At 36.8% G+C, this 72089-nt stretch overlaps 2 protein-coding genes and 3 long non-coding RNA genes across 6 annotated transcripts; 1 reads left to right on the top strand and 4 right to left on the bottom strand.

Annotated features, from left to right (window-relative positions):
• Positions 1 to 15199: 15199 nt before the first annotated feature.
• On the top strand, positions 15200 to 29531 carry LOC114300461 (uncharacterized). 2 transcript variants are annotated; one of them, XR_014336570.1, is made up of 4 exons: positions 15200 to 15489; positions 15737 to 15884; positions 27883 to 28083; positions 29107 to 29531. It is a non-coding gene; the product is annotated as an uncharacterized LOC114300461 (long non-coding RNA). The 2 variants fall into 2 exon arrangements; XR_014336571.1 differs by having other exon boundaries at positions 15204 to 15489; positions 27964 to 28083.
• On the bottom strand, positions 19169 to 22773 carry LOC114300462 (disease resistance protein RPM1-like). The gene is made up of 2 exons (XM_082880110.1): positions 20569 to 22773; positions 19169 to 19578 (listed from the first exon to the last, which is right to left on the bottom strand). Exon 1 carries the CDS (start codon positions 21886 to 21888, stop codon positions 20848 to 20850), a length of 1041 nt encoding a protein of 346 aa, XP_082736236.1. The 5' UTR covers positions 21889 to 22773; the 3' UTR covers positions 19169 to 19578; positions 20569 to 20847.
• Positions 29532 to 31578: 2047 nt separating the features above from the next.
• Positions 31579 to 34111, bottom strand: LOC114300453 (disease resistance protein RPM1). Its single transcript, XM_082880109.1, has one exon. The coding sequence runs from the start codon at positions 34099 to 34101 to the stop codon at positions 31684 to 31686; it is 2418 nt and encodes an 805-aa protein (XP_082736235.1). The 5' UTR covers positions 34102 to 34111; the 3' UTR covers positions 31579 to 31683.
• Positions 34112 to 35091: 980 nt separating this feature from the next.
• LOC145795511 (uncharacterized) lies at positions 35092 to 36528 on the bottom strand. Its single transcript, XR_014336569.1, has 2 exons — positions 36016 to 36528; positions 35092 to 35149 (listed from the first exon to the last, which is right to left on the bottom strand). It is a non-coding gene; the product is annotated as an uncharacterized LOC145795511 (long non-coding RNA).
• A 27349-nt stretch (positions 36529 to 63877) lies between these two features.
• On the bottom strand, positions 63878 to 64882 carry LOC145794871 (uncharacterized). Its single transcript, XR_014334831.1, has 3 exons — positions 64250 to 64882; positions 64078 to 64140; positions 63878 to 63951 (listed from the first exon to the last, which is right to left on the bottom strand). It is a non-coding gene; the product is annotated as an uncharacterized LOC145794871 (long non-coding RNA).
• Positions 64883 to 72089: the final 7207 nt, after the last annotated feature.

The following is a 72089-nucleotide window of genomic DNA, read 5'->3' as shown; positions in this document are numbered from 1 at the left end:
TGAGATACTCAAAACATACCGGCTCCGACTCAATGCATCGAAATGCGCGTTTGGAGTTGGATCAGGTAAATTTTTGGGGTACCTGGTAACAAGAAAGGGCATTGAGGCCAGCCTAGATCAAATCAAGGCCATCCTTGAGCTAAAAAGCCCGACGTCGGCAAAACAGGTTCAGATGCTTACTGGAAGGACCGCAGCCCTAAACAGGTTCATAAGCCGAAGCTCAGACAAATGTAAACCTTTCTTCAACCTGGTAAAGAAGGCCACAGACTTCCTATGGACTGAGGAATGTGAGGCGGTCTTGGCCGACCTAAAGAAATATCTGACGACGGCTCCAGTCCTCTCAACACCTGAACCCAAAGAAGAACTATTTTTGTACTTAGCCGTTTCAGAGCATGCAATAAGTGTAGTATTAATTCGTGAAGAAAAAGGGAAGCAAAAGGCTGTTTACTATGTAAGTAGAACCTTAGCCGATGCAGAAACAAGGTATCTACCCTTGGAAAAATTAGCGCTAGCTTTAGTAATGGCTTCAAAGAAGCTGAACCATTACTTTCAAGCGCACAAGATTATAGTGCTAACAGAACACCCACTGAAGTCCTTGTTACAACAAGGAGACTTAACTAGAAGAATAGCAAGATGGGCAGTGGCCTTGGGCCAGTACGACCTGGAGTTCAGGCTGAGAACAGTAATTAAGGGCCAAGTTTTGGCCGACTTCATGGCCGAATTTACGCTGGAATCCATCGAACATCAGGCTCCGTTGAGCCAAGATGAATGATGTCCAAACAAACAAGGAGAAGCCCAGCCAAAGACAAAAGAACAAGGAAAAGAAAAACTAAGACCCTGTAGCATTTACATCGGCGACTCCTTTCGCCTGTTTGTCGATAGGAGTTCAAACCGGCAAGGAGTGGGGGCAGGAGTAGTGTTAATATCTCCTGATGAGGAAATATTGGAACAGTTTATTCGATTGGGGTTCAAGGCCTCAAACAATGAGGCAGAATACGAAGCACTGATTGCAGGACTGAAGCTAGCAGTGGTAGCAGAAGCAGATGAGGTAATAATTTTTTGTGATTCACAACTTATAGTAAATCAAACAATAGGAGAGTTTGCAACCCGAGATGAGAGGATGTCGGCATACGCAAAAGATGTCATCAGACTGGCAGCCTTGTTTCGCAACTGCCAACTTCTTCAAGTCAGCCGAGATGATAACAACCACACCGACGCGTTGGCCAACTTGGCAAGCTCAATGCAAACTGGAAAAACAAGAACAATAATGATTGACTATCTGTCAAGCCCGAGCATAGAACAGCCGATCACAGAGCAAGAAGCAATGTGTGTAGACTTGGGACCAAGCTGGATGGATGTAATTGTTGCATTCCTGAAAGAGGAAAAGCTGCCAGAAGACCATAAGGAGGCACACAAGACCAGATTGAAGTCGGCAAGATTCAGTCTGACAGCGGACGGACATCTCTACAGAAGGTCCTTCACAGGACCCCTTTTAAGGTGCGTACACCCTTCGCAGGTTGAAGACTTTCTATACGAAATTCATGAAGGAATTTGTGAAAGCCACGCTGGGGGCAGATCACTAGCTCACAGGGCTATTACCCAGGGATATTGGTGGCCCTACATGCAAAAAGATGCAGAAGCCTATGTGAAGAAGTGTGAACAATGCCAAAGGTTCGCACTTTTGATACACCAGCCAGCTGCTGACCTAAACCCTGTATCCAGTCCATGGCCATTTGCCCAATGGGGCATGGATCTCATTGGACAGTTGCCCCATGCAACTGGGCAAATGAAGTATTTGTTGGTAGCAACAGATTACTTCACGAAGTGGATAGAAGCAGAACCCCTTGCCAAAATCCGAGATGTGGACGTCAAGAATTTCATATGGAGAAACATCATCACCAGATTTGGCATCCCAAGGGCAATAGTTGCCGACAACAGAACGCAGTTTGACAACAAACTCATCAAGAACTTCTATGCGAAATTCAAGATAAAAAATTACATTTCAACACCAAGTTTTTCCCAAAGCAATGGGCAAGCAGAAGCATCTAACAAATTAATTTTGGATGGGATAAAAAAGATGCTGCAAGCAGCAAAAAGAAAGTGGGTAGACGAATTGCCCAATGTACTCTGGGCATATCGGACTACGCCGAGAAGATCAACAGGGGAAACCCCCTTCGCCATGGCTTATGGCATAGAAGCAGTCATCCCACTGGAGATCGGCATCCCAGGGATCAGAACCGAAGGAGTAGAGAATGACACAAATTATATACTTCTAGCCCGAGATTTGGATCTCTTAGAAGAAAAAAGGGAGAAAGCTGCAATTCAGCTCGCAACATACCAGCAGCAACTTGCTAGAGCTTACAATAAGAAGGTTAATCCAAGGGATTTTCAGGTCGGCGACCTAGTCCTAAGAAAAGTTGTTGGCAACAAGAAGGATCCAAGAGAGGGCAAGCTTGGCCCAAATTGGGAAGGGCCCTACAGAATTACTTCGGTATTGGGCAATGGAGCATACCGGCTTGAAGATAATGAGGGCAAAGCATTGCCAAGACCTTGGAACACTTGTAATTTGAAATTTTTCTATCATTAGATGTTCCTTGTTATTTTTTGCCAAACATCATTAATAAAATCTTAGCAATTCAAGACTTGTGAATTGATAAAAGATACATAATAATTGTTTCTGAATAATGAGAACCCAAGTAGAACTCAGGTTCACATTGGGGGTAGAGAGAAGACAATAATGCTTAATGCTTGTTGAAATTTGTAGCAATTTACAAGTTGAAGTTAAGCCGAGATAATTGTTTATCTTCATTTGTTGAAATTTGTAGCAATTTACAAGTTGAAGTTAAACCGAAATAATGCTTAACGCTTGTTGAAATTTGTAGCAATTTATAAGTTGAAGTTAAGCCGAGATAATTGTTTATCTTCACTTGTTGAAATTTGTAGCAATTTACAAGTTGAAGTTAAACCGAAATAATGCTTAACGCTTGTTGAAATTTGTAGCAGTTTACAAGTTGAAGTTAGGCAAATATATTGCTTAGCACTTGTTATAACTTGAGAAAAGTTTATAAAAATTAAACCAATATATGTTTATCCTTATAAGCAATTTATAGGACAAGTACTTACCGAGGTAAATTATCAGGTGGCATAACCGAGGTATGTTACCCCGAGAAGATTGTACAAAGAAGAATGAGTACATATATGCAGAATATTCTAAGTATAGAATCATATGAAGACAAAGAAGAGAAGATAGAAGTACAAGCATTCAATAAAGGAAAAACCTTGTATTAACATTCAAAGAAAAAAGGGGGGCACATCGGTCATACAAAGAACATACATTGTTCCCTAAGATAAAGAAACAAGAAAATACAAATAAGAAGAAGACTTAAAGCTAAGGCTCCTCTCCGCCAGATTGTTGAATTTGAAGATCAAATACCACCTCGGTCTCCTTCTCTGCCGCTATCTCGGCGTCAATTTCCTGAAGAGTTTCTTCAACCATCTTGACCTCAGAAGGGATGTTGGCTGGTGCAATCTCAGGAACAGCTTCTATGGGAACCAAATCACCTTCATCGTCCTGAGTCAAGTCTAGGACTTGCTCATTCTGAGGAGGGGACTTGGCCCCATCAGCGTCTTTGGATTTTCTAATCAAAGCCTTGTCCTCTTCCTCCTCGGCCTCATCCTCAGTATCAGATTCGCCGACATCTTCACTTGGAGTTGGGGCTGGAGGAAATGGCAAGGGAATGGCATCGGCCTTGTGCAAAGGAGAGTCATCAGGAACATTAAGTTTTTTCAGAAGAGACATCCAACCAAGGGTAAAACCCTTGTTGCATGCCTGCTTCACTTAAAGTTCATAGGCCTCAGTAACGTCGGCCATGCCTTGATTATACGCCTTTTCATCAGCGTCTTTGATTTCAGCCTCCTTGGTGGCAGGACCTCCTGAAGCTCTTTCTCAGCTTGGGCCATTTTTTCCTCGGCCTCTCTCCTTTGAGATTCAGCCACCTTTCTGATAGCCTCAGCCGCCTCAGCCTTCTCTTCAGCATTATTCTGAGCTTTAATTGCAGCTTCAGCTTGATCCTCCAGCTTCTTCATTTTTGATTCAAGGCCCTTATTGATCTTTTGAATGGAAGAGAACTCCTTCTTCATGTCGGTCAGCTTTTGCATTGAAAAAGAATGGGCATGCTGGATGGCCTGAAAGAAAACAGAGGTATTAAAGAATATTCAAAGTGTGAAATAAAGAAAGAAAAAAATTCACCAATTAGAAGACATTTACCTAAACAGAGTGTTGAAGCATTAGGGCATAATTCTCATACTCGCTAAAGCCAGCATTTCGCTCTAAGTCCCTTGGCAGAAGCAGAGCGGTACTGAGCGCTACACCGACATTAATATCATCGACACTGTCAGTAGTCAGGACTGGCTTGTCCTCCAGATTAATTTGAGGGGTCCAAGGGATACCGCTCTATTTGGACCCCGAAGTCGTCGTGGAAGAGGACCTCGGCTTTTTGGATTTCGGGGATTCTGATGGTTGTGTTTCAGAGCGCCTCTTCCCAGCGGAGGGTTGAGGTTTGTCGCTCTCAGCCAACTTTGATATAGGTAAAGCATCCTCAGACTCAGTCTGAGTAACTTTAGCCTTTAGTTGGGCCTTCTTAACTCTTTTTGGCTTAGGTGGAGGAAGGGTTTGTGCTGGTTGATCATCAACCGATGATGGAATGCTGGCCAAAAGATCTTTCGCAACTGGTTTTGCACGACCCATCTCAGCAGTAGAAACCGTTCGACGTCAGCGGCGGCGCTGTGAAATTGGAACCAAGTATGGAACTGAAGTAGACGGTTGCTCGGCCGGATCAGAAGTTGACCCCTGATCTGTCCGAGATGTGGATGCAGTCTGTGGGGTGGTGGCAGAAGGTGGAGATAAGCTCTTCTTCTTCTTTTTCTTGGGGACGTTGGGAAGAACTGATTTGTATGTTGGAATGAAGTTGAGAAGCAGGGGTGCCTTTCGCTTATGAATTGGCAAATCCAGAAGTCTCTTCAAGTCTTTGCTAGGAACAAAGGATTGGCAAAAATCCTTTGGTGGCTGACGGACAGCTGCAAAAAGAACAGACGTCAGAACACAGATAAAGTATTTAAGACCTTGAAAGAAAACAGGCAAAGCTTAATACTGGGCTCTTACCCTTGCCCTCTAATACTGATCGGGGAAGAGGGTAGAAATGGATGTCCTCGTCTGGAGCAAACTCCCAATTTCCCGAGGCAATGAGATAGTCATCTCCAGCCCCCTTGTTGGAGTCTGGGAGGTCGGCTATGATTTTGAATTCTGTAGACCTCGGCTTAAGATAATAAATGAAGCCTTTTTCTTTCAAGTTAAGGGCACACATGGTGTAACAATACTGTATATCGGCTAGGGTGATCCTAACGTTTTCTTGTTTAGCTAAGGCGATAATATCAAAAATCACTCGATAAGAATTGATTGCCAGTTGCATAGGGTTCAACTTATAATAATAAAGAATCTCGCGAAAAAGGATGTTGAGTAGGAGCCGGAGTCCGCACTCAGTAAAAGCTACAATGGGAAGGGGCATGGCGTTTTCTGTTGGCATGATGGAGTCATCATCCCCAGCCAGTCTCAGATAGACATCGGCAGGGATGGAGAACTCTTGCCTAAAGTACTCAAGTTTGGTCGGGGTATCTACCCTATGTCTTCACATACCCATGATATCGGCCTAAATTAGAAGGGTTGAAATTCAGAAGGAAGATGTTTCTTATTAATGGGACCTCGGCAAAAACCTAGGTTTGGGCTGGTACAGAAATTTGTAAGGAATATTTCAGTTTTGCCCTAAATCGTGGGTTCTACAAACAAATCCCAAACCTAAAGCTATGAAGATGAAGATCAAAGGCACAGATCTAGAAAAGATGCAAAAAACAGAAAACAAAAACGAAGTTTCAGAAACAAGAATTGGGATGGGCTATCAAGAACATGAAAGATACAAGAGTATATGGCCAAGAACAGTGACAAAAGTACAAAGAAGTGATGAAATAGTGCGTGTGTTCAAAATGTGGGCAAAGGCAAAATCATGGATGAATACGTTCAGATGTACGATTTATAAATTAAAAAAGCTTGAAACAGTACAGTAATGGCGACGGAAAAATAAGAAGAAACATCAAGGAACTGAAAACGAAAGGAACAGTAGCTTGCTAGAAAATATGAAGCCGGTATGAAGATTGCCGAAGTCAGATGACAATTACGGATGTAACGAAGACAACGAAAACTTCACAGGAAAAACGAAAGGTAATTACAGAGCTTGGAGCTTGAGCAATGGCGGATTTGAAAGAAAGAGTTTAGAGAGAGAAAAAGCAAGAGAAATCAGATGCAAAAGTGAAGAGACGGGAAAAAGTTTTTGATTAAACAGTAACGGCGGCAAAAGCAATCAATACGCCTAGAAGAACGAGGGCGTCAGACGGCGCACATGAAGAAAGAGGTAGCTAACAGGCGCGTCACATGTACGGACCAGTAAGAGGGAAACGCGTGGCTAAAACGGTTGGGTTGAAGTGCATGATAGCTCATGCGCGTAAGAGTTCCTTAAAAATCTTGATTTTTTAGGGAAAGCATGTCAGCCTGAAATGAAAGATCTCGGCTGTCAAATTTTAAGCCGATTTACTGGAAAAAAATACAGATATAGGTTTCATCATCTCAGAATGCCGAGGTAATAGAACCTAGGGGGCAGTTGTGGGGATGTATTTTCTGAATACCAACACGTGGCAAGGTGACGCCGACGTGTCAGCCGAAGTGCCACATGTCTGGGTTATGACGCCGAGGTTATCTCGGCAAGGCCGAGGTTATCTCCGAGGATATCGGAATCCGAGATAAGCGGATAAGGGACAAGAGTCCTAGAGTAAAGTGGAGACTTAGCCAAGATAAGGATAAAACTCTTAGGGAGTTTATCTTTATCTCTTGAGGAGTCCAAAGTAAATACAGAACAGGAATTCATAGAGGTCAAGCTTCTAGTGGGATTAGGATTGAGTTGGCTATAAAAGAGAGGCACCCTCGTGGGTCTAAGGTACGCAGTTTTATGCTTTGAGTAGTAAATTTAGCCCTTGATTATCTTTGAGAGATATACTGACTTGATTGTCGGAGTGCCCCCGGGTGGAAGAGCCACCGCCGGAACTTTTTCTTTCTGTTACAGGTTAGCTGAAGCCATCTATTCTGCCAGTGCTTTTCCAGCTGATTACTAGGCGGGCAGTGTGGTCGGAAAATTACCCACACAAGAATAATACTTGGGACTTCCAAAATTTGTGATTTTTGCAATCCCTAATTGATTTGTGACCACTCATTATTTTATTTTATTTTTCCTCTCTCTCTCTCTCTCCTCCATCTCTCTCACAAAATGTGTGAGGGTCTTGGGGGTCTGTATCACCACTGTTTTTTTTATTTGTTGAGTAATATTATAGACATTAAGAGATTTATTAATATTTTTATTAAATGTCTTATATGGGTGTGAGTCTCATACCTATGTGAGACATTTAGTAAAAATATTAATAGATTTCTTGAGATGCCTAACATTTTTGTTATTTGTTTCTACCCAATGCATACTAAAGGTGTTCACAGTTGGTTTGTCACTAAATTCGAAACCAACCCAATGGTAATTAATTTTGAGTTTTTGGACTCACAACTAAACCAATCATGTACTAGAAACAATCCAACCCAACCCAAACCAACTTGGATTGATTCGAGTTGAAACTACGATTCCACTATATTAAAAATAAGCAAATCACTCAATAACAAATAATTAAAATAAATAAGTTTTTTAACATTTAAACATGCCACAAACTATGTAACAACCCAGATTTTTAATTATTCTGTAGAATTTATACTAATATTATTTAATCTCAGTTCGGAAAATATATAATTTATTATATATTATTATGTGTAATTTTATAAAATAATATAATTAGTATAAGTTTAGGGGTCAAAATATAAATAATAATAATATAGATAATATTAATAATAATAATAATGGGTGTGGTAGTAAAATAAATAATTTATTTTCTGTTGATATATGATAAAGTGTAATTTAATTAGAAATTAATTAATTTATATAATTATATTAAAATATTAGGTCAAAAGGTAATTATCTTAAATATCTATTAAGGGTAGGAACGAATCTATATAATTATAGTCGAATCTGCGGATTGAATTGGGGAGCGACGCGTGTTGACTGAAGAGTGGGTTCACCTCCCTATATATAGGGGGGTGATTCGGCTGAAAGAAGAAAAAAAAAAGAAAGAAGAAAAGAGAAAGGAAAGAAAGAAGGAAAGAAAGAAAAGAAAGAGGTAAGGAAGGAAAAAATAATGGAAGCTGAAAGGATTTTTGATAGTGGAAAGAAAGAGGAAGGTATTAAAGTTAAGGTGAGTTATATTATACATTGAGTCACCAAAATGTATGTTTTGACTTACCAAAATCTGTTTTATATAAGTTATGTTTTTAACAAAAGTTATGTTTTATAAATGTTTCAGTTACATGGTTTATCTTCTGAACCCTATTTGCTTAAAAGGAAACCCATGGATATGTCTGTTTTACTTTTAAAAAATATTTGACTATGACCTTATAAACAATTATGTTTTGTAAGTACAACCACGGGAGTCCCACGCCTTGGAGGACTTAAATAACCATTGGCCTCTGTTTGACCACTTTGTGGTCCTCTGTTTGTCATGGATCCATTGACCTCTGTTCTGTGCGGACCAAAGTGCTGTGTGGAACTAAGTGCTACACTATTGTGGGAGCCACCTCTAGAATCCGTACGAGCCACCTCTTGAATCCGTATCTCTGTTCTGTGCGGATCAAAGTGCTGTGCGGAGCTAAGTGCTACACTATTGTGGGAGCCACCTCTAGAATCCGTACGAGCCGCCTCTTGAATCCGTACCTCTGTTCTGACTGTCACTTCTGTGACCTCTGTTCTGTACCGTGGTTATGGTGATATATTTATATAATATCTGTATTTCAGTTTCTGCTACTTAAATGATTTCTGCTACTCAAATGATTTGTTTATGTAAATGTTTTGGCCTAACTAACGATCCATAGTTATTTCGTGTCCCTTATACTCTTGGTATAATATTTCTCACTCTGCCATGTGCTTATAGTTGTTAACCAATTTTCAGGAAACAATGCAATTCAGAAATAGGCTATGGAAAGTCTTAGATACGGAACTGCGGAATAGACACACTTACAGCACCTTTATGATATTTTTATATGTAAATATTGGCTTTTCTGGTCAATACTTTTTGTAATAAAAATAGAAGCTCCAATGATTATTTTGGTGCCCTTACTGAAATATTTCTTCCGCTTGCGTTTATTTATTTGTTTAAGAATTGGCCCTAGGTAACTTCAGTTACTGGCCATCACGATATTTAACCCTTGGGTACGGAGAGCGGGTCGTGACAAATGGTATCAGAGCAATGGTTTATAAAAAAAAATAAAAATCATCATGGGAGTATAGGATACATGCACATTTACGAAGTGGGATAGCGGGTAATTAGTACTGCATTATTATATTTTGTTCGTCGATTTAATTATATTATAATTTTATATGATTATATATATAATAATTTTTTTTAGTGTGTCTAATTTGTAAAGGATATTAGATATAATTTATATTTGTTATAGTAAAAGAAGGAAAAGAAATAAAGGATGCCGAGCTCAATCACCCACCAAAATTATAATATAATTAAATATATATATAATTTTCAGTTCAGTGTTAAAAAAAATAAAATTATTTTGATGTTTTTAAAAGTGAGTTCGAATTATAAATATACTAATTTTAAAACTATTTCTCATCAATGAAAAGTCCATCTCAAATTTTTCAGTTCTTGCATATAATTCTGTCATTGTGTTCTCATTTTATTTTTATTTATTTTTATCGTAAACAAAACGAGTGAAAAGTTTTTAAAGACGCTCCTTATTTCTTATTTTGGCCCAAAACAATTTTTGATAACTAGACAGTGAGTTATTTTTGGTAAAGTTCTTTTTTGGTAATATTTTCTATCAGATTAATCATCTAATATATATTTATCAGAGTGCGCAGCGGATAGCTCACATATGACAAATTTCGAGGACGAAATTTTAAAAGGAGGGAAGATTGTAACAACCTAGATTTTTAATTATTCTGTAGAATTTATACTAATATTATTTAATCTCAGTTCGGAAAATATATAATTTATTATATATTATTATGTGTAATTTTGTAAAATAATATAATTAGTATAAGTTTAGGGGTCAAAATATAAATAACAATAATATAGATAATAATAATAATAATAATAATGGGTGTGGTAGTAAAATAAATAATTTATTTTCTGTTGATATATGATAAAGTGTAATTTAATTAGAAATTAATTAATTTATATAATTATATTAAAATATTGAGTCAAAAGGTAATTATCTTAAATATCTATTAAGGATAGGAACGAATCTATATAATTATAGTCGAATCTGCGGATTGAATTGGGGAGGGACGCGTGTTGACTGAAGAGTGGGTTCACCTCCCTATATATGAATCCGGATCCTCGGTGGCCCTTGCCTGTAGCCTTTTCCTATAGCGCCCCAAAACGACGCCGTTTTGGGGCAACTTTTCAAGAAAAAAAAAAGAGAAAAAAAAAAAGAAAGAAGAACAGAACTCAAAGAGGGGGAAGAACCCATTAATGGCGTCGAAAAATGGGGTTGTGTTCGAAGAGGAGCAACAATCGAATTTTTTTGTGTGTGTGTGTGCGTCTCTGTTTTTTCTGATTTTTACAGAGTTAGGATTGATCTTCCCGCCATTGAAGTCCGATAGAGGCAAACCAGGAAGAAGAAAAGATGAAAACCAGGAAGAAGAAGAATAAGAAAGAAGAATCACAACAGAAAAAAATCCACACCCAGTAAACCACTTAATATTACAAATTGCAAATGATCTGTTTGCAGAATCATAACACCCATTACAAGTGTACACCTACCCCCCTCTCTCTCTCTCTCTCTCTCTCTCTCACACACACACACACACATATGTACATATATACATATATATATATATATATAGATGAAATTGGTTTTATATGAGTTTGAAATTGTATTTCGAAAATTTCATGCATCTGATCTTAAAGTTCTCAAACCCACTTTGTTTTCAAATATATGTATATATCCAAAAAAATATATATATATATTCATGAATGAAACCCACAAAATATACATATATATATATATATATGAAATTGTTTTCAAATATTGATATGAGTTTGAAATTGTATATGAGTCTGATCTTGGAGTTTGAAATTGTTTTCATTTCAAACCCACTTCGAAAACTTCATGAATCTGAAAACCCACTTTGTTTGAAAACCCACTTTGTTTTCAATTATATGTATATATCCAAAAAAAAAACAAACTTCATGAATGATTTGTATGTTCCAAAAAAAACCCACTTGATCTTTTTGTTCCGATCTCTTCAAGGCGATGCTATTTGTATGATTTGTATGATTTGGATCAAATGGTCTCAGATCTTATTTTTTGTATGTACAGATCAAACAAAAAACATCATTCGGAACAGAAAAAAATGTTGAGGAAATCATACAGATTGTTTTGGATCTCTTCAATTGATTATCTTGCCAATCTCTTCAAGGTGATACAGATCGGAACCGTTCCTCATGTCCTTCTTCATCTGCTTCATCCGTGCTCCTCTCCTTTCTGAGTTTACCCACCGTTGCATCTTTCTTCTTCTCCCTTTCCTTTCAGAGTTCTGCTTTGTTTGTTTGTTTGTTTGTTTGTTTTTTTTTTTTTTTGAAAAATTGCCCCAAAACGACGTCGTTTGGGGCGCTACAGGAAAAGGCTACAGGCAAGGGCCACCGAGGATTCGGATTCCCTATATATAGGGGGGTGATTCGGCTGAAAGAAGAAAAAAAAAAAAAAAGAAAGAAGAAAAGAGAAAGGAAAGAAAGAAGGAAAGAAAGAAAAGAAAGAGGAAAGGAAGGAAAAAATAATGGAAGCTGAAAGGATTTTTGATAGTGGAAAGAAAGAGTAAGGTATTAAAGTTAAGGTGAGTTATATTATACATTGAGTCACCAAAATATATTTTACGTATGTTTTGACTTACCAAAATCTGTTTTATATAAGTTATGTTTTTAACAAAAGTTATGTTTTATAAAGGTTTCAGTTACATGGTTTATCTTCTGAACCCTATTTGCTTAAAAGGAAACCTATGGATATGTCTGTTTTACTTTTAAAGAAAATTTGACTATGACCTTATAAACAATTATGTTTTGTAAGTACCACCACGGGAGTCCCATGCCTTGGGGGACTTAAATAACCATTGGCCTCTGTTTGACCACTTTGTGGTCCTCTGTCTATCATGGATCCATTGACCTCTGTTCTGTGCGGACCAAAGTGCTGTGCGGAACTAAGTGCTACACTATTGTGGGAGTCACCTCTAGAATCCGTACGAGCCACCTCTTGAATCCGTATCTCTGTTCTGTGCGGACCAAAGTGCTATGCGGAGCTAAGTGCTACACTATTGTGGGAGCCACCTCTAGAATTCGTACGAGCCACCTCTTGAATCCGTACCTCTGTTCTGACTGTCACTTCTGTGACCTCTGTTATGTACCGTGGTTATAGTGATATATTTATATAATATTTGTATTTCAGTTTCTGCTACTTAAATGATTTCTGCTACTCAAATGATTTGTTTATATAAATGTTTTGGCCTAACTAACGATCCATGGTTATTTCGTGTCCCTTATACTCTTGGTATAATATTTCTCACTCTGCCATGTACTTATAGTTGTTAACCAATTTTCAGGAAACAATGCAATTCAGAAATAGCTTATGGAAAGTCTTAGATGCGAGACTGCGGAATAGACACACAGACAGCACCTTTATGATATTTTTATATGTAAATATCGACCTTTTTGGTCAATACTTTTTGTAATAAAAATAGAAGCTCCAATGATTATTTTGGTGCCCTTACTGAAATATTTCTTTCGCTTGCGTTTATTTATTTGTTTAAGAATTGGTCGTAGGTAACTTCAGTTACTGACCATCACGATGTTTAACCCTTGGGTACGGAGAGCGGGTCGTGACAAACTAAGAGTAAAATATTATTTAATACAAGCCAATATAAATTAAATCCAATTTAAGCTTAAATATAACCAATACAAATTAAATCTATTATTACAACTAATACAAATTAAATCAACTACAAAATCTGATTCAAGTTTCTAATACTTCTTTCGTTTACCCTAATAATTTTGTATATAAAAATTATTAAGTATAATCAAATTCACTGTAACATAGCAATAAGATAAAAATATGTCTAACCCAAGGGGTTGTGGCATTGTGGTAAGGCCTTGGGGTTTAAACCCCAAGGTCACAAGTTCAATTCCCCCCTTGGGCCAATCTCCTGGGCGAAGCACTGTTGGTTAGGAGGTTGGACCTCAAGGATGCCTAATCAGCTACTTGGTGTGGGTTTGATGCTCCCTCGCTGTGCGAGTCCTGACTTAATCGAAGCTTCTCTTACTCGGAACGGACAACAGGACACCCTGGTGATCTCCTCATGGGGCGCTGCCTTGGACCTGCGGGAGGGTGGGAGGATTTCCCTGTAACAAAAAAAAAAAAAAAGGATAAAAATATGTCAATATAAATAAAAATTTAAAAAATATATACATATATTTAAATTGGTTCGATTTAGGCAGCCAAAAAAAAATTATTTCGTCCCAATCCATGAAGTCATCACAGTCATCACAGTCTTATCTTTGGTGGATTTAATCCCTAATACACTAGACGTCATCAATATACCATGGTGGATTTAATAGCATCCCTAACACACTAGACGTCTTCAGTATACCATTTATATAATATTTGTTACTTGTTAAAATGTCTAATTAACTCACTTTCATTTTCTTATTTGTTTCTACCCAATGCATGCTGTACAAAGTTTTTGTTTCAGTTTGAAGTGTTAACCAAACACTAGAAAATAAAAAGATTATTTTAGTGCAATGTAGGTATAAATAAATACATTAAAACAAATGAAACCTATATGTTTTTTTCATCTATTTTTTAAAAAAATGGACAAAATATGATAAAATTATATTTGGGGTATTTTTTTTTTTATTATAAATCATACTTCTACTATCTTATTAGACCATCCTCATCTCTTCCCTTATATCCTTAGCCAAAATAAGGAGTATTTTTTGTCAAAACACACCCCCAACAGTTCCCTTATCCAACTCCCCAAATATAAGTGTTGCTACAGTGACTCCCGATTTGTAGCCTATTTGTAAGGAGTCACTATAGCTTCCTCATATCTAATAAATTGTTATTTTATTCGTTGAAGACGCGTAGGAAAACTGGAGAGTTGTCCGGCTAGATCTCCTTTCGGATGTCCCTCGAATGTCTCGTGAGTGCCCTGTAGCTGAAGAAGAAAAATGTCCAAAATTGGCCTAACCGATCGACCGCCTGATCATTTGGCTGGTCGATCGCCCGATTGAACGCCCTGCTTTGTTTTCCTCTACTACTTTGTTGCTGCTAGCTGGTGTTTGATTTAGATGTGTTTTCATTATTTTATTATTAAAAAATATTCAAATTTAAAAGTAATTAAAAAGATTATTTTAATAGAATAGAAAAAAAAATGAAGAGTTTGTTGGGAGAAATAGATAAAAAAAGTGATTCCTAATGAATTTTTTAATAATATTTTAGAATAAAATTTGAATAAATTGATAAGGATGCTCTTACACTTACCAATTTATTTTTTTTAAAAAAAAATTAATAATCTACACGGATTAGTGTCCCAAACTCAAACATTGTACAAAGTTCAAAAAAAATATAATAATCTAAATTTATTTATTAATTTTTTAAAATAACTCTTTGTGTCATAGATATTATTATTTTAAAATTTTAATAAATGGGTCATGTCATTTACACATAATATGATTTTTTTAAAAAATTTAAAAAATTAACAAAAATATTAATTATAATAAGATAATACTTTGAAAAACTTAACTGTTAAATTTTGAAGTTCAAAAGGAGAATTTACAAATGAGTTAGAATTTGAGGGGTTTAGTAATTTAGCACCTTGTATTTAGTTGAAAAATTTAAAAAGTGATTTGAAAAGAAATATATATATATATATAAATATATTTTATTTATATTTTCTTTTTGTCTTTTTTTTAATTTTACTTCAAATCTTTAACCAAAAGCAGCGTTGAGAAGTGAGCGCAAAATGTCGTTACTCTAAACACTCATTCATCTCCTTTCACCGTGTATCCCACATTCCTCTCTCTTTCTCTGTATCTCTAGTTTTTTAAGCCAATCTCAATCCCCGAACGAAGATACCTACGACCCTCCATTTTCATTCACCTCTAAAACCCTAAACCCCAATGATGAAATCAAGGGAATAGTCAGAATGAAGCTTCATCGAAATCGAAGGAAGTCTTGGGTTTTCCACTGAAGAAGAAGAAGTGGCAACGATTGTTCTCGCCAGATTACTTTAGGTACTCTCTCTCTCTCTCTCTCTCTTCGATACAAATTGAAGATTATAGACCAAAATGAAATCAATGGTATACTTTAGGGACTATATATGAAATTTATCTTTCATTTTACTATCACCAAAATGATCTTGAGCTGTATGGGTAAATAAATATGGATGTTCAACTGAAATTGATTGTTGTGTGGATGTAAAACCCAGGTCAGGAATTTTACATATTATTGCTTTGTTAATTTATCTTGTCCAAACTGCAGATAAAAGATATGCTTACACTCTCAAGCTCTTTGAAAACAATTCAAGCTGCCTGCCAAAGTGGTGCAATGATGCGGACACCGTGAAGCTCCCTTTCTGCCAAATTCGAGGGAAGTATCAAATGGATCCATACCCGCATATGAATGAAAGGTGCCCATCTCTTCCCCCAAAATACTCTAGGCCTAAGGGTTGCTAAAACGTCTTCTGATTTGGTTGTCCCGTTTTGGAGTTTTTATACCACTGCTTTGTATAATATTAGGTTTTTGTATTATTGATTTTTCTGTATATCTTTCTGATGCAAAGGTTTGAAAGATTCCAAAATGATCAGTCAATGTAGGTTAATGTTGTCTGTAAATTTGCTACCACGATACACATGGAGAGTAATGTTAATTTCATTGCTGTTTATAGCACAATTAAAAAGTTAGAATTTGGAAATTTCATTGTTCTTTAGGCTTTTAGAGTCCACGTCATATGTTGAAATTGCATTCAGAGCTGAAATCAAGGTTTCTATTGCCTTAACACTACACTATTGTTCTTTTTGTTGTGCAGAATAAAATAGATAAATAAGAGGAGAGAAAAGAAAGCTATTGAAATTCTGATTTTTTGTTATTTACATCTTGATAATCAGCTACAAGATGATGCTTAGACATTTTTTTTTGGAGCACTCAGTATGATGTTAGTGGGTTATTATGTTAGGGTTAGTACAACGGGGCATTCAACGTTTCTCCATAAGCTTGAATGCCAAACGTCCCTCTAGAAACCTGAAAGTACATCCACTTGAGCTATGCTCAAATTCAGATGATGCTTGAGAATTTATAGAAGATGACATTTCAAAAGGAAAACTTAGACCTGAGAGTTTATATCAGATAGATAGCAACCTAGTCGGTGCAGAGTCCTTGATACTGTAGCTGGTTTTGATTAATTCAATTCTTGTGGTTAATTTAGGAGCTTTGATTTTATTGCTATCACTATATTAACTATTTTAGTATGAGAATGGAACTGGTCGGTATTAGCCTTACTGGTGAATGGGACTGGTTGAAATTCTGTTTCAATAGCATTAAATCATTTTTTGTTTTTCGCCTCATGATTCATTTGATTAAATTTAGTTTGAGATCAACTCGAAATATAAACAAGCCAAGTTCATTAAGTTTTCAAGTCAAACTTGCACAACTTATTTAGTAAGTTCAACTTGACTCGTTTACAAGGTTCTATGTAAAAGTGTTAGACATAAGAGCAATGCTACGTGCATGAGAAAAAAATTCACATACAAATATGCACACTTAAAAATGAACAAAACACAACACAAATTCATTTTTTTCATACGCTTTTGTTTATACTTTTCTGTGCACTACCATTATTGTTAGAAGAAGAATAAAGAGATCAAATAGAAGAGACATTTAAAAGATGGTCTGATAATGAAATTTGATACCAACACAAAAAAGCAGTGGTCCATAAAGAATGAGGTCCATCAATGAGTCATGAAAATAGACCTCATTCATTCTATACAATCTCCATCAAGGTTGGAGATAAATTGGTTTAAAAAATAGCCAAGAAGTTAACCCCAAGGGGTTGGCCTGGTAGTAAGGCCTTAGGTCTTGGAGTTGTTCCCCTCCAAGATTCAGGGATCGAAATCTCTTAAGTGCTAACAATTCATTGAGGCCATCAGATTGGAAGAAAACCCTTGCATTAACCCTGATGCACTTGCAAGAAACTTCTTGCCGAGTGCCTATGCACCCTTCGGATTAGTCAAGCTTTGATCCAGATATTCTGGTGCCAATCAAAAAAAAAAAAAGCCAAGAAGTTGTCCAATACAAAATTGTCCATAACCACCTCACCAAACGTAATGTAATAAAATAAGAATGTTACGATTACTATATTGATTAAATTTTTTTCACGGATAATATACATTGATGGTCTTACAAAATGAATGGTTCGAATCATTGAAATGGACTTGTGATGGGTCCCTTGGGCATGAACTTGAGAGAAATTCAAACTTGAGAGAAATTCAACTAAAAAAAAAAATCACAATTATTGGCTTGATTGAATAACGTTTGAAGAAAAATGTGGTAGTTGTGATCTCATATTCCCTCTAATCATTAACCAATCATCTCTTTTATATGGTACTGAATCTAGAAAATGAGTTTAGAAAACTTGTATATCATTTTCCAAAATCTAAACAAGTATAGTAAGTTACCAAATGGGGGGAGTGGTCGGAGGTGATTGTAGGAGCGGAGAGGTTGGCCAGAGGACGGAAGGGTGAGGGATTTAAGAAGGAATGAAACTTGTTTTGAAAATAAGTAAAACCACATTTTTCTTATTTCCTCAATTTTTGAGAACCGTAGCCAGTTTTTTTGAAAGTGAACAATTAGCAAACGGTTTTTTTTTATTTCAATTTTCAAAAAATTTAAAGCTAAAGCAAAATAAAATAAAAACCTCACCAAACGAACCCTAAGATTTATAATCCCAATTTAAAAACTTGTGAAGTTACCAACTCTCTAGGATCAAAATTTGGAGGTCAAATAGCAAGCTCCCGATCTACTAAAAAACATGAAAAGGAGAAGAAAAGAAAGACAAAAATTTGATATCAATATGAATACAAGAAGTCAAGTACCAAGAGCATGTCAAAATAAATAAATACATAATACGCATTCTAAATATAGTAGTAATCCAATATGGTTAGAGCTATCTCCTCTCTCGCTATAGATAATTTCCTTGCATAGAGCCAAATATTGTGTCCCCAATCCAAGCTTCTGGAATGTGTGCAATTTTCCAATAATTCCCATCTTCTAAGTTTCTGTCCAAGCTTGAACTCAATCCGTAAGACATATCAACAAAATAAAGAGATTTAAGGTTGGTTAGATGTTTAATGCCAGAGGGTAACTCCTCTACCAATTTACATTCACAGATAAATAACTCTTCAAGATGAGTCATTGAGCCAGCCTCCACTTTCACCCATCTCAATCTTTGTAATCCAGCAAGTCCTAATCTCACACGTCTTTGAAATCCACTAGCCTTGAAACACAATTCTTTCCCTTCATATGTTTGACGAAGTTGAAGTTCAACCAAATTGGACAAACTTTGAAGGGATTCTAGTGGATCAACATCCTTCAACTTACTCCATGCTACTCTTACCAAGCTGTGCAATGAAGGTATCCAATGCGGTACCTTCTGTAAACTTCCTACTAGGTAGAACGTTCGAAGAAGTTGAGGAGGTGAAGAATGAGAATCTGATCAATGATTTCGTCTTCTCCTATTGCACGAACAACTAATGAGCAAAGGTTACTAAGCTTCTCAGGGGACGAGCATAAGACCCTCCCATCTTCATTTCTCAATTTTTCAATGTGTAATTTCCTTAATGGAGTCAACTTCCTTACCTCTTCTAGTAAAATGGTCCCATTATCAAGGTTTGTTTCAATAGAACAAAGTTTCTATAAGGATGACAAACTTCTTATTTCCGCCGGGGCTTTGAATCCACAATGGTGTTGAAAACAAATGGAAGGAACAAGATCTTGTTTGTAGCGATACAACAAGATATGGCGAAGTTGTTGTAGCTTGAGGATATCATCAGGCCACTCAGTGACATACGTATTTTTAAGGTCCAATGTTTCCAGGTTTTGGAGCTTTCCAATCGACTTCGGAATTACTTTTACATTGGTTCCCCTCAAACTTAAATACCTGAGTTGAATTAGTTTCAAGACTTCATTTGGGAATGTCTCCAACAAGGCACCTTTCAAGTCTAGCACGGTTAGCAACTGTAGACCATCATTTGACGATGCAAGCATGGAGAACTTGGACAGTGAATCTGTTGCATTGAACATAAGCAAAGAATGAAGTCGAGTGAAACCTATGAAGCACGGATACTTCAAAAAGGGTGACGTATCCGTATCGGATACTTATCGGATACCGATACTCCTTGGATACTCGCGGATACGTATCGGATACTTTTTAAAAGTATCGGATACTTCTTAATTAATTTTTTATTAATTTTGAAGTATCGGATACTTAATTTTGAAGTATCGGATACTCGAAGTTACATATTACTTATAATATTTTGTTTAGTTCTTTGATAAGAGGAATATAGTGAGAGTTAAAGTAATAGAATTTGTCAAATTGATGTATCCTTGTTGTCTCTCTCACTTCTCTCTCGCTTTCTCACTCTCTCACGTTTCTTCTCTCTGCTCTCATTCTTTTTTTGGTGTTGGCATGTAAGGATGATGTTTAATTTGCATTTGCATTTGCTTTTGCTTTTGCTTTTAGTTTTGGATGTTTTATGAATGTTTGAGCACTTTTAGGTTAATAGGAATCCCTCTCTTTATTTATTAATTTACTTTAAGTTTTATTTTTATGCATATTACATTATTAAAATTATAATTTTTTTTTTTTTACGAATGTATCCCCGCTGTACCCGTATCATACTTTTTCAAATTTTGACATATCGCTATATCCACATCCCCATATCCCATATCCGTATCCGTGCTTCCTAGGCTATCATTGATGACTTAAAAAAGTATATTTGCTGAAATTTTTATTTAAGAATGGTTTTTTGGCTTTAGCTAAGGTCTTGTGATATTCACTGATGAAGGGGAACAAGTTGAAGCTATTGACCTTGAAGACTCTTAGTTTTATAGGAATCTTTCTTCTTTATCAAGTTGTCTTTTGCTTTAGGTTTTATTTTTATGCATACTGCATTACTAAAAATAGTTAAAATAATATTTTTTACGAACGTATCCCCGCCGTACCCGTATCCTAGTTTTTTAAATTTTGTTGTATCGCCGTATCCGTATTGTATCGTATCCGTATCCCGTATCTGTATCCGTGCTTCCTAGAGTGAAACACTTGCTTTGTTGAGTATTTTCCAAATGATTGTGGATTGATAAGCGCCGCACCTTTTGGGGCCACACTCTTGCTCGCCTGACCAGGAAACAATAATTTCATGCCAAAGGTCATGGATGTGATACGTTTTGATCCTTTCATCTGATCTCATCTCTACAACTTGAACTAAGCTTCTATTGATTAGCTCATTGAGGTAGGCCTCAACAGCTTCTTCTACCGTCATTCCTGCTTTCATTTCTACAATCCTTCTACCGCCCATAATCGAATCAATCTCCAATGGTCAATGAAACAATTGCAAGGCTACGGTAGATCTTAGTCCACTCATCCACACTGCTCTTATCCTTTGTTGATAAAAGACCACTAATTGCCACAATTGCAAGCAGCAATCCTCGCATCTATGCAAGATGACTTTTGAAAGTCTTTCCAAGTGTGAAGGGCAAGAATTCTCCATAAATGTTTTCCTGCAAAACAATGTCCAGGATTCTTCAGGAGGCAAGGGCTGAAGATTATAGACATCACGATAATATTCCACACTAGCGATAGAAGCTAAATCTACATTTCTGGTTGTCAGCACTACGCGACTCCCACAATTGCCATTGGGAAACACATATCTTAAAGATTGCCAGGCATAAATATCCCATACATCATCGAAAACAAGCACATACCTCTTTTGTTGCAGGAAAGCATTAATTATCCCTTTCAAGCTGTTGGTATCCATGTTGTCCATTTCTTCAAAAAGTTGTTTGATGATGCCTTTTAGGAGCACCTCAATCTTGAAGGATTCAGAAACAGTGATCCAAACATGGCTCTGGAAATGATTCTTCACAACTGCATCATCAAAGACCTTTTTAATGAGTGTTGTTTTGCCCAATCCGCCCATTCCTGATACAGAAAACACCTTGAGTCTGGGGTCTTCATGCATCAACCACCTAATTAGTTGCGATTTGGGCTTGTCAATGCTCACAAGCTCAAATTCATGGAGTAGAAGGGCATCGCCACGATAATCATGGCATGCTGTGTTAAGACCAGTGGACCTTGAGCTTGAGCCTTGCTCTAACATACCATATCTTTCATGGTATCTCTGATGTCCCTTCGAAATATCAATGACTTTGGCCTTCATTCTTTGAACTTCCGAAGCAATTTGGTGACGAGCTTTTAAAGTCTTAATAAAGCACGAAACCTTACCATGAAAACCGCAAAATCCAGTGCCATGACGATGTCCAAGGCGAAGCATGTACAACTCGAGAACATCTCCAATGTCGTACGCAGCTTTTGGACTTGCTTGACCCATACTTTTGAGTTCGGTGTTGTTCTCTTCCATAGCATCGGCAACTCTGAAGAAAGCTGTCGTGCACTCAAATTCATCTCTGATGTATTGGATCTCTTCTTCAACTCCAGTCAACAAATTGACCTCTTGTCGGAGGAAGGGTGCGAAGTTGGCTAGTAGATGGAACACTGCACTCAGCCATTTTAAAAAAAAATATGTGTTTTGGTGCAGAGTAGCCTTGGTTGGGTTTGAAGGGAGGAGTCTAAACTCTGAATTGAGTTTGTGATTAAAGGTGAGTAGTGAGTTTGAAAATTGGGGATTTGTAATGTTGAAATTCAATTGGGGGTTTCAGTGATCCAGGTGGGGGGCATTTACTCGTTTTGATGTGTGAAATCTCATTTTTCTTCCTGTTGAATTTGTTTTTGTGGTTCACATGGAGGCGTCTTGCTTGACCAAATAAAAAATAGAAAAAGACGAGTGGGGGGTGTTGTTACTGGCCCCACTTGGTACCAATCAATATTCAAGTAATATCACAACTTAATGGAAATTCAATTGTGTGCAATTTTTTGTTACGATTTTTATGTCTTCAATTATGATTTATTATATTGTTAGTTATGATATATTATGATATTAATTATGTCATTATTTTAATTATGATTGAAGGATTATTTGATTATATATAATGTGATGTTTGATTATAATTATTATTTTTTAATTATGCTATCATTTGAACAGAATATTTAGTAATTTATTTAATGAGTTTTCGGTGCATTAGGCAGATGTAATAGTTATTGAATTTTTAATTATATTTGAATAGTGAGTTTACTCCTAATTGTTTTATTATTAGTTAATGGTGACATGGTATTGTACTGAATTTAAACTCCCACGTGTGTGGTACTAGCTAAATATCTCTTGGTTGCCAAAAAGAAAGAAAACAAATTGTATAAAGAAAATATTTTATATATTCTTTTTTTTTTTCTGACGAAAAATGTCTTTTGTTTTAAATATTTTACATATTTCTTATTGTTCAGTTGAATAACTAAGGAGTAAGTAAAATATGTTTTTAAGAAAACTATTTTTGGTCATAGTCTCCAAAATAATTTGCCACTAAAGATTTGGTAAGTCAATTTTTGGAAAATTCACTTTCAACCTGGCTATTCCAACACATTAAACTTTTCAAAAGTGAAAGGGTGGAACTTTATTGGTTTCTACCCAATGCATAGAGTAAATTTTTTTTGTTTCAAGTGTCAATTAAATACCGAAAAATAAAGTTTTTTGTTGTGTTCAAAATCAATTTACATAAAGAATATTTTTAGGTGTAAAATATTTTAGGATTAAGTGTAAAATATTTTACATTGAAACAAACGAAACTTAAATGCTTTTCGCATTTATTTTTGGAAAATGGACAACAGGTATATTGTCCACATTTCAAAAACAAATATGTTAAAATCATCTTATTATAATTATTAAATTAATTATATATACACAGGGACTCAATGCATCCTTAGGTCATGTGATAATATTGAGACACATAAATCTTGAGGTATAATTTAATAAAGAAAAATGCATTAAGACTGGTGGAAAAAAGACACGTGCTTAATAAGTGTTGCATATTGAGATTCTGCTTTAGGCTTTATGAGGGGTTGGGCCGATCTTTGTATGAACCGATAAGATGAACAATTTAAATCACTACAACACAGTCTATTTGATTGGAAATTATTTTCTATTTATGAAAGGCAAAAATTATTTTTCAGACTAAGGTTTTACTAAGGGAAAATTAACATTAAGTGGTAAGTTAAAAAACATATTACAAATTTATGAAAAAAATTTGTAATTTTAATTATTAATATTTTTATAAAGTTTATCACTTAATTGTAATTATATTTTACAACTTTCACTTATATGAAATTTTCTATTTTACTAACACCACTACACTACCATCGCCACCGTTACCTCCACCACTACATTGCCACCTCCATCGCCACCACCGTTGCCACTACCATTTTTGCCACCCCATGACCACACCACACTTGCTACCTTCGCTTCCACCTTCACCCTTATCATTAATACAATCATTCGTACATATATAAAAACATTTTTTTTAATAAATATTTTTCACGAAAACAAAGAGAACGTTAATATTTTACAATTCTTGTATGAAGTAATCTCACATTTTTGTTTGGTGTAATTTTTTTTTTTAAAGTTAAAAGTTGATAATCAAAAATTAAAAACTAAAAGTATTATTTCCCAATTTCTAAATAAGTAAAAAAATTCAACTTCTTAAATTAATTCTACATGCTATAAGTAGAAATTGAACAAAACACTCTGACAGTAGATTATAGTGAGTAGTGGTGGCTATAGGTAGCAATTGAATGGGAAGGAGGAGGGATGGATATAGTAAAAACACTCTCGGAAAACAAGTTTGATTTAAATTTTTTTTTAATTATTTCTTTGAAAAAGAAAATAAATAAATAAACGAAGCAATATGTCATATAAATTTGGGTAAGTTACACTTACACTCTTGAGATTTAGATTTAATACATATCACCCCCTGACGTTTGGAAAATTACACTAACCCCTTGTCATTGTAATTATTTAGACGGAATGAAGATATTGAACTCATGCACTCTCTCTTTTCTTGCTTTACTTTACTTTCTCTGTGTTTTTTTTTTCCTTTCATTTCCTTTATTTTATTTTTTTTCAATGTAATTTCTTTTGTTTCTCTACTAGGAATTGTTGCCTTTTATATAAGTAGGGGATTTTTGAAATGAGACTATTAACTATAGAGGTGTGAATGTAATTTCCAGAACGTCAAGGGGTGGGATGTAATTGGACTAAACCTTAGGGGTGTCAGTGTAAGTTACCTAATAAATTTTATTTGTCATTTTTTTTAATAAAATAAAAATAAGGGTGATTCTATTTACACACCACCAATCTTCTCAGCACACACCATGTCCATAAAAAAATTTATTACATCTTTATCCTTCTAGTCAATTATGTTTTTAACCTTTACACAAATTTCTCAATCCACACAACCCACCCCCACTAGCCCTAACCCTAACCCTAACCCTAACCCTAACCGTTGTCGTCGCTGCTCGCTACTTGTCACTGTCATAGCCATTATCAACTTCGGCTGCACCTCCTCCGCCATCCCTAGCTCCGGTGACCCATCCCTTGCCATCCCCATCTCCCCCATCCCAACTTTAATCCTAAACCCTAACATCTCCTCACTGCCACTGCTGCTAAGCCAGCGTCGCCTTTCCAAATCCCCTTCAGTCAGCGCCTCTTCTCTGCAAATCCCCACTCCACTGCTATTCCCTCTCCCATTACAGCTCCTCCCTCCCCTTATTTCCACCCGTAGCCCCTTCTTCTTCTTTTTCTTCTGCTCTTCAAACCCAAGATCTGGAAACCCAAATCTCTTTCTTGCAACTGCAGATCGAATGATGGAGTGGTGGAGCTGAGTCGCGCTGTGGAGGGGATCTAGATGATGGGTAGCGGCAGAGGGTAGCCAACGGGGCTGGAGAGGGGTGACAAGGTGGGGGAGATACGAGTTCCAGTGTTAGCCGTGAAGGAAAGGGCAATGCAAGTTGTTGATGTGGCAGGGGCGCAAATGGATTGGAGATGGAAACAGAAGAGGGGGATGGTGTCGGTCGGAGGGTGATAGCGGCAAAAAGAGGTAGGATGGCTAATGACAACGGTTGATGGCAGCGGCGGTCGTGGGGCAGAGTTAGGGTTAGGGTTATGGTTAGAGAAGATGAGGATACTTTGGAAATATTCGAAAATTGATGGTGTGTATTGAGTGAAAAATAGAAAATTAAAATTGGTTGTGGTGTGCAATGAGTAATTGGTGTGTACTAAGAGGGTTTGTAGTGTGTAAATAGAATTACCCTAAAAACAGAAACATAAATAGAAATCTCAACACTCTCCCATCCATTCTCTCTCTCTCTCTCTGTATCTGTATTTGTGTATGAATGAAAATCTCTCTGTTTCACACTTTCTTTGTCTCTCGCCCCTTTGATTTTTTTCTTCTTCTCTCTTGGAGTTGAGTGGTACTTCTCTCTAGCAACGGTAGTCAAAGAACTTCCCCGATGACGATCGTAGGTTAGTTTTTCTATCTTTATTTCTTTTTTTTTTGTAATTCTGCATGAATGGGTATCTGATTCAGTAAACATTGCTAGTTTATGGGAATAATAATTGCAATGGGTGTTGGATAGGAGAGAGATATATATAAAAGAATAATAATGGCCTGTTTGGGTGTCTTCTTATATCTGTTGCTTTAGGTAATTGTTATCTTCTTGGTTGGAATAGCTCGATTTTTTCACACACAAACAAACCCTCTTTCTCTCTCTTAAGCACAAGAATGCTGGATATGTACATCCTGAATATGTAAAAATATGAATTCATAGATATGTTAGGGCATCTCAAGCTTTTCATCAATACCCATATCACATTCAAATTTGAGTAAAAAAATCTCCCAAAACCCTCTTCACTCCTCTACTTGAAAAGCTCATATCAATATGAATTCCCTCCACTCTTTTACTCAAATTTTTATCAATTTTACTCAAAACAATGGAGGCCTATATTCTTTACTCAAATTTCTATCCAATCTAAACTTAACAATTGGGCACTTTCACCTAAACTTTTCACTAATCTCTTGTACTTCAACCCGTAACTTTCACTTAAACTTGACACTTGGCAATTTTGCTCAAACTTGACATGTGATTAATTTTTTTGGTTTCTACGTAGAGAAAACATAAAATACATTTATTCTTTGTTTTTTATTCTTTTATAATTATTATTATTTTTTTTGTAGTTGTAAAAACTATAATAAGATAAATAGCATATTTGGTATATTTAATTCTCAAAACATATAAAATCTAAAAAAAAAAAAAAGTTGGTAAGTTATCAAAAGCAGGGGTGATAAACGAGCCAAACAATTAATTTCCTTGTTCAAAAAAGAAAAAGAAAAAAAGAGCCGAACAGTATACTTTTCAAGCTTGGTTTAATAACTTTATGTGTTTTAAAATTTGTTCAAACTTAGTTCCTTTAATTTTTGAGTCGATCTCAAACGAGCTTTTGTTGAACCGAACTCTAATAATTTTGTATTTTTATATAGTTTTAGGTTTATCGAACTAAACCGAATGAGTAACTGCCTGTTCAAGCTTGGTTTGAAAACTTTAAAGAGCTCCAAAATGTGTTCAAAGCTTGTTTACTTAACGAATTGAGCTCAAACGAGTTTTTAATGAGCCAACACGAGTCAAGCTCGAGCTATTTGGTTCATTTATCACCCCTAACCAAAAGCATTTTTTATTTCAATTTTCAAATTTTTTTAAATCTAAAACAAAAATAGTAATAATCATAAAAATAAAAACCTCACCAAACGAACCCTAAGATTTACAATCCCAATTAAAAAATTTGTGAAGTTACCAACTCAGAGTTAGGAGGTCAAATAACAGGGCTCCCGATCTACTAAGAAAACAAAACTATAATAGAGAAAAAGAAAAAAATAAATAAAGAAAAATTTGATCCCAATATGAATACAACAAATCAAGTACCAAGAGCACATGAAATAAATACATAACAAGCATTCTAAATGTGGTGGTGATCCAATATGGTTAGAGCTCTCTCCTCTCTCACTATAGATAATTTTCTTCCACATAGCCACGTTTTGTATTCACAATCCCAACCTCTGGTATGTGTGCAATTTTCCAATAATTCCCATCTTCTAAGTCTCTGTTCGTGCTCGAACTCAATCCATTAGACATATCAACCAAATAAAGAGACTGAAGGTTGTTTTGTCATCAAAGACCACTTGGGAAATGTATTGGTACTGGCAGCTCTTGAGATTAACTAACAATCTCTTGGACCAAATCTAGACCAGATAGTTTGATCCTAACCAGCAAGCCATTGAATTTAGACGTTGGTCTGGAGGGAGTGATATACAATAACTAATATCATCATTAAATTCTGTTGTAATCTTAAAATAGATGAAATGTTTACTGTCTTTATTTGTTCAAATATTTTATTTGACATTGAACTTCTGTGTAGGGCCTTGACCTTCCTGAAATTCTTGTAGAAGCTGAAAGGTGTGGGTTATCTTTTGATATATTGTTGACAATGCCTGAGCAGGATGATTGGATATGAAGTGATGGGAAGTCCACATAATGTGTTGTTTTCATTCTGGAAATGTACAAGGAAGCAAGGTTGTTTGATCCAATTGCAAACTCCATTCAAGTTACGGAGTTTACGGTGAGTTTGTTGTGATTATTCAATTCATTAATTTAAATAACAAAGTCTCAAATTTGCATCCAATTAATGTTTCACGATCAATACAATGGTTTTTCTTTATTTATAATATTATTTATTGAATTAGCTTATATTAAATCCAGTATTCAGATGGTTTAAACTATGTTATTGTATTTGCACGAGGTTGGAAGATCTCATGACTGCACCCTCACATTTCACCTAAGTTTGCATTGAATGATTATTGACAAATTTTTCCTCAATAAAACTATTATTGTCTGCATGTGCACTGCTTTGTACTTATTTACATACAAAAAATAAAAGAATGTTAGTTTATTTTAGGGTAAATTACACAAATAAAGTATACCCTTGATTTCATTTTGATCCCTAATCTTTAATTTGATTCAATTGCATCCCTATACTTGACATATTAATGCAGTGTAGCCCCTTTCTTAATTGTTGTCTAAAAAACATAGTAAAAATGCTTATGTCAGTCTCATGTCAAGCATTTGAAGGGCATAAAACGACATTTTGACACATCTATATACCAAATACTATCATTCAAATTGCCAAACACCCTATGTATTCGACTTTCAGTAATGAAATGAAAGTCTTGGATGCATTTTATTTTGTAAATAATGTTCCTTTCACGTGTCTCATGATTCATTTAGTTGGAAAATGCAAAATTCCTTGTAATGCTCTCCAAATGCCTTATGTGAAGCTGACATAAGCATTTTTCGTAATTTTTTTAGACGATAGGTAGGATAGGGGACTACATTAAATCAATGTGTAAAGTTCAGGAATGTAACTGATACAAATTAAAAACTGTAGACCAAAATGAAATCAATGATATACTTTGGGAACTATTTATGTAATTTATCATTTATTTTTACTATCATGAAAATAAACTTGAGCTGTATGGATAAATATGGATGTTCAACTGAAATTGATTGTTTTGTGGATGTAAAACCCAGGTCAGGTATTTTACATATTATTTTGCTTTGTTAATTTGTCTTGTCCAAACTACAGATAAAAGATGCTTACGCTCTCAAGTTCTTTGAGAACAATTCAAGCCACATGCCAAAGTGGTGCAATAGCGCAGACACTGTGAAGCTCCCTTACTGCCAAATTCGAGGGAAGTATCGAATGGAACTACCCGGACACAATACGATAGATCCATGCCTGCATATGAATGAAAGGTGCCCATCTCTTCCCCCAAAATACTCTAGGCCTAAGGGTTGCTAAAAAGTCTTCTGATTTGTTTCCTGTTTTGGAGTTTTTATACCACAGCTTTGTGTAATACTAGGTGGTTGTATGATTTATTTTTCTGTATACAACTTTTCTGATGCAAAGACTTGAAAGATTCCAAAAGATTAGTTGACGTGAGTTTGATATTGTTTGTAAATTTGCTGCCACAATATGCACAGAGAGTAATGGTAATTTCATTGTCACTACACAGTTTTACTTTTGAAAATCGTAATTCAGAAATCTAGATGATTGAATTAGGTTTGATTTCGATGCAATTGCTATGCTTTTTCAAGGATCAATAAATTTTGGAAGGCATCCTACACACTGTCAAGTTAGATCTAATCTATGTAGCTGTTTGTTGAGCCATCAGGATTGATTTCTGTGGTTTCGCAAACCGGTTCCAGGGTTGATATTGAGGTGCTTCTCTTTCCATTGGTCATTCTATTGCATCATGTTGCTCAGTCGGTTGGGTAGAATGAACTCCTATTGTGTCAATCATGTAGCGTCTACAAAGTGGAAAATCAACTAAAAAGCTCTAAACATAGGAAGCTTGCCTTAACGCCTACACCCTTGGCCAAGTCATCATTCCCCCGACTCTAGCTACTACATATATTGAGTTTGAACTTTGAATCATATGGTCATGAATAAATTTTTTTTAACTAATTGCAAATATTATTCTCATTCGTTTGAGGTTTATAAAGTTTGAAAATAAGTCTCCAAATGCTTGTTACAGCCCTAAAAAATTCAAGAAGTGATAATCCTAAGAATATTCATTTTGAGATTTGAAAAACTTGTGCCAATTTAAATTAAAATGATTAGAAACCCAATATTTGAAGTAGTGTGTATGAACTTGTGGTTATTTTATTTTTTTCTTTTTTCTCCCTATGTACAAAGAACATAAAATATGTTTATTTTTTATTCTTTTTATTTTATTTTATTTTTTTGTAAAAACTACAATAAATAGCATATTTAGCACTCATTTGGCATAATGGTTTGGGACTAAAATAGTCACAAAAAGACAAAATAGGTTAAAAGGTTAATAAAATAAAATGTTACATCCAAACCATAATAATTTTATTTTTTTTTTCTCACGAAAGTCAAAAAAATCAAAAAGTTCATCCTAAACGAAATTTTTTAGCCCTAGACAAAATAGTCAAAAAGTTAAAAAACCAACCCACATCTCAAATGAACTCTTAATGCTACTTTAATAAAAAGTTAAGACTTATTTTTCAAGCCCAATGATATAGCACTCTATTAAAATATTGATAAATTATAAATACACTCCTTGAGATTTGCTTAAAGTATAATTGCTCTCTGTGATTCTAAAAATTACATCTCGCCTCTTTAAGTTTCTAATTACATAACAAATAATTCATTTTATTAATAAATTATCAAATTAATTAATTATTTTTAATGATGTCATAAATATATTTTAATTAACAATTCAAATAATTTTATTATTATATAGGAGAATGATTAAAATTTTCATCTTTCTGTTAATTATGTTAAATACAAAAATTTGATAATGAGGTATTTGTAATTTTCAAAATTAAAATGGACAATCTATATTTTAAATAAATCTTAGGAAGTGTATTTGTAATTACCTTAGAATATTTAAGTCAACTCTTTTTCTAATAGTTTCTCTAATCATCAACCATTCATTTCTTTTATATTATACATTACCGGGTTTAAAAAGTGAGTTTATAAAATAGATTTGTATGTCATTTTTCAAAATGAAAACAAGTATAGTAAGTTATCAAAAGGAGGGAGTGGTCAAAGGTGATTGCCAAAGCGAAGATGGAAGGGTGACGGTGGTAGGAAAGAATGAAACTTGTTTTGAAAATAAATAAAATCACAATTTTCTTATTTCCAGAAATTCTAAGATTAGCCAGATTTTTTTGAAAGTGAAAACAATTAGCAAGCATGTTTTTTAATCCAATTTCAAAAAACCTAAAGCTAAAAAAAATAAAAATAAAAAATAAAAGTCTCACCATTCAAAAATTTGTGAAGTTAGCAAATGTGTTTTTTAAAAGTGAAAACAATTAACAAATGTGTTTTCTATTTCAATTTCAAAAAATCTAAAGCTAACGAAAATTTGAAAAAATTAAAAAAAAAAACTCACCAAACAAACCCTAAGATTTACAATCCCAATTAAAAAATTTGTAAAATTACCGACTCTCTAGGATCAAAATTAGGAGGTCAAATAACAGGCTTCCAGACTACTAAAAAAACAAAAATGTAATACAAAAAAAGAAAAAGAATAGAGAAAAATTTGATCCCAATATAAATACAACAAATCAAGTACCAAGAGCACATGAAAATAAATAAGTACATAAACATTCTAAATGTAGTGGTGATTCAATATGAATAGAGCTCTCTCCTCCCTCGCTGTAGATAATTTGCTTTCCAATAGCCAAGTTTTGTGTCTCCAATTTGAACTTTTGGGATGTGTGCAATTTTCCAATTATTCTCACGCTCTAAATCTCTGTTTAGAACTGAAATCAATCCATCAGACATATCAACCAAATCAAGTGATTTAAGGTTGGTTAGATGTTCAATGCCAGAGGGTAACTCCTCTACCAATTCGCATCGCTGGATAATTAACTCTTCAAGATGAGGCATCGAGCCAGCCTCCACTTTCACCCATCTCAATCCTTTTAATTCATAAAGGGATAATCTCACAAGTCTTTGAAATCCACCAGCCTTGAAACACAATTCTTCCCCTTCATGTGTCTGAATAAATTGAAGTTGAACCAAATTGGGCAAACCTTGAAGGGATTCCAGCGGATCAACGTCCTTTAACTTACTCCATCGTAACATTACGTTTACCAAGTTGTGCAGTGAAGGTATCCAATGTGGTACCTTATGTAAACTTCCTTCTAGGTAGAGCGTTCGAAGAAGTTGAGGTGGTGAGGAAAGGGAATCTAGATCAATGATCTCGTCTTCTCCTGTTGCACGAACAATCAATGAGTGAAGGTTACTAAGCTTATCAAGGGACGAGCATAACACCCTCCCATCTTCATTTCTCAGGCTTTCAATCTGTAATTTCCTCAGTTGAGTCAACTTCCCTACCTCTCCTAGCAAAATGGTCCCATTATCATGGTTTGTTTCAATCGAGCAAAGTTTCTGTAAGCATGACAAACTTTCTATTTCCGTTGGGGCTTTGAATCCACATTGGTTTTTAGAAGGAAATACAAGAAAATAATTTGGTTGGTAGCGATACAACAAGATATGGCGAAGTCGTTGGAGCTTCAGGATATCATTAGGCAACTCAGTGACATACGTTTGTTTAAGGTCCAATGTTTCTAGGTTTTGGAGCTTGCCAATCGACTTCGGTATTATTTTTACCTTGGTTCCCCTCAAACTTAAATACCTGAGTTGAAGTAGTTTCAAAACTTCGTTTGGGAATGTCTCCAACAAGGCACCTCTCAAGTCTAGCACGGTTAGCAACCGTAGACCATCATTTGATGATGCTAGAATGGACAACTTGGACAGTGAATCTGTTGCATTGAACATAAGCAAAGAACGAAGTCGAGTGAAACGCTTGCTTTGTTGTGTATATTCCCAATAATTGTTGATTGATAAGCGCCACACCTTTTCGGGCCACGCTCTGCTTTTTTCTCCAGCTAGTGTCACAATGTTTTGCTCTCCCGACTTGGAAACAATAATTTCACGCCAAAGGTCATGGATGCGATACATTGTGACCCTTTTATCTCTTCTCCTCTTTGCCACTTGAACCAAGCTTCTATTGATTAGCTCATTGAGGTAGCCCTCGGCAACTTCTTCTTTTGTCATTCCTGCTTTCGTTTCTACAAATCCTTCTGCCACCCATAATCGAATCAATCTCCAATGGTCAATGAAACAATCCTCCGGAAAAACACTTAGATAGAGAAAGCAGAACTTCAGATAATAAGGTAAATCAATATAACTGAGGAACAATATTTTGTTCATGCTTTGTAGTTTGTCATTTCCTTGTAGTTCTGCACCAAGGCTGCGGTAGATCTTATCCCACTCATCCACACTGCTCTTATCCTTTGTTGATAAAAGACCACTAATAGCGACAATTGCAAGCGGCAATCCCTCGCATCTATTCAAGATGGCTTTTGAAAGTCTTTCCAAATGTGAAGGGCAAGAATTCTCCATAAATGTTTTCCTGCAAAACAATGTCCAGGAGTCTTCGCTAGGCAAGGGCTGGAGATTATAGACATCACCATGATATTCTTTACTCGCAAAAGAGGCTAAATCTGCATTTCTGGTTGTGAGCACTACTCGACTGCCACAATTGCCAATGGGAAACACATATCTAAAAGATTGCCACGCATGAATATCCCATACATCATCAAAAACAAGCACATACCTCTTTTGTTGCAGGAAAGCATTAATTATCCCTTTCAAGCTGTTGGTATCCATGTTGTCCATCCCTTGTGGGACTGGTTGCTCGATTTCTTCAAAAAGTAGTTTGATGATGCCTTTTAGGAGCACCTCAATCTTGAAGGATTCAGAAACAGTGATCCAAACATGGCTCTGGAAATGATTCTTCACAACTGCATCATCAAAGACCTTTTTAACCAGTGTTGTTTTGCCCAATCCGCCCATTCCTGATACAGAAAACATCTTGAGTCTGGGGTCTTCATGCACCAACCACCTAATTAGTTGCGATTTGGGCTTGTCGATGCCCACAAGCTCAGATTCATGGAGTAGAAGGGCATCGCCGCGATAATCATGGCATGCTGTGTTAACACCAGTGGACCTTGAGCTTGAGCCTTGCGCTAACATACCGTATCTATCATGGTACTAGGGGTGGGCGCGGGTCGGTTGTGGCCACAGAACCTCCAATCCGCCATCCGTTCGCCAGATTGGCGGATTGAAGAAAATCAATCCGCATCCGTCCGCCAATCCGGCGGATGTGGATTGAGCGGATTGGCGGTTTGGCAGATGGATGCGAATCGGTTTGGCGGTTTAAAATTTTATAAATTTTTAACATAATTCAACCTATGCACTTCCTAAAAAAAAAAAGAAAAAAAAAAGAAGAGAAAGTATTACAGTCAATGACTTAAAAAAGTATTACAATCACTGTATGCCTTATATCCAAAGAAAGAAAGTTTAAAACTTTAGAATATCACGATCACTGCATGCCTCATCCACATATTACAATCACAGCATGATTTATCCCCATAAAGTATTACAATCTGTGATTCTTAAAATATAATAACAATTCAAACCACCAAAACTATGAACAGAGCAGTAGTAGAGATTGAATATCTCTGTATTGTTACATCTACATATGTTTTTGAAAACAAAAACCAATCAGCATGTATTATATTTTCTATTTATTATTTTTAGAGTTAGATTTAAAAACTAAAAAATATAGATGAATAATACGTTTATTTTTTTCAATTCAAAAAATATATTCAAGTTAAAAACTTTTTTTCAACAGAATATTTAAACTCTTTTTCAATTGAAAATACAAACATAATATTTAAACAAATTGAAAATACGAAGTCTTATAAATTACTAGGGGTGCTCGCGATTTGACGGTTTGGCAGTTCGGTTGCGGCCAAAAAATCTCAAATCCGCTATCCGTCCGCCAAATTGGCGGATTGGAGAAAATCAATCCGCAATCGTCCGCTCGTCATCACGCATCCGTCCAAAATGCAGCGGATCGGTTCGGTTCGGTCGGTTTTGGCGGATCGATATATCCGCTACTCACCCCTACATGGTACCTCTGATGTCCCTTCGAAATATCGATGATTCTGGACTTCATTCTTTGAACTTCAGAAGCAATTTGGTGACGAGCTTTTAAAGTCTTAATAAAGCAAGAAACCTTCAGGGCCGGCCCTGAGTTTGTTGGGGCCTAAGGCGAATTTCGGAAATGGGGGCCCTTTTATATTGAAAAAAAAATTATGAATAAAACGATAAGTTACAATTTTTTTATTTGTTTGTAACCATAAAAAAATTTACTTACACATATAATCATTAAAATTATAAATAAAACAATTTAATAAAACAAAATTAGAACAAAAAAATTAGGAAAAAATTAGGAAATTAAAATTGATAAAGACCTAGGTAAAAAAAAATTGAGCAAAATTATTTATTCCACTAAAATCTAATAAATAAAGAAGGTAAAAATAAAAAAAAAAAAAAATAGGACCCATATATTGTATGTATTATTTTTCTTGAGCCCAAACACTTTTTTTTTAATATATATTTTCATTTTAATAAATATGGACCAAACTACACTTATAAATAAATATGGAGTAAATCATACATGGACCCAAAAAAATATTTTGGGGCCCTTTAAATTGATCCTAAAACCAAAAAAAAAAAAACATTGAGCCTATAATATTTTATCAAATTTAGAGGCCCTATTTTTGGGCCAAATTTAGGGACCCTATGTTATATATGTTTATATGTTTTACCAAATTTAGGGGCCCTATTGTTTTTTATTTATTTATTTATATATTTTCATTTTAATAAATATGGGCCAAACACATTTATAAATAAATATGGGCTAAATTATACATGGACCCAATAAAACATTTGGGGCTCTTTAAATTGATCTTAAAACCAAAAAAAAAAAAAAGTTGAACCTATAACAATTTTTTAAATTTAGGGCCCTATTTTTGGGCCAAAATATGGGGCCTAAGGTACAAGCCTTACCTGCCTTAGGGCAGGGCCGGCCCTGGAAACCTTACCAAGAAAACCGCGAAATCCAGAGCCATGACGATGTCCGAGGCGAAGCATGTACAACTCGAGAACATCTCCAATGTCATACGCAGCTTCTCGGACTTGCTTGACCCATACTTTGAGTTCGGGGTTGTTCTCTTCCATAGCATCGGCAACTCTGAGGAAAGCTATCATGCGCTCGAATTCATCTCTGATGTATTCGATCTCTTCTCGAACTCCGATCAACAAATTGGCCTCTTGTTGGAGGAAGGGTGCAAGGTTGGCTAGTAGATGGAACACCGCACTCTCCGCCATTTTGCTTTGTTGATGAGAAAATAATGGAGCTCTGAATTCTGAACTGAGTTTGGAATAATAGGTGAGTTGTGAGTTTGAAAATTGAGGAACTCAAATTCAACTGGGTTTCATTGATCCTTGACTGGGGATTGGTTCACCTGTAGTTGTCTTGCTTGACCGAAGAAAAAGAAAGAGACGAGGGGAGTTGATGGATGTCCCAACTTGTATTAAATTTAAACTCCCACTTGTGTGGTAGTTGGTAAATTTCTCTTCATGGTCAAAAAGAAAACAAATTGAATCAGGATAATAATATATATTTATAAAGAGGTTTTGGTTAATATGTGTCTTAAGATTATTTGTTAATAAGACATTAAATAAATATATTTATATTAATTTGTATAGAAAATAGTATAACATTAAAAGTTATCTTAATTATATGTACACAGAGTGTCGTGACTTCTAATTATATATAAATTGTATAATTGAATTTAAAATTTAAAAATTAAAATGAATTTAAAAAAATCATAAGGAGAGATTTTGAAAAAAAAAAATCAAAATAAATAAATAAATAAATAACTTGAATTTAGGACATAACTGCCCATACCACTACTATAGGGATATTTAGGAAAAATCTAGACATGAACATCAACTCTGACCTCCCCATATAATATTATCGATATTATTTTTTATTGAAAATTTTCATTTATAGACATATGTAGATTTTATATATATTTATTAAAGTGCAATGTTATACATAATTCATTTTTTTGTACTAGTTACTCACTCCTAAACACAAGATAATAAGATCTACACTAATAAATACACATGAAAGTATAGAAATAAAAAATAAGATAAAAAAATGAATTATATGTACTTTTTTTTTTATTGTCTCAAAATAATGCAATTACTTATAACAGTTTAGTCATTCCATGAGGCTATGATTATGGGGGTGATTATGACATTTTTGTATAGTTGGGCCCAAAATGTGAATTCTCCAAAAAGTTATAGGGTGGTACAGGAGCATGGTTGGTTGGTTTTTTTTAGGATTGTGATTTGTTGGTAATTTGATGGATTGACACTATTATTCAGCAACACCCCACTAATTAGGGGTGCTTACAAATCCAACCGATTTATTAAAATCGAACGATCCGATTTAATTCATCCACTTTGAAGTAGTTTCAATATGAGCAGACAAATACGAATAGAGATTTTTTAAATTCACCTATATTCAGAAGGATGACAGATCAAAGGTCACTTGACCCAACTGAATCCGCCAACCCTCCTTAAAAAAATAATGTTATGTTTTAATACTTTGAATGTTAAAAAAATAGACATTTTATTTAGTAATAATATTAGCAATTTATAAAATATGAAAAATTAGCCTTTATTTTAATTTAAAAAAATGAACAATAAAAAATTTTAGACTTAAATAAGGCTCAAAATAGTAAAAAAATTACACTAAAAAGTTTTTAAGAAAAACATAAAATAGTAAAGCCCATATTACCAAATCATTTTACATTTACCCGCCAACTTGCACGGCTCACTTAATTTGTATCCACTAATTAAACAAATAAAAATGCGAATTATATTTTTTTAATTTACCTAAGTTCAAAGGAGTAGTAGATAAAAAGTCATCTGATCTTCGAACACCCCTACCACTAACAAAGTGTCTAGCCAATAAAAATGGCATTAGTAGCCACCTCACAATTTTCTAAATGTCTTACTTAAATATTTGCTCAAAGTGTAAATGATATATAGGTCGAAGATGTGTCCCACATGATTTAGCCGGCCGAAAAAAAAAAAATAAAAAAAAAATAAAATTGGCTAGTCTCAATATGAGGTGTCATCATGTTCTTATCCATCAAGGATCCTCTAGAGTGAAATTTTCCTAAAGTTTCCTAGAGTAGTACATTGTGTGGTTGAGATTTACTGGCAAGTCACATCAGAAAAATTGATGTGACTTGCCAGTAAATCTCAACCACACAATGTAGCACTCTAGGAAACTTTAGGAAAAAATCACTCTAGAGGATCCTTGCTCGTTCTTATCTTGGTGGATTGTAGAGCATAAACAAAGTTTTTAGCCGGCAAAAAATATATATATATATTTTGGCTAGTCCCAATATGAGGTGTCATCATTTTCTTATCTTGGTGGATTTTAGAACATATAATATACAGTTATTTTAAGAAGTGTTAAATAAGTTGATTTTTTTATTTATTACAGAAAATATATAAAAATAAAAAAGTGATGTGATCTAAATATATTAAAAAATTAATAAATTGATTATAAGTCACTTTTCACTAGTTTTGAACGATCGTTAGTTAAAATTTTAAATTTTAAAATTAATAATTAAATAAAATATATTTAAATTTGTAAATATAAATATGAATGTATATTTTTCTTAATTATTATATATATTCTTATTTTTTTTGTTACATATTGTTATTTATGTCAGACTTAAGTAAGTGAATTTTACATATTTTTATTAATGTGTAATACTATACAATATTATTTTTTTACATCATTTTCCTATTCTTACACAATAATGAGAACCCCGCTGATAGATGCACACGTGACCGACTTCCTTGTGTGTAGTGGTGGGAAAATGAGATAAAAAAATGAATTATATATAATATTTTTAGGATAAATTACATTGACAACTTTGGAGGTTTGTTTTTAATATAATTTTTCTTTCACATTTGAGAAATTACACTAACCTACTTATCAGACTTTGTCTTTTAACATCTGTAATAGAAAATATGAAATTACCTTATTACCCTTTGATGTTCAAACAAAATTACTTTATTATCCACGTCTTACCATGGTCATCTTCGTCAATCTCAAATTATTATTTTCTACTTGCTATTTTCCTTCGTAACCAACAACATCATCCACTCCCAAGCACACCATCTTCCTCATATTCGTTCAGCCCATTTGTAGATCTTCCTAATTTAGTCATGTAAATGAATATGAGTGGAATTGAATGATCTGTACTAGATGCCTTGTATTTAATGGAGAAGCATATAAATTGATTCAAAATATTATAAATAGAAGAATTCTACATACACCCAGTTATTCTTGATTTTATTTTTTGTTATGATTTTAGTAGTATTTTGTTATATTACATTACGGCTTAAAGTAGTGGTGAGGTCACCTAAATTTCAAATCAAAATGACTTGTGAATATAATGGTGTTTGTTTTCAACGCGAATGGTTATGTTTGTAGTACTGTAGCATATGAGAGTGAATAGACGAGAAAAATATGACGGTGAAAATAAGAATGTGCTTAGTTAGAATTAAGACAGTTGTAGAGTTTAATCATAATTGTACGGGAAAGAAATAAATTTTCTCGTATAATCCTGTTGATCAAGTCTGCGCTCCTCTGTACGTCGTCGCTTTATCACCTGAAAACACAAACGTGAGCTAGCCGGCGGGTGTGTGCCGGAAACCTCTCCGATGCCTAAATCAGTAAGCTTGACAAATAGACAAAAGTTCTGTGTATTCAGAAAGTAAAGTTGTGTGTTACCTCTCCAAAGGTGATGTTTGTGAGCTTTTATAGGTTTCGTGTGGCATAATCCTAATAGGACTTCTACTCCTCCATGCAGAGTCCTCCTAGGATTCATACTCCTGAAAGATAATGCTTATCTTTCAACACCCCCTCACTGCTTAAACCAAGTGAGATGGTTTTTACCATGGCCGAACTCCAACATGACCGAAGTAATCATGGCTATGCTGAGCCGCAGAGTAGGCCGAACTATCCTTAGTTCGGTTCTTCCTTTCGCTATACCTTATCTCGGTTCTCTCATGTACGAACCATGGTGTGTTTAGACTGAGCTACTAAGTAGCAAGGTTCTGACCGTTCTAACCATAATACGCCATGACCGGACTAACTCTGAGACCGGCCTAACTCCAAGTCGCTTCCGGACCGGAGTAACATTACATTTATCTCGGGTCGGAGTAATTTTGTACCTCTCTTGGGCCGGAGTAACTTTACGACCTTTTTACTCAACCCTTCGTATTGGGGGCCATAATGACCATCTCCCAGCTCGGCCAAATTTTCACAAAAATTACCCTCTCATTTGCCCCTTAATTCCATCTGTGCAGCATGATAGGGATTACCAGTCTATCAGCCGAGCTGAAGTTTTTAAGCCTTTCCAGCCGAGCTAATTTCACACCGGGCTCTGCTTGTCCGGTCAAAACGTCTCTTCAATCACAGCGACTGTAACGCTTCCAATTCTAATGGCACGTGGCATGCTCTGATTGACTGATGACGGCTGTCACGCCGTCTTCGTACTTCGTGTTTTTTGAACAGTCCCGCCCAAATTTTGGGCTTTCTAACAAAAGCAAACCCTAAGGCAAAAATCTCTCCACTTCCACTATTCATCCTCTTCCTTTTCTTCTGAGTTCTTCACTATTCTTCGTCTTCTGAAAGAGTTCGTGATTTGCTTCCTTTTGCTTCCATCTTCAATTCTTGCTTCTTTATCTGGTTAGTATTGTACATCTTACTTTGTTTTTGTATTTTGTTTTCTGTGTTTTTGCAAAACATATTTTTCCATTTTACTTTGCTTCTGTACTTCTATGGAAAAAACTTAACCATAGAACACATGAGTATATGAAATATCCTGTAGAAAATTGGTTTTTGATCCAAAATCATGATGCAACCGAACTAGGATACTGTTTAAGCTAGGTAAAAGTCTAGTCAGCTTACAACCGGACTAACACTTCATGTTTACACCAGTAGCTTTGAATAAGTCAAACCACTTCTTGATAGACCTTAGCCGAGGTAACCAACCGAACTAGGTTTGCACTTAGCAAACTGAGATACCTGAACTCCAATTGATCTAGGCCTTTGGGGCTAAACCAGCTTTCTTAGTTTTTTTAGATGGAACTCAGAAAGCTGCCCCTAGACGATCAACCGGTCAAACAGAACCGTTTCCACAACCGAGATATCTAGACGTTTACCAAGCCCGAACTAATAAAAGCCCTGCTCAAACCGAGCTACCAATCACCTTGCAGAAACCGAGATAGAACCTGTAGCATCCACATAGCCGAAGTAGGGCTCCTATTTTTTACTTTTATTTTGTAGCACGGTCCAATGATCTGTGCGTAACCCCTTTGTTTTCTACTTTGCAGACTTAGGTTGCCCAGGCACTCCTCTGCACGCTCAACCGTGCTATTGAGCACAATTTTTGGACCGAACTAATTTATTCATAAATTAAACAATAAATGGGGAAGTATAGATTTTTAGTAAATACTTCGGGCGGTCTAGCCGAATTCCAAAAAGACTATAATATACCCGATGACGTCCACCTGATTTTAGCCGAAAAAGATGTCATACCTTGGGGCAATGAAGGCTTTGTCCCCTTCACCCTTTTGTCCATAATTGAAACCGGGCTACGATTTCCAGTCCAACCCTTAATTTGTGAGTTTCTTAGGCAAACCAGACTATGCCCAACCCAGCTATCCACCAACTCATACCGTATAATAATGGGAATAGCCGAACTAAATCGCCAAGTCGGTCTCAACCTCGGTCTGGCCGAAATCTTTCACCAATACTCCATTGGTTCGAAGGAAGACGGCTGGGTGTACTATCTCAGAATACGTCGCCGACGTGAGAAAATAATAAAAAACACACCGGATAAAGACTTGAATGACGACGATTTTTTCTGGGTGTCTGGGAACTTTGAGGATCACCAAGCCCAGATTCCTGACCGAAGCATCAATTGGAAAAAAGGAGAACCCGATATATTTACTTCGGTTTTCTTGCGTGTTTTACTATATTTCGGTTTTTCAATCTTTCAGCCGAACTAACAGTTGTCTTCTTTTGCAGATTCTGCCCACCTCCATTCTCTATACAGCTATCCAAATCTAGCGACCTTGCGCGCCGCACTACGGTATCCAGAACGTAATTGGGCCAAGCTGCTAAAGTTCGAGCCGACCTATAGATATAGTGGCCGCCGAAAAGCGAGAGTGACCGACTTTCTGCTAGAGGAGGCCCCAGAACCGAACCCAACCTTGCCAGAAATCAGACTAATTCCACTGTCCGCTGAAGAAGAAATGGCCAAGAGAAACAGAGTCAGGGCCCTCTTGACCGAGACCAACAGACCCGAAGAACTGCCACCAAGCCAGACGCAACCTGCCGTTGTGGCCCTTCCTTCTCAACAGCCTTCCTCATCACGCCCATCCAAGCGCGCCCGATCTACCCCGACCGAACGGCGTCTTGCGGATGAGGACGAATCCATTCCTCCACCAATTCCACAGCCCGAGCCTTCTGACCGGGCTGACCCTTCCAGGTGGGCACTGAAGCTGAAATTTCAGAACCGCCTTATTCAAGATACTGATTCGGTGGTTGCTGAGAAGGATCACTTGATGGCCTTCAATCTTGCCAAAAGTGTGTGCCTTCCAGCAGACATGGAGCACCACCAGAATTTGACCGAGCTGAAGGCCATTCGGTCGGCCACAAAGTCCATGATCCTAGTATGATGCCCCTTGTCTCTGACTTTAAATTTTTTTTTTTTTTCTTCCAACTTTCAGTTCGGTTTCCTCACTGATTTTTTTACATTCATTTCAGTCTCTTCAGAAGAGCCAAATTGCCCACGAAAAGGTATTGGAGCTCAGGAAAACGGCGAGGCAGGCTCTGGCAGAAGTTGAAGAAAAAATGATCGAGCTGAAGGAATCCCACCGAAAATCGACCGAGTTAGAGGCTAAGGTAGCTCGTCTAACCGGACTAGTTACCTCGGCTGAGGCTGACAAACAGAAGGCGTTAGTTTTAATGAAAGACAAGTACCTTCGTGAGCTGGTCAAGCTTGAAGGGAAAAAGGACGCCGAAATAGCCGATTTGAAGAAGAAGGTGGGAGATGCCAACGCCGCAGGTTTCAAGGAGGCGGAAGACCTCTACATTCCACAATGTGAGGGGGCGAAAGACTTATTCTTCAAGTGCGGTTGGAGAAGTGCTGTGGAGCAGCTCGGCTGTGGGCCCGAAACCAAGGTCTACAATGCTCCTCAGTATTTCATTCCGGCCTCACTAGCGGAGTATGCTGCTTCCGTCCAACAACAATTTTTGCAAAGTTCGAATGATGAAGATGAAGAAAACGAACCAACTGTTACTCCGGTAGTCAACGAGCAAGTCAACGATCAATCAGCTCGGTTGGAGGCACCGGTTGAAGACTTGACTGTTGAGCCATCGACTGATATCGTTCTGCCAGTTGTTACTGAGACTGATCTTTTATCTGCCACCGGTGTTCAAGTTGATATTGACGCCGACCTTGAAGACCTTTTCACTTGATTCTGTACTTTTCTTATCTTTGTTACTTTTTGCTCTTGTAACCGGGCCATGCCCCCCCTTGTAATTTCTTTTTGATGAATGAAAAATTCCTTTTTGTTTTGAACTCTTATTTCGGTTTATCTGTATGTTTGTACTTGCAATGAATTTTCCATGCTCTTTTCACTTCCAACTGTTATCTCGGTTTAAATTCCTGTTTAAGCTTACCTTCTTAATAGTATGGTGGCCGAAATACTTTAATCTGGTTTTAGCTGAGTAATCTGACTGAGCTATCCAGCCAACCACTCTTTAGCCGATGTCCTTACTTTGGCTAAAGAGTACTAAGAGTTGGTTTAATCCAGCCAACCACTCCTTTAGCTGATGTCTTTTCTTCGGCTAAAGAGTACCAAGAGTTGGTTTAGTCCAGCCAACCACTCTTTAGCCGATATCATTTCTTCGGCTAAAGAGTACTAAGAGTTGGTTTAGTCCAGCCAACCTCTAAGTCAGTTTTTCCAGCCAACTTAGAATAGAATGCTTGGTTATTCCGACCAAACGTCCTGCAGCCTGGATCCTTATCCTGGGCTTAGAAGGGGTGTTGGTTTAATCCAGCCAACGTCTAAGTTTGTTTTTTCCAGCCAACTTAGAATAGAATGTTTGGTTATTCCGACCAAACATCCTGCAGCCTGGATCTTTATCCTGAGCTTAGGAGGGGTGTTGGTTTAATCCAGCCAACCTCTAAGTCAGTTTTTCCAGCCAACTTAGAATAGAATGTTTGGTTATTCCGACCAAACGTCCTGCAGCCTGGATCCTTATAATGGGCTTAGGAGGGGTGTTGGTTTAATCCAGCCAACCTCTAAGTTAGTTTTTTCCAGCCAACTTAGAATAGAATGTTTGGTTATTCCGACCAAACGTCCTGCAGCTTGGATCCTTATCCTAGGCTTAGGAGGGGTGTTGGTTTAATCCAGCCAACGTCTAAGTCAGTTTTTCCAGCCAACTTAGAATAAAATGTTTGGTTATTCCGACCAAACGTCCTGCAGCCTGGATCCTTATCCTGGGCTTAGGAGGGGTGTTGGTTTAATCCAGCCAACCTCTAAGTTAGTTTTTTCCAGCCAACTTTATTTTTGTTGTCCCTAACTTACTAATACAATCTCAAAGAATAATTATGCTGGAAAGAATCGACTTGTTTTATTGAGAAAAGAAAAAATTACACATGTTTGAAAGAAGAAAACTAAAAATAAAATAACTTGAGATTGGTGGTGTTCCATGGCCTAGGGATTGTCTTGTCGCCCTTGTCTTCTAAGTGGTGTGCCCCTTTGCCTGCTAATCCAACCACTTTGTAAGGTCCTTCCCAATTAGGCCCTAACTTGCCATCTCCGGGCACCAAGGTGTTTCCCATCACTTTGCGCAGTACCCAATCTCCAACCTTGAATTGTCTTGGATGAACTGTTTTATTGTATTTCCTGGATAACTCTTGTTGATACGAGGCAATGTGAACCAGTGCTCTTTCTCTTCTTTCCTCCGCAAGGTCGAGTTCCAAAGTTATGGCTTCGCCATTCAAGTCAGGATCAAAATTTTCGCTTCGAATTGTGGGGAGACCAACTTCCAGTGGGATCACTGCTTCCATGCCATAAGCTAAGGAAAATGGTGTTTCTCCAGTTGATCGTCGTGGTGTAGTACGGTAAGCCCATAAAACATGAGGGAGTTCCTCCGCCCACTTGCCTTTGGCTTTTTCTAATCGTTTCTTCAGTCCATCCAATACTACCTTGTTTGATGCTTCTGCCTGACCATTTTCTTGGGGATATGCCGGCGTAGAATTGTAGAACTCTATCTTGTACTCTTCACAAAAGCCTCTGAAGATTCTGCCGTCGAACTGAGTGCCGTTGTCTGAGATTAGGGCTTTTGGTATGCCAAACCGAGTGATGATATTCTGCCAAACGAACTTCTTCACATCTTTTTCTTTGATTGATGCCAATGCTTTTGCTTCCACCCACTTTGTGAAGTAGTCTGTTGCTGCGAGAAAGAACTTCTTGTTTCTGGGTGCTGTTGGAAGTGGTCCTACTATGTCCAAGCCCCACATTGCGAAAGGCCATGGGCTAGTCAATGGTAGGAGTTCTCTAGCTGGTTGATGTATTTGGTGTGCAAATTTTTGGCATTTCTTGCACTTCTTCACATATTTCTCTGAGTCTGCCTGCATGTATGGCCACCAGTATCCTTGCGAAATGGCTCTGTAAGCTAGCGATCTTCCACCTTGATGGCTTCCGCACACCCCTTCGTGAATTTCAAACAAGAATGCTTCCACTTTGCTGGGATGAACACACTTTAGGTAAGGTCCTGAGAATGACTTTTTGTATAATGCCAAAGATGGGGAGAGCCAAAATCGCTGCGACTTCGCTCTTATTCTGTTGGCTTCTTTTTTCTCTTCTGGTAAGATGCCATCTTTTAAGAACAGGATGATGGGATCCATCCAAGAGGGGCTTAGTTCTGCGCAACATACCTCTTCTGCTTCGGGGTCTTCAATGCTTGGTCTAGGTAGGTAGTCGATTAGTAGTGGATGAGGGATGGAGGTATCTGCCATTGAGGCGAAGCCTGCTAGTTCGTCTGCTCTGCTGTTTTCCTTCCTGCCAATTTGTTCTATCCTTACTACTTCGAATTTCTTGATCTCTATTCTGACCAATTCTTGGTACTTGGCCATCCTGTCATCCTTTGCTTCATAGTCGCCAGAAATTTGGTTTACCACTAGCTGTGAGTCGCTGTAGACCATTAGCTCGGTGGCCTTCACATAGAATGCTGATTTGAGGCCTGCAAGAAGCGCTTCATACTCTGCTTCGTTGTTTGATGCTAGGAAGCCAAGGTTGATTGCCTGCTCTACTACTAGGCCGTCTGGAGTGATGAGGACTATGCCGAGCCCTGCTCCATGCCGGTTGGATGCTCCATCCACGAAGAGCTTCCACATCTCTCCAACGAACAACTTCCAGCAAGTGGAGGGATCAGAAGATGCCTTGGGGTCTTCCATGTTGCTGGTGTCCTCTTCAAGGTTCATGCTTGCTGTCTGCCCCTCGCTATCTGATTGTACCAAGTCTTTATTTGTTAGTGCGTCTTGGTTTGGTGTAGCTTGGTTTGCTTCTTCCTCGCTGTCTTCAGTCTGGTTTGCGTTGGAGTCTGACTGAGTACCTTCTGCTAGGGGTTGCGCTATTCCGGCGTCAACTTCCATCCCTAGTTCGGTTGTGTCAGTTAGGTCGACTGGGCAGATATGATGACTTCCAGGAGTAAACTCTGCAACGAAGTCTGTCAAAGATTGGGCCTTTACTGCGGTTCTTGGTTGGAACTTGACGTCGAATTGTCCCAACTCTACTGCCCACTTCAAGATTCGCCCAGAAAAGTTCGCCCTCTCAAACAAAGCTTTTAGTGGGAAAGCTGTGAGGACGACTATGGTGTGGGCGTGAAAGTAGTGTGCCAATTTCCTGGAGGCCATCATTAAGGCCAATGCAAGTTTTTCTAGTGGTAAGTACCTTGTTTCGGCTCCTAGCAATGTCTTGCTGACATAAAAGATGAGCAGATGTTGGATTCCTTCTGCACGAACCAACACTGCGCTAATTGCGTGTTGAGAGACTGCCAGGTACAAGAAGAGTTCTTCACCAGGTACTGGGGTAACAAGCAGTGGTGGGGAAGACATATATTCCTTCAAGCTTTCCAGAGCTCGGTCGCATTCTTCGTCCCACTCAAACTTGACTTTTAATGCTTGAAAAAATGGTCGTAGTCTGTCTGACGACCGGCTAATAAATCGGTTGAGTGCAGCCGCCATGCCGGTCAGATGCTGCACTTCTTTTACAGAGTTTGGTCTCTCCAAATCCTGGATTGCTTTGATCTGAGAGGGGTCTGCTTCTATACCCCGGTTGGTAACAAGGAAGCCCAGGAATTTGCCAGACCTTACTTCGAACGCACACTTGGACGCATTAAGGCGCAACTTGTGCTTCTTTAGGATCTCAAACATCTCTCCTAGGTCCTTGAGATGGTCATTCTCATCCTTGCTCTTGACCACCATGTCGTCGATGTAAGCCTCCATTGTTCTGCCTAACAATGGTTCAAACATCTTGGTGACCATCCGTTGGAATGTTGCTCCTGCATTCTTTAGGCCAAAGGGCATGACCTTGTAACAGTATAGTCCTCTTGGAGTTGTAAAGGATGTGACCTCCTGGTCTGGTTCATGCATGGCGATTTGGTGGTAGCCTCTATATGCATCCAGAAAGCTAAGTCGGTTGTGCCTCGCCGTTAGGTCTACCAGTTGATCTATCCGTGGTAGAGGAAAGCTGTCTTTTGGGCACTCCTTGTTGACTGTTTTATAGTCGACGCAGACACGCCATTTGCCATTGTTTTTTGGCACTACGACTGTGTTGGAAATCCATCTTGGGTAGTGCACTTCTCTAATTGCTCCTGCCTCTAGCAGGTTACCTACTTCTTCCGTCACTATCTCGGCGTGGTGGAGTGACGATCTACGTGTGCGTTGGATGATTGGTCTGGCGGATGGGTGAACATTAAGTTGGTGACAGATGAAGTTTGGATCAATGCCTGACATGTCATAGGGCGTCCAGGCGAACACTTCGATGTTAGAGGTTAAGAATTCCAAAACCTCTAATCTCTCAGTGCTGGACAACGACGAACCGAGCAAAAAGAACTTATCTGGGTTCTCCTCATCTATTCTTACCTCTATCAAGTCTTCCACTGCTTTCTGATTAGCTGCTTTGCCTACATCTGCGAACAGTTCATTACTCTTAGGTTCTTCCATCGAATGAACGTATCCTTTGGCAGCGCGGCTGCCATTTACCGTGACAAAGCATTGCTTGGACATAATCTGATCTCCATAGACCTCTTCAATTACACTAGTGTCGTTTGGGAACCGCATTACTTGGTGGTAGGATGATGCCACCGATCGCATGGCATGCAGCCATGTTCTGCCCAAGATGATGTTGTAAGTGGAGGGGACTTCTAATACCCAGAACTCCACTTGTTTAGTCACGCTTCCTGCTCTGACTGGAAGAATTATTTTGCCGACGGGCCATTCTGGCATGGAGTTGAATCCAATTAGGGGAGATACGGTTGGTGCCAGGTCCTTGTCTTGTAACTTCAATTGTTTAAATGTTTCGTAGTACATGATTTCACATGAACTACCCTGGTCAATCAGAATCCTCTTGACGTCAAAGTCCTTGACTCGGAGAGTGACGACCAGGGTATCATTGTGAGGGCAGTATATTCATTCTAAGTCTTTATCCGAAAAAGACATGACGTTTGTTGCCTTTGTCTTCCCCTTCTTGATAGTAGGTTGGGCACTTAGCACCTCTCTTAAGTGTTCAGCCTTTTTGATTGATCCTCTGAGCTCACAGACACGCTTAGGTTTAAAGACTCCATGTATCACATTGATAATGCCTTGAGGCAGGGCGTCAATCGGCATCCCGTTGGGGTTATTATGGTCTTGGGGGGCTGGTTGCGTCCCTCCTTTAATGTATTTATCCAGGTGACCGGCTGCCACCAACTCCTCCAAATGTTGTTTCAATGGTGTACAATTCTCTGTGCGGTGCCCCTTTTCTTTGTGGAAGGTGCATCGCAATCTTTCGTCATAGTCTTTCTGTGCTTCTCCTAGCTTAGCTGGTCACTTGACGAAAGGCTCATCTCTTATTTCACTTAGAATTCGATAGATCGGTTTCTTGAAGACTGTGGTTATGGCCGTACGGACCCTCAACCATCTTTTATCCGGGTCTTCTCCGTTATCTCGTCTGCCACGTCCGTTTCTGTTCGGTCGATCTACCGTATTAACCTTCGCTGAGGTCTTCTTTTCTAGTACTATGGTCGCCCCAGATTTTACTTTGGCACGTGCGCCATCCTCTTCTACCCTGATGTGCTGATGCACTCTTTCCATCAAGGCTTCCATGGTGAGGGGTGGCGTCATGGTGATCGAGTCCCTTAGTCTGTTCCCGACTGGAAGGCCTCTTTTATACTGTGCAATGGCGAGATTGGTGGAGCAGTCCCCAATCTGATTGAATGTCTCCCAGTAGCGACTATTGTAGGATCTTAGGGTCTCTTTATCGCCCATGTCGATGGAGAGTAGCTGGTCGATCTCCACCGGGGTTTTAGTGTTTGTTCGGAACCTTGTTACGAACGCCTCTGCCAATTGCGCCCAAGAGGCTATGCTGCCCTCTGGAAGTTTCTCGAACCAAGTCAAGCCCAGGTCGCCAAGGCTAGATGGGAAGAGTATGCACATTAAGGCCTCGTTTCGCCTGTATACAGCCATGACCTGGCGAAAGTGGCTCAAGTGTGAGTAGGGGTCCATCTTCCCTTCATATGTAGTGAATTTGGGCTGAAAGAAGCTTGATGGTAGGGGCGCATTTTCAATCGCCGGAACGAACGGCGAAGTGTGCAGCCTTGCTAATGCTTTGTCCGTTGGTTCGTAGGCGAGGCGTGGTTCTGGAATTCCAACCTCGATACTCCTATGTGTTCTAGGAGCCAATCGTTGTAGTGTGGAGACTCTGCGGGGGTCACGAGCCTGAGTGTCTTCTCTTCTTCGAGCCCTTTCAGTCTTCTTTCTCTCAGGTCTGGAATAGCATGTCCTGGAAGTCTTTGATTGTGTATCACCCGACCTGAGGCTTCTACTTTCAGTTTGTGATAGTGTGACTTGTCTGTCATGATCTTCTGAGTGGCAAGAGTGTGTGTTGCCTCTGCTCCTCTCTTTTGTTGCCACCTCTTTGCTTTTTATCTTGCTCTAACTCTATGTCAGCCGCTATCTTCCTTATTAATTCATCTTGCTCCTTCACGCGGTCTTCCAGAGCTTGAGGATCAATCCTCCGCCTTTGCCTGTCAGGACTTTACGAACGAGAGTGACGGGGGCTGTTAGTCTGCCTCCCCCTAGTATCCCTCCTGGTGTTATGTCGTTGGGACTCCAAGTTCGCCATGGGAGGGATAGAAGGTAATCCCTCACGCCTTGCACCCCCATCTGGAGTTTGCCCGTCGATGGCGGACTGTGGCAATTCTTCAATGTGTGCCATTGTTTCTAAAGAGGTAAAGCTTGATCAAGAGGTTTTGTCCTGTCTGTTTTTTCCCACAGACGGCGCCAATTGTACGGAAAAGAAATAAACTTTCTCGTATAATCCTGTTGATCAAGTCTGCGCTCCTCTGTACGTCGTCGCTTTATCACCTGAAAACACAAACGTGAGCTAGCCGGCGAGTGTGTGCCGGAAACCTCTCCGATGCCTAAGTCAGTAAGCTTGACAAATAGACAAAAGCTCTGTGTATTCAAAAAGCAAAGTTATGTGTTACCTCTCTAAAGGTGATGTTTGTGAGCTTTTATAGGTTTCGTGTGGCATAATCCTAGTAGGACTTCTATTCCTCCATGCAGAGTCCTCCTAGGATTCATACTCCTGAAAGATAATGCTTATCTTTCAACACCCCCCTCACTGCTTAAACCAAGTGAGATGGTTTTTACCATGGCCGAACTCCAACATGACCGAAGTAATCATGGCTATGCTGAGCCGCAGAGTAGGCCGAACTATCCTTAGTTCGGTTCTTCCTTTCGCTATACCTTATCTCAGTTCTCTCATATACGAACCATGGTGTGTTTAGACCGAGCTACGAAGTAGCAAGGTTCTGACCGTTCTAACCATAATACGCCATGACCGGACTAACTCTGAGACCGGCCTAACTCCAAGTCGCTTCCGGACCGGAGTAACATTACATTTATCTCGGGCCGGAGTAATTTTGTACCTCTCTTGGGCCGGAGTAACTTTATGACCTTTTTACTCAACCCTTCGTATTGTGGGCCATAATGACCATCTCCCAGCTCGGTCCAATTTTCACAAAAATTACCCTCTCAATAATCATGATGATGGAAAGAAGAAATACTAAGAAAATGACAAAATGATCATTTAAAAAATTTTAAGATATGACATTAACAATTTCTGTTTAGTTCTTAATAGCCAGGTAATGAGAGGAGTAATGTTAATGCGATTACATACATGTGAGGGAGAAATTTGTATTACACATAAACCTCAAAATATATAAATATAATTTAATTTTTATTTATTTATATCAATATGAGTCTCGCTGTCCAAATATGGAATTGAAAACAAAAATTGAAATAAAGAATGTAATTACATATAATATTACTCATTCCATAAAGTTACGATTTTGACATTTATCTGCCATAAATGGCCTCTTTTGGCAAAAGGTTAAAAGTAATTTTTTTAGTTTTTTTTTTTGCTTTTTTAGATCACACTACCTCTATTTTTTTTATACATTTTTTCAAAAAAAGGAAAAAAAAAAAAAATCAAAAAGTCAACTTTTAATCTACTTTTTAAAACTCTAAGAAGTTATTGAGTGGTATCAGAGCATAATAAGTTGGTGTACCTTTTGTGATTGTGATTGGTTGATAGTCTAATAAATTGACAGCCACAGCCATCAACAAAGGATCTAACCAATAAGAGGATAATTCTTGAGTGTGCAAGGCCTATGGTATACCATTTATTTATGTATTTTTCTAACGTAACTTACAAATTTTTTTGAGAACTTACGATACATTTTTATGTGTTAACTTGCGCGAATTTATATTAAGTTAGGCGATTTTGTAGAGTCCAAATTGTCTACCGCGGTTCCATGCGGCTCTTCTTGCGGCGTTCTAAAACGACATCGTTTTGAATTTTTTTTTTCTCCTTCTTATTTTGCTTTTCAGCCCCTTTTCATTTTTGAACCCTAGCCCCTTTGAGAGAGATGAACAAAGAGGCAATGAATAGAGAGGGCTGCGCAGGCGACGTGGTTTCCCAGCGAGGTGAGGCAAGGAGAGGCGGCAAGAGACAAACAGAGAGAGACGGTGAGAGACAAACAGAGAGAGCGACGGTGGCAAGGCTGCGACGAGGTCCATTTCTCTCCCATTGGTCCTCATTATAATTTTTCTTACTGATATATTCTCTCTCTTTGGTTTTCATTATAATTTGGCTTGTATTTGGGGCTTAAATATAACATCAAATGTGTTTAGAAATGTTTGTTTTGGCTAATTATTTCTTTGCAAGTTTTTGACAAATAATTGACTCTACATTATAAGTATGGCTTTGTTTATGCGAATATTCTGTTTCTTTTAACCGTAATCGGGTCAAAGACTTCAACTACAAATTTAGAATAAAATTATAGATCACAATGAAATATCAAAATACAAGCTTTTCCAAACGCACCGATTTCATTTCTACTTTTCTATCCATTTTATCATAGAATGTAATTCTACTTTACAAAGAATGGAATGATTTGAGTTTGCTGATCCCAGAGCTTGAAATCGTAATTTTCACTATAGTTAATTTAGCAATATTAGTCAAATGGCTAAAGAATAGTAAATCAGCTATGGTAGACGGAATCTTCTTTTAGCATTAGCCTTTTGAATAACCTATTGGAATTGTACACTCTTTCACCATGTTTGGTAGGAATGAAAAATGAAGGATTGAAGAGGGCGAAGGGATAGAAGGAAAATCCCTTATGTGATAAGAGGAATAAGGGGATGAAAATGAAGATGAAGGGAAGACCAATCTCTCCAGACCCATCAATTATAATCTCTATACGTGTGTGGTTATGATGTGGGGAAAAGGCTTCATCTCTTTTTAAAAATGTGATATTACTTTCCCATCATTCAATCCTTGTGTTACTTCTTCAATAATTAAGGTAAAATTATAAAACAATATACTACTTATTGTCTTGTTCCCTATTTCCCTTCCTTCCTCATTCCCTTTTTAAAAACCTTGGAAGGATCCCACAATCCATTCTTTAGGTTCTCCTTTTACTAAACATAGCATTAGTTGTAAAATTCATATCCTCTCTATTGAAAACTGTCCCTATTTGTTATTTAGAGGCATTGTAAGATAAATTGAAAGAGAGAGAATAATTGTATGTATTATGATTGATGTTGTGAATGTTGTATATTACAAATGGTGAGGGGCTCCTTATATAGGAGAGGGACTGAGAGTGGCCGAAGCACTATTATTACATACAGCTGAAAGGCTAACAGCACTAGCACTAAAGTAAGCATAAAGTAAGCATACATTAATATACACTAACATAAAATATATTAACAGCCCCCCTCAAACTCAAGGAAGATAAACATAAATCAACTTGAGTTTGGAGAGAGTAACAAACAGGAAAATAAAATGACAATAAAATAAAATAAGATAGGAGACACGGTATGGTCGTGTCACACCGTTGGAGAAGACACTGTATGGTCGTGTCGGACCGTTGTAGCAGATAATGTCTGGACAGTTTACGAGGTCATGCCGGACCGATGTAGAAGCCAACCGGAATCAATGTCGGGACAGTTTATGGGGTCATGCCGGACCGTTGTAGAAGCTGACCGGAATCAATGTCGGGACAGTTTACGGGGTCATGCCGGACCGGTGTAAAAGCTGACCGGAATCAATGTCGGGACAGTTTACGGGGTCATGCCGGATCGTTGTAGAAGCTTTGGTGGTGCACCGAGGAGGCGACTTAGGGAGTGCGCCATGTGGTGGCTTGGGTGGTTCCCATGGTGTATAACCATGCACACCATGATATATGTATAACCCCCCCTCAAACTCAAATAGGTGTGAAGATAGAAACTTAGTTGAGGTTGAAACAAGGGGATTAATAAAGTGGAGTAAAACAGCTCAACACAGAGTGAAGATGTGAAAAAAAAAAAAGGGTTTTTTTTTTTTTTTTTTTTGTGTCGGTTGTGGTGTAAAATTGTGATCGGGGTTGATCCAGGCATGAAAAAAAGGAGTTTTTTTTTTTTTTTTTTAATAATAATAATAATAATAATAATAATAATATATTAATGGCGAAAGCATGTGCCTGGTGGGTTGGAAAGTGAAAAAATGAGAGAGAGAGTGTGGGGTACATGATGATGATGATAATAATAATAAAACGAATAAGAATAATAATAATAATAATATATTAATGGCGAAAGCATGTGCCTGGTGGGTTGGAAAGTGAAAAAATGAGAGAGAGAGAGAGTGGGGTACATGATGATGATGATGATAATGATGATGGTCGTGTATGTTGCTCTCCCACTTCTCCCTAACCCAAAATTTCTGAGAGACCCAATGACCACATGCATGTGTGGGTGTTATCTTCTTTTTTTTATTATTTATTTACTTATTTATTTATTCTTCCAAAACTGAAGAGAGAGGGATGTCGTGCATGTGTGTGTATAGGTGTGTGGGTGTGTGTGTGAGTCTTGTTGTGTATTGTAGTGTGTTCTTCCCTCCCTCAAAACCGTGTATGTCAATGGTGTAGCAGTGTAGTGTGGGTCTCTTGAGTGTGTGTCCCCTCTCTCTCTAAACCGTGTGTGTGCCTTGTCTATGCCTGTGTGTCCATGTGTGTTGTAGTGTGTGAGAAAAAGCTGTATGTGTGATGCATGGTCTGTGTATCAGGCTGTGTTGCAGTGATTATCAAAGCTTGTTGGAACAACAGTGATAGGAGAGGCTTGGGGTTGATGATTGAGCTGATGAGGATGTTCACGGTGGCAGATGCGGTGCTTCTGCGGCTGCTGTTGCAGTGATTATTGGTGGTGGTCGGAGTGTTGCTGGTAGTAGATGAGAAGATGGAGCAATCGAGGTGAGTGAGGAGGAGGAGATGACAGTGGCGCACTGGTGGCAGCAGAAATAGAGGGTGGTTGGGGGAATTGGACCTGCCACCGTCGCTGGGCGATGATGATGGAAGAAGGGTAGCTTCCGAAGCTACCGTTGCCGACTCGGGTGACGCTGATGGGTCTGTGAATTGATTGAGTGATGATCATGGTAGAGAGAGAGGCCGTGTATTTGAGAGAGAGAAACCAGAGAGATGAAAGAGATGAGAAAGATTAGTTTTGAGCCCGAGAGAGAGAGCAGAGGCAGCTTTGAACAGCTGCTGCCGCTCTGTGTGTGTGTGTGTGTTTCAGTGAGGTGCCGAGAGGGAGAGGGAGGTTTGAATTGGTTGAGATCCGGCGGGCGGTTAAGGCAAGGTTGCCGCCCGCCAGAAGGCGAAGAGCACCAAGAGCTTAACCTATAGCTCTGATACCATGTAAGATAAATTGAAAGAGAGAGAATAATTGTATGTATTATGATTGATGTTGTGAATGTTGTATATTACAAATGGTGAGGGGCTCCTTATATAGGAGAGGGATTGAGAGTGGCCGAAGCACTATTATTACATACAGCCAAAAGGCTAACAGCACTAGCACTAAAGTAAGCATAAAGTAAGCATACATTAATATACACTAACATAAAATATATTAACAGGCATGATGTGAACCTTAAGTTACTTATGTTAGTTTTCCTCATGTTTAGTGAATGTGATTGCATATGAAAATAGGTGGTTCTAAAGTTTTATGATAGAAATAGTGGTCTCCTTATACACAATTTCCAAAATTCCTATACAACAAGGAACTCATAAGCTGCATATGAAACTGATAAGTTGATTAACAAAAAGTTTATTGATTTCTTTATTTATGGAAAAGTGTCATAAAAAGCATATCTATGCATGTGTGAATAGTTCAATTATGCTTTATTCTTTCCCTCTTTTTTTTACCGATTTTAAAGTATACCACGAAGCAAGAAAAGTTTCGGGTATGCTATAATCTTGAAGTCGAACATAATATTGGAACTATGTCAAAGCATTTCAAAGGTCCACAAATTTGGCTCAAAGGTGGGTCGAAGCTCCCTCAAAAGAACTTTGAAGGTCCATCTATTAGGTTCGAAGGTAATTCGAAACTTGAAAACACTTCAAGTTCCATATATTTAATTCAAAGGCGGCTCGAGGCTCCCTCAAAAGCACTTTGAAGGTCCATATATTTGGTTAGAAGGTAATACAAAACTCTGCAAAACACTTTAAAGTAGTGTAATTTGAAAAGTGTGTATGTTGTTTGTCACTTCGAAGCAATTCAAAGTAGTGCAATCAGAAGTGAAAATATATCGATAAGGTCTGAAGAATCATGCTTCGAAGGTCTTGAAATTTCCATAGTCTCATGATGCATCGAAGGTCTTGAAGTAAAGCATAGAAAGGCCAACTATTACTAATGGCTCAAAGAAAATAACATTGGCATGCATTGTGACTAAATCAAATTGGTGATATTTCGCTAAGAATTCACTATTTCAAACACATGCAAAGTAATCCAATTTCGAAACGCACATTAAAATTTAAAGCATGTGAAATTATTTTAATTATGTTTGAAGCTTTATAAACTCTCCAAGCAAGTAGCTATTATGCATTCGCAACTTTTAAAGCTTCTAAAATATGTTGTGAGCACCTTCGGAGCAAGGTTTTGGTTTTTTTTTTTTTTTTTTTAACAAAATTGAATCATGTTGTATGATAAAAGAACCTTCAAATGTGTGTCTCCCTTCAAATACATTAATTGATTGCCAAATGTGGTCTAAATTGATGTACAACTCTTCATAAATTCGAGGTTCATCATTCTAAAAGAGTTGCAGGGAGTAATGTTAGCACCATAAATAAATAATTTTTATTAGTTATTATTTATATAATTGCAAGACATGTGACACTCTCTTGCTCTACTCATTTGGAGGTTATAGGAAGTTATAAAATATTAAACATATGTAGACAGATGATGAAGAACAAAGTGGAGAACATGGAGCATGAATTGGAGGTTAAAGGAAGTTATGGAGACATGAAGATAAAGTGGAAGATCATGGAGTGTGAAATGTGGGAGATGGAAGAATATGGTAGTTATGAAGTAGTTTCTTCCTACAAATGTTTGCCTATAAATAATCATTCATAGCTATGTTTGCCTATAAATAGTCATTCATAGCTACATTGTAAAGGATCCATAACTCAAATCAAAGATAATTGATTTCTAATTTTTTTTTTTGTCATTTATATTTCCTGCACTTAATTTTCTACACTTTATTTTATGTACTTCATTTTCAAAGCATAGGAGTAGAGGAAAATTTTATGCACTTCATTTTCGAAGCATAGGAGTAGAGGTAAATTAATGGTTAATTTGATTGTTCACTCAATAAGTCCGATTGTTCACTCAATAATCTTTCTCCGTCTCCCTCCTTCTTCTTTTAATTCTTCTTTTCTCTATACTTGGCAATTTTGAAGTCATCTTCATTGAGATAGAACTGTCAATACAATCACTTGATAATTGGCTTGAATTTAATCTGTAATAATTTTTAAATCCTTGCTGGCACACTCACATTTATGATATTTTTATTCGTAGAAAAAAAATAAGCCAACAATCTGACTTATTTATTACAATCACAATAATTTGGACACCACAGTCCTAACATAGTTAGCATAATAATAAACAAATTATGGAGTTTATTTTAAGTAAATTTTTTTTACGTCACATGCATAAAGATAATTTGTTTAAAAATTGACGCCCACAAAGATAATATAGATGTCAATAATTGTGAAAAAAAATATATCATAAATAATCTGCTATACATCTAATATGATTATTGACACTCATTAATATCCAAACTAGTTTTGATGAAAGTAAACATTAAAAAATCTTTTAATTAGCTTTCAGTTTTTTTGAAAAAAAAATATAAAACAAAATTTGAAAACCTCTAACGATTACCTTGTTTGGTTCGTTGAGTTTTTTTAATTCACTTTCTTTTTTTTCGACAAAAATTAAAACTTTGGGTAAAAAAAAAAATATATAAAAAAAATACTCATTGTTTAATGGTTTTCTCTTTTTAAAAATAAAAATAATTTTTTGATCTTGATTTCTGTCAAATTAATTTTTGTTTAACAAAGAAAATAGTAACATATTTTGAAAACTCAATTACATCACATAAGATTATGGTGGTTATATTTATATACCAACACATTTGTGTAATTAGGCACAAAGTGAATGCTAGATGTATGATTGCTCAAATTGAAAATGTGAAAGCACCTGGTTTTAGCTCCGAAAGTCCAATGTGTCCCCACACGTACGTTTTAGCAAGACAAACAAGGATTTGGCTAACTGTACATAGGATGACAACGGGTCATGTATGTTGTCTCTCGCTCCTGTCTATATCTATTGAAGGTAGGAGTGGGGTGGAAGAGTTAATTTTGTAATTTTAAAAATGAATATATTAATAAAAATTAGAAATAATGAAATTTAAAAATATAAGAAGATAAAATAAAATAAACATTAAGTAAAATATTTTAATATTTTAATCTGGGTGGAAAGGCAAATCCATCCCTATCCCACTTTCTCATAGGGAAAAATTCACAAGGGATAAGAAGGGAGAAAATCATCATCTCTAATTGTAAGCCCGTGGAGTCATCATGTGTCTTCCTCTGAAGATCTAATTTTTTATTTTGTTAGTTTTTGCGTATAAATTATTTATTAAAAAAATTAAATTTAATAATCATAATAATTTTTACCTTTGTCTTAAAAAAAATTAGATGACAAGTTTGTTGTCATGTAATTATTAGGCCACAATACTTTGTCTTTAAAGTAAATATAATAAAATCATTTGATTATTTGTCAGAACACCACATTATTCCTAGCTTTCCATAACCTCCACAAAGCAACCACAAAAACAGTACCCCAAGGGACATTAGAGAACTCTTTGCTCTTGCTCTTTAAGTTGTGCTGGAGCCATATATCTAAGGGCATGTTTGCATTGGATACTCTCTAGCTATGATTACTAAGAATTTCCCAAACCTCCACAGCTTTTTGACACTCTCTCAAAAGATGGTTCAGGTCCTCATCTGGCATCTGGGGCAAAGTGTCTATTAGAGAGACCTCTGATCCTCCTTTGATGATTGGTAAGCACTCTATTGAGCATTAACAGCCAAATAAACCCTTTCAGTTTTTGACAGATTTTCAATTTCCAGATCCAGCTCCAGTTGTTCAAACCATTAGTAGATGCTTAATTGGCAATCAAAGTATAGGTAGCCCCAACTGAAAACTCACCACTAGAGGAGCCAATCCAATGGGGGTTTTCTGCTAGTTCAACAAATTGTGGGAGATGGACTAGTTGTATTTGTTGTAGCACATAGTGTGGTAAAATATTTTCAATCTCAGCTAGACACCATCCTCCTTCCTCATTAATCATATCAGCTACCTTAACATCCTCATTGGTGTGTGGTCCCGGAAAACAAGAAGCTAGTGGCCCATCCCCACATCACCAATCTTTCTAAAATGAAATGTTCTTCCCATTCCCAACTGTCCATTTTGTGCCCTTTTCCAGAATGTCTCTAGACTTCATAGTTGCGAAGCATTCTTATTATCGGGCCAGTTAGCAAAAGTGTTCTTGTGGAGGTATTTGCCTCTAAGAATTTTGGACCAAGCAACTTCTTGTTTTGAGTTGATCTTCCATCCTAATTTGGTCAAAAGGGCTATGTTCTGGTCTTTAGCCCTCCAAAGCCCCAGACCTCCTTTTTGCTTTTTCTTGCAAACTTGTTTCCAATTAACCATGTGAACTTTCTTCCTTCCTTCTTGATCAACCCATAGGAAGTTTCTATTAAGCTTGCCAATTTGTTTGCAGATGCTTTGAGGGAGTTTAGAGGTTTGCATAATTTAGGAAAGTATGGAGGATGACACAGATTGGATCACTGTTGCTTTACCAGCTAAGGATAGAGCCTTAGCCTTCTATGAGGACAGCTTTGTCTGAATTTTCTCAATAACTCCATTGTAGATGTTTCTGCTAACTTGACTGTGGATGAGAGGAACGCTAAGATATCTGCCAAGGTCTTGAGTCAGGCTTATCCCACAAAATAGACTAAGCTCCTTGTCTAAATTCCTATGAATATTAGGGGAAATGAACATCTTAGATTTTTGCAGGTTGATTCTCTGCCCTAAGATGCAGCAAAACTCATTCATGGTTTCCGTGATTGAATCGTAGTTAGTTTGGTAAGTTTTCGCAAAGAGAAGGAGGTCATCTGCGAAGAACAAATGTGAGACTAGTGGGCTGTTATTTGAAGTTTTAAGACCTTTCCATTTCTTGTCTCCACCTGCACTTTGATAATATTAGACAATCACTCCATGCATCACACAAACAAATATGGTGAAAGCGGGTCTCCTTGCCTCAAACCTCTTCCTGGACTGAAATTATTCATGGTTTCTTCATTCCATAAAATAGAGAAGTTAACAGAAGAGACACATGACATTATAAGATCTATCCAATGCTAGATATATGATTGCTCAAATTCGAAGTGTGAAAGCTCTTAGTTTTAGCTCCGAAAGTCCGATGTGTACCCATATGTACGTTTAAGCAAGACAAACAAGGATTTGGCTAATTGTACATAGGATGACAACGGGTCATGTATGTGGTCTCTCGCTTCCGCCTATATCTATTGAGGGCAGGGGTGGGGTAGAAGCGAGGAAAATTTCACAAGGGACAAGAAGGGAAAAAATCATCATCTCTAATTGTAAGCCCGTGAAGTCATCATGTGTCTTACTTTGAATATCTAATTTTTCATTTTGTTAATTTTTGTGTATAAATTACTTATTAAAAAAAGAGTAATAATTCATCCTCCTTTTCCCCCACCCCTTTGACCCCCTCTCTCTCTCATTGGTTACTTTTTCTTTTTCTTTTTCTTTTTTTTCCTACTCCCCCAATCACCACCCGCCACGTGGCAAAGGGGGTGAGGGGGTGACCCCCAAAAGGGGGTCCCAAGCATTATTCTTAAAAAAATTAAATTTAATAATCATAATAGTTTTTACCTTTGCCTTTAAAAAAATTAGATGACAATTATGTTGTCATCTAATTATTAGGCCATATTACTTTGTCTTTTAAGTAAATATAATAAAATCACTTGATTATAATTATCAAATTAATTTATTTTTGGGCAAATTACAGTAACAGTCCCTATAGTTTGGGACTTGTGTCACTTTGATCCCTGACTTTTCAATTGTGACACATTTGATCATGAATTTTATATCTTGTTTTAAATAAGGACAATTGAAGATACCATTGCTTAATTTCAATGGCAAAATTGCCAATTTGATAAAATATAAACTAATTTGACAAAAATAAATGTCAAAACAATATTTTTGAATTTTAAAAATTATTTCTATACACCAAAGATAAAATTATGTAAAATTGATAAATCTTTTAGGCATTTATTTATTTAATTACAAAATTAATTTTTATTATGTGTTTAGATGATTTAATTTTTATTATGTGTTTAGATGATAATCATGTATTAAGTGGTTGTTAGGATTTTAATGTGCAATTAGTATATTTAATATATAAAATGTTTTTAGTTTTGAATTTTTTGATTTAATGGATTGGTTTAATAATGATATCAAAATTGTCGTTATATTTGACTTTTAAAAAAATAAAAACTAATTTAATGAAAATAAAAACAACTACTCATTGCATGATCATCATCCAAACATATAATAAAAATTAATGTAGTAAAATAAATAAATAAATAAATAAATATCTAAAAAATTTATCAATTTTACATAATTTTATCTATAGTGGATAGTAGGGGTGAAAGCAAAAACTAGTAAACCGATTGGACCAATCGAACCAGACTGAACTGGCCGGTTTTGGTCTTTCTTTTTTTTTAGGGTAAATTACATTTACCTCCCCTGAGGTTTCTGACAAATACAGGGACCTCCCCTGTGGTTTGAATAATTACAGTAACACCCCCTACTTTACCTGACATTGTCAAGTTTCCCCCAAAAGTTGATAGCCGTTTAAACCCCTAATAGACCCTGCCTATGTCATCAAATGTAAACAATAAAATGCCCATAATACCCTCAACCCATCTATATATAGCAAATGCTAGAGTCTCTCCAGCTTCACTTTAGTAAATCCAAGTGGAAGAGAAAAATTTAGAGAGGCAACCAAAAATAAAGAACAACAAAAAGAAGAAAGGGCCAAGCACAAACACAGGTATGTTCCCAGTCACAATAACTATTTAAAAAAAAAAATTACATATGAAAATGCATTATAACTATGCCCATTATTGAGAAATGAAGCACAAGCACAACACATATGTTCCCAGTCACATTAACTATTTAAAAAAAAAAAAAAATTGCATCTGAAAATGCATTATAACTATGATCCATTATTGAGAAATGAAGCACAAACACAAGTATGTCCCATGAATATATGTCCTGAAAATGCATTATAACTATGATCCATTATTGAGAAATGAAACACAAACACAGGTATGTTCCATCAATATATGTCCTGAAAATGCATTAAAACTCTCACATTTCATGAATGTAGGTTCACTGGATGGATATATCATCATCAAGTAATGGAGGAGGGGTGATGAAATATAGAAGCAAGATCTGTTACTGTGGGAGCAAAGCAACAATTAAAGTCACTGAATCTGAAAAAAACAGAGGCAAATTGTATTATTTATGCCCAAATGGGAAATACGGATTCTGGGAGTGGTCCAAACCAGTAAACTCATCTATTGGAGGAGAAATGATGATGGAAGACACTCAAACAACTGTTAACAGACACACTTTATCCTATGAAGAAGAAAGTCCTGCAACGAATTTAATGAACCAAATGGGGGCTATGCAAACAAGGATGCAAGTACTTGAAGCAAACATGGGGTTTATAAAGATGATAATGATCATGAATTTTGTGATGTGCTTGATTTCCCTAATGGTTGCTCTAAAAATGTAATGGTAATGATTCACCTACTGTTTTGTAATGGCCCTGTAATACTGTTTTGTAATGGCCCTGTAATGGCCCTTTTGTAATGGCCCTTATGTAAGGTTTTGTAATATTTGGTAATAGACCTTATGTTTGTAATGCAATATGTTTTGTAATGGACCATATATAAATATGATGAAGTTATTTCAGCATTATGTAAATATGCACATCTCATTTGAATAACATAATGACCTGTAAACATAATCTAAACAGCAAGTAAAACCATTCCATAAATATGCACCTGTTTAATTACATCATGATTGTTGTAAAGTACTTCATGGCCACTACATTATGTTTAATTAAACAGGTGCATATTTATGTTTAAACAGGTGTAAATACCTATCAGATATGTTCAGTTACATCATCAGTTATAAAATACTGATAATGTTTAAACATATATGATGTTTACAGATAATGTTTATAAAATACCTATCAGATACATCATCAGTTACATCATCAGTTATAAAATACCTATCTGATGTTTATAAAATACATCATCAGTTACATCATCAGATAATGTTTAAACATATCTGATGTTTATAAAATACTGATAATGTTTAAACATCATCAGTTACATCATCAGTTATAAAATACTTCATGGCCACTACAAAAAAACAAAAATGGCCACATCATCATATTGCTATTCTTAGAATTGCATGTCCACTACAAAAATACAAAAAAGTGGAACATGATCCTCACTAACTATACAGTCAAGCAACATATATTTTATACCTTCAACCTATGTTAATCCTTGTAACCAAAATATCAACAACTTAGCTAAGTCATCTGCAAAAAAAGTCAAACAAACAAACAAACAAATAAATTGATGTTGTCTGACCTGTGTCACAAACAAACAAATATCAACAACTTAGCTAATTTCATTGTAACTTCATAAGTAAGTTCATAACTAACATGATGTTGTGTGACCTGTGTCACACATTCAGCAGGCATTGGGGGGGTCCCTCTTGGAATATCCTAAATTGAAAACCAAAGTAAGGTAATAAATGTGCATATCAATATCATAAATTGATAGAAAACAAATAAAAATCACAAATGAAAAGGCAAAACAAATACAAAAACTTACTTGTGCATGGTTGGCCTTGCCCTTGCCTCTCCCACTTGAACTTCCCTTCCCAGCTGAACTTCCTCTTGTAGTTGTATTTCCCCTCCCAGCTGAACTGTCCCTCCCACTTGAGTTGCCTCTACCACTTGCATTGCCCCTCTTAGCTGAACTACCTCTCCCACTTGAATTGTCTCTACCTCTGCCCCTACTCACAGATCTGCCACTGCCCCTACCAGCAGTTTTGGCACTGCCTCTACCACTGGATGTGCCATCAGTTTTGCCACTGCCTCTACCATTGGATGTGCCACTGCCCCTACCAGCAGCAGATGCTTCACCCCTGACTGGACCTCTTTGGCAAGTTCTCTTGTTGTGTCCAAATTGCATGCACCATTTGCATCTCAAGGTACTAGACCTTTTGGTCTAACTTGTTCCAGCTGGTGGCTCATGAGCAGCCCTCTTTCTTGAAGTCCTTGGCCTTCCTGGCAATCTTTTCAGTGGTGGGGGTTGTAAAGGGTCCCCAGGTATAAGTGTCCACATGCTATGGTGTAAGATGGGATGTATCATTCCACCATTGGCTCTCAAGTAAGTTGCCTTAGAATAGTAGGGGTGGACAAAATCTTCTATGTTTAACCTACTGTGAGAAATTGCAGCCACAGCATGCTTACATGGAAGACCAGATATTTCCCACTGTCTACATACACAAGTCATTGCCCCAATATGGACAATGTGATTAACCCCCTCATTATCCTTCACCTCATACTCATTGCCTCCTGCATACTCCACTGTGCAAGTCCTTGACCATTTCTGTGTGACCTCAAGCTGTTTCTTCACATTCAATGTGACATTAGATTTCCATTGCATTGCCTTTTGGTACCTCATCTGAAACTTACCCATCAACTTGCACCTTATGCCCTCTAACATAGTTAAAATTAGCTGAGTTCTCAAATTTCCTAACCAATTGTTGAAGGACTCTGTCATGTTATTTGTGATGTGATCACTTCTAATCCTACCATCAAATGCATGCCTAGACCTTCCTTCAACTGGAACCTTCTGCAACCAAATGCAAGCATCATTGTTCAGGTCCTTAATGGCTTGCATAGCCTTATCATACTCCATCTGATTGTAAGCCCTTGCTGCTCTCCAAAATTGCTTCCTCAAAATTAAACCCAGAAATTTGGCTCTGAAATTGTTATATAGGTGCATGCAACATCTTCTATGAGTTGCCTCCGGTATAATGTCACTCACAATCTTATCAAGGCCCTGCATATAAAAACAATGAAACATTACTAAGCATTACAAGTTTAAAATTAGAGAATCATTTGTAATTATGTAAGTAAAGTAGTTGTTGAATATGTCAGTAAAGTACCTTTTGTTGATCAGACATGATGGTCCATGGTCTAGAAGGTAGTGCATCTTCTATGATTGTTCTCAAGTTATGCAAGAAAAAAGACCAACTGTCCTTGCATTCACCCTCTACTATTGCCAATGCCAATGGAAACAAGCCATTATTTCCATCCAAGGCAACTGCTGAAATTAAAACACCACCATAGGGACCCTTTAAGTGACACCCATCTACCCCTATGAATGGCCTACATCCATTAATGAACCCTGCTTTCATTGCATCAAATGATATGAAAATTCTTTGGAACAATGGATATTGAGGAATGGTAGGGTCTGGTTGTTCTCCATCTTCTGAGACTGGGGTAGAGGGTATGTCATAATTTATGACAACCAAGCTGCCAGGGTTTGTTTTGTTGATTTGACTAGCATATGTTGGCAACAACACATATTGGCTCCCATGATCACCCTCCAGCTCCTCCTTGCACCTCCTTTTGGCTCTATACAGTTGCATTCTTGAAGCCTCAATCCCAAACATTTTATTAAGTTTCATTTGCATGGTATCTAAGCCCATGTGTGGATTGTCCTTAAAACTTTCAACCATTTTTTTAGCAATCCAAGCTGATGTAGCTTCAGTGTTTGTGTTCATCCTGCCACATGTGTGAGTAGGTACTAAGGTTTTAATCTTGTAGGTGATCCCATCTGGAAGTGGAGATGCATGAATTCTCCAAGGGCAGCCCTCAGCAGCACAATGGGCTGTTACTCTAGACTTCTCATTTTTGTCTCTTGCCATCTTGAAACCAGTTTGCACTGTATAGTCCCTTAATGTAGCCCTAAAAGTATTCACTTCTGGAAAAATCATCCCTTCTTCCAACACAACTTCTCCATCTTGATTCATATATGGCTCTTTCCCATTGTAGGTACCATCATACTTCATGCCTGGAAACCTCATCTCTTCATCATCTAGACAGTCTGCTTCATCATCATAATCATCATCAGTAGTAGAATATGGCACTTCATCATCACCAGATTGGTAATCACTAAGTTCAGCATCATCACTTGAGCACTCATTATTATCATCACTCAAAATCTCATTGGCATCTGATTGGTTTTCATCCTCAGCAGTTGCATTCCAATCCCTATCCTCATCACTAAACCCATAAACATTGTCCTGATGGTACTCTTCATCTACATCTATAGTATGGTAGTCTTGCTCTACATCTACAGCATCTACTCCATGATTTTCATTTCCAACATTACTTTTATGTCCACCATCACTCATTCCAATAGAATATTCTATGTTTACATACAAGTTAATTGTTTTACTCCTTCCTTGCACATAAAACATGTCTAGCACATCAAGATCATTTTCTACTAATCTCCTTCTGTCAGTACCAGGCATATCACAATGCAATGTGATTGCTATTGCTTCACTACAAGAAATGTGAGACAGGATTGTTGCAGTTAAATCCTTCAAGGCATCAATGTAGCAATACATATTTGGGTCCACATCAAACACTCTTCCCACTTTTCCTTTGTAGTTGATGATTAAATCAAAATAAGGAAATGCAGCCATACTGTAATCATAATGATGTACCAATTATAAAATAAAATAAGCAAGCCCATACAATGACAAATTGACAAGAAAAAGCAGAAAAATGACGTAAAAATTAACTCAGTACTCAACAATTAACTGAAGAGAATATGCAAACATGAAGAAATCCGTAAATTACACTATAATTATACTAATATTAAACAATCATAAGTAAAACCCAACAAATCAGAAATTCATTCTAAACATACATCTCCTGAATAACACCCAGAAAATCATAAATTCATAAATTTTCAACAAATTCCCTGTATTCGAATCAGAAATTTTGCAAATCAAATAAAAGCCCTCAACATTGCAAATCAAATAAAAGCCCTAAACATTGCAAATCAAATAAAAGCCCTATACATACATCTCATAAATAAAATAAAAAAAATCAGAAATTTATATTAAATCCCTACATTACACTATTATTATAGTAATATTCAACAAATTCCTTTTTTCCAGTCAGAAATTTTGCAAATAAAATATAAACTCTAAATATATATTTTCGAAGTAAACCATTTTCACATACATTTCATCAAATCAAACACAGAATACAAACAAATTTATAAGAAAAAAGATGGAAAAAAATATTCGAAAATCATCAACACACATTTTAAAACACTATTCGAAGCTTACAGAGTTCGAAGTCTTACCTGGAAGCCGTAACAGCAACTTCTCACCGATGAAACTCTTTTACATTGTGTACTGGCAACGACGATCGGTTCAAAACCTCAAGCTTTTTCGTCTTCTTCACAATCGACGATCGGTTCACGACGATCGCCTCCCTCTCTCTTTTCTTTCTCTGAACAATTCGATTTGTATTGTAAATGTATTGATTAGGGATTTTGTGAACAAAGGGCTTTTTGGTCTTTTTGCAAGAAAAAGCAAGGGTCACATGGTCATTATCTATTGGATACTAACGTCGTTTGGGCAAAATAGACGGAATGGGGGAAACTTGACAATGTCAGGTAAAGTAGGGGGTGTTACTGTAATTATTCAAACCACAGGGAAGGTCCCTGTATTTGTCAGAAACCTCAGGGGAGGTAAATGTAATTTACCCTTTTTTTTATTATTTTGGTCTGTTCGGTTATGATGAAATAAAAATCTGAAATTCGATTCTATTTTCGATAATCATAAATTGAAAACCGTATACACCGAATCGCACCGAAATATATTCCCTCTCTCTTATTGCTATTATTTATTGTCCATCTATTTTTTATTGTTCTTTCCGTCCGTCCAAGTCCATCTATCTATCTCAACCTCAACAATCAAACACACTTTCACATCACATTATCCAATATTTTACACTGCTCAAAAAAAAAAAAAAAACACTCCCTTTTTATCTAATTATTGCTCAAAAGTGAATCTCATAGATGTTTCTCAAAGAGTGATTGCCACTCACTACAAAAGAAATGCTCTGTCTCTCTCCTCTCTTTCTCTTCTCTCTCTCTCTCTACCTTTTTGTGTGTGTTCACCAATGGAAGGCTGATATTCTTCATCTTCTTCCCACGAAACATTCTATGGGTCTTCCATCTTCATCTTCTTCATGTGAAGGTTGGATCTCTCTCTCTCTCTCTCTCTCTCTCAAAACCCTCTCATCTTCTTCTATCTTCATCTCCATCTTTATCTTCATCTTCTTCATGTGTTCACCAATGGTCTTCCATCTTCAAGCAAAGATTTTGTTGAAAATCAAAGAACTGATGTGTACCGACCGAACCGCACCGCCCCAACGTAAAACCTCTTGGTGCGATTCTTACCAGTAGTTCGATCTATTCGATACAGATCAATGAAAAACTGAAGGGTGCGGTTCGGCGCAAAAATGCCTCAAAACCGAACAGCACTGCACAAATTTCACTCCTAGTGGGTAGAACTAATTTTTTAAAATTCAAAAATACTTTTTGACATTTATTTTTCAAATTAATTTATATTTTATCAAATTAATAATTTTATTCTTGAAATTAAGTAATGGTATCTTCAATTGTCCTTACTTGAAACAAAATTCAAAATTCAAGGTCAAATACGTTGCAATTGAAAAATCATAGATCAAAATGACATAACTCCTAAATTATAGGGACTGTTAGTGTAATCTATTCTTTATTTTTAAATTGATGATTTATACAGAGCAACATAAATGATAAAACATTAAATAATCATAATACGGCCTATTGTGGCCTAATAATAGGACCAACTATGCCATGGCTTTCTTTAGGAGTTGGTTTTTTTTGTGTTTTTTTTTTTAGTTTGACTTATTTTATCTTTTGTTTTAAAAAAAATAAAAATATAATCATTTAGATGAAATGAGACTAAGAATAAAATAAAATAATTTATTCAAAATTTAAAAAAATTATAAAATTTTAAAAATAATTCAAAAAAAATTAGCAAAAGAAGTGAACTTAAACCTCGGCAATGGGCTCGTCCGAAACCAAAAATTTAAGTTGGACTTGGCCGTATGAGCTTAATTTGGGCTTTAATTTGAGCTTTCTTATTAAATTCAGAAAACAATTATGAAAAAAATTAAAACTTATAGCACAAAATCTGGAAGTGCATTACAATAATTAGAGTAGAATATTGAATCAAGAAAAAGAAAAAATAAACTTTAGGGTAAACTACCAATAGGTCATAATAATTGGACTTAATACCCATCAAGTCTTATTGAAAATAAATCTTGATAAAATTGTCGCTAAAAATAATTTTTTTATGACAATTTTTTATATATGTCGCTAAAAATTAACAATTAGTGACTTTTTTTTTGTTATGATTTTTATAAATTGTCGCCAAAACTTACAATTATTGACTTTTTTTATGACAAATTTTTTTCATAGGACCTATTAGATAATAAGTCCACTTATTAGAATCTGCACGTAAGTACCCCTAAACTTTATTTCTTAAAATACATAATTACATTCATTATGATTATGTTATTAAATTCTACGCATCTTTAATTTCATAAAAATATAGTTATTACTGTCACAGTTGGGGTGCTAGTACTGTGCACTCATTTATTTTTATCAATTTTAATTTCATTATTTTACTAAAATTGTATATGTACACAAAAAATAAAAATAAAAGTAAGAGAGAGAGATTATATCTATTATTTAATAGATATATATGAGGTTAGGATGAACTTCTGACATGGGTCTATCGGCCAGCTCATGAGTCAAACCCATATATTTAAGGTCCAGATAAAGTGGGCCAAAAAATTGGGCCTTGGCCAATCAGGAAAACATGACAAATGAAGTGAGCCCATCTTAAGACCATTCTGCAAGCTAAGGAGGAGAGGATGAGGGGCTCCAAGAGGAGTCAGGACAGTCAAGGGGACAGTAAGAAGCAGAGGGGTTCTAACCTTCAGTCGTCCCAGGGAGCTCAACCGAGGTCCACTTTTTCAGTGCCAAGTTCGAGTTCTAGGAGAGGTGTAATGCCCCGCTTTTTATTACTCAAAATTCCATTACCAAACCATTATTATAGATTCAATTTCAGAGATAACATACGGAAACTTTTGATATTTACAAGAACACATAAATAAAAATTCTTTCATCCGAATATAATATGAATGCAACAAGAGTTGTATTTAAATAAATTGCCTGTAGGCTTACATCTTTTAAACTAAGAGGAAAGGTTTAACCCTATTACGCCTACAAATAAAAGGCCTCATGGCCAATAAGTAAAGAAGATCCATGACCTTAAAACACTTCTCGTCGTTCACCTGAAAAAAGGATTAGCAACGTGGGATGAACATAAAGTCCAGTAGGGATCTCAACATGATCCTAGACAATAACAACTTACAGATAGCTATGATCATGAATGTTTAATCTCATACTATAATAATAATGTGACGGTTTATATAGAAATATACGTATATAAGAATTTTTCTCAAAATCATTCATTTCATTCAATTGTGTAAGCAATTCACTTTTCTTTCTTCTTATTACCTTTTTCCAAAATTCATATGACAATAACAAATTCTAAAAAACAATTTCACCAAGCCCATTACGTTTTCTCTCACTTTTTGGACTTGCACTTGATTTGCCTTTTCAAAACATGTTCACAAGTATCCAATATCCTTCATATTATTCACAATCTCAATATAGTATTTACGTTCGTTTCCAACACATTCATATCTATACATGCATACCTTTTGTGTGAGTGATTTTCTGATCACATTGCCCACTTTGTAATCAGCTAGAGAGCACCGGCAGAATAGATGGCTTTAGCTAACCTGTAACAGAAAGAGAAGGCTCCGGCGGTGGTTCTTCCACCCGGGAGCACTCCGACGGTCAAGTCAATATATCTCTCAAAGATAATCAAGTGCTAAACTCACTGCTCAAAGCATAAATTGCGTACCTTAGACCCACGGGGGTACCTCTCTTTTTATAGTTAACTCAATCCTAGTCCCACTAGAAGCCTGAGTTCTAGGGACTCCAATTCTGGACTTACTTTGGACTCTTCAAGAGATAAAGATGAACTCCCTAAGAGCTTTATCCCTATCTTGACTAAGTCTCCTTTTCATTCTTGGACTCTTGTCCCTTATCCGTTTATCTCGGATTTCGATATCTTCAGAGGAAACCTCGGCCCAACTGAGATTACCTCGGCACAATGACCAGGACACGTGGTACCTCGGCTGACACGTCGGCGTCACCTTGTCACGTGTTGGTACTCAGAAAATATATCCCCACAACTGCCCCTTAGGTTCTATTACCTCGGTATTTTGAGGTAATGGAACCTATATCGGTACTTCTTCCTGTACATCGGCACAAGAACTCCTCAGCCGAGATCATTCATTTCAGGCCGACATGTTTTTTTCAGAGAACAAGAATTCTAGTGAACTCTTTCACGTGTGTGAGTTGTCACGCATCATTTACTCATTCGTTTCATTCATGCGTCTCCACCTCATTGGACCGTGCCCATGACGCGCTTGCAAGCCGTCTTGCG

This window comes from Camellia sinensis, chromosome 7, assembly GCF_055761805.1.
Source record: "Camellia sinensis isolate YWXY chromosome 7, ASM5576180v1, whole genome shotgun sequence".
NCBI classification, from domain to species: domain Eukaryota; kingdom Viridiplantae; phylum Streptophyta; class Magnoliopsida; order Ericales; family Theaceae; genus Camellia; species Camellia sinensis.
The sequence above is the reverse complement of the archived record's forward strand: the minus strand, read 5'-3'. Positions and strand labels throughout refer to the sequence as shown.

What these genes read in the sequence shown, in the direction of transcription:
- LOC114300453 (XM_082880109.1), bottom strand. Translation starts at nt 34,101, where the DNA reads ATGTTAGCGCAAGGCTCAAGCTCAAGGTCCACTGGTGTTAACACAGCA.
- LOC114300462 (XM_082880110.1), bottom strand. Translation starts at nt 21,888, where the DNA reads ATGGAAGAGAACAACACCGAACTCAAAAGTATGGGTCAAGCAAGTCCA.